Source organism: Onychomys torridus, chromosome 17 (genome assembly GCF_903995425.1).
Source record: "Onychomys torridus chromosome 17, mOncTor1.1, whole genome shotgun sequence".
NCBI classification, from domain to species: Eukaryota; Metazoa; Chordata; class Mammalia; order Rodentia; family Cricetidae; genus Onychomys; species Onychomys torridus.
Genome location: NC_050459.1, coordinates 21,959,727 through 22,031,520, shown reverse-complemented (window position 1 = coordinate 22,031,520; position 71,794 = coordinate 21,959,727). Strand labels below are relative to the sequence as shown.

Genomic DNA, 71,794 nt, shown 5'->3' with positions numbered 1-71,794 from the left:
ATAACACTAGACAAATTGGAAGGATGGAAAGTTCAGGATGTTTTATCTCCTGGAGCCCTGAGCCACATCCCAAGAACTCTTACAGAAACCCAATTTGCATTCTGCAAGGCATCAAGAGCGCTTGTGGCAAATTTAATCAAATGATAATTGGATCTGAAATTAAAATTGTATATAATCCTTAGTCTAGACTTAATATGAATATTTGGAGAAAGTAAATTTAATAGACTAAAGCTAAGATCATATTAGATGACTAAAAGCTCATCAAAGAAAACACATTGAAGGGCTTATTTTCTCACTTTTCTGGATGTTGTGTTTAAGAAGTCTTGAGATTAATTCCAACTCTTTTCTTTTCCTCTACTGTGATATGTGAAGAACAATGATTGTGTGGTTTCTTTAGAGTTTCATCCTATTATTTCATTTTTGTGGAGCTTTAAAACCCTGATATGTAAAAACTGTGCATGCATATGTGTGATATTTAAACATGGTGAGGTACTTTTTTTAACCAGATATACAGTGTGTCTCAACCAGACCATAGTAAGTAGCTGCGATGTTAAATACTGTCAACTTGACAGGTCTAAAACCACCTAGAAAAAAAGCCTCCAGGCACACCCAGGCATAGTCATGATTATGTTCATTGAGATGGGAATGTGTAACCTAAAGGAGGATGGCACTATTCCCTGGGATAGGGCCCTGGGAGATAGAAAAGGGTGTAGCTGCCTGAGCAATAGCACTAAATGGTCTCTGCTTCCTGACTGTGGATGTGAATGGCCAGCTACATCATGATGGTTACATCCTAAACTATGAGCCAAGATAAATCCTCACTTCCTTGGTTGCTTTTTGCAGGGCATAGTGTCACAGCAACACAATGAGCCTAAGACACTAGACTCTTCATCAGTTGGCACATTCACTATAACTCGGTTTGGAGAACATTAGTTGTACTATAATGCATGTTTTGGCACATATCTAGGTACAGAGCTAAAAAGACATCATGTATTAGAGACTAGTATTTACCCAGATTCTTAGATAAACTTGGTGCTTATGCTAAAATACAAAAAGTACCTGGCCACTTTCAGCATCCAAAGATGCTGAGAGGTCTGAAAATAAAGACTCATAAACACTATGAGTTCACTTTAAAGAAAATAATGATTAACTTTGAAAATTCATAAAAATAAATAGCTCACCATATACTTCTGCTTCTGCAAAGGTCCTATGTATAGTGCACACTGTACAGTGCTTCTGCAAAGGTCCTAGGTATAGTGCACACTGTACAGTGCTTCTGCAAAGGTCCTATGTATAGTGAACACTGTACAATGCTTCTGCAAAGGTCCTATGTATAGTGCACACTGTACAGTGCTTCTGCAAATGTCCTATGTGTAGAGTACCAGTTCTGTGCACATAGGGAAAATAGTATATTTCTAATCATTCCTCTCCTTTTAGAATAGGTAAGAGCTGAGAGGTCTAGAGAGGCTGCAAACCTCCTTCCCTGTGTTCTTTCAGGCTCTGGCAACAACCACTCCACTAAGATCCTGCTAGATCTCATTTTTTATACTGTACATGTGAGGGAGATAAAGCCAGCTGGGATTTGAGCATCATTTTGTTACTTAGAACAAACCAAGCCCATAAAAACCTCCATCTTAATGGCAGGAGGCAGTGGTACAAGATGGAGCCAGTTACCTACTCACCCAACCAATGGGTGAGATGGGACCCAGGTGTAGGAGACTCTTGGAGTTTGTACAGGAAGGAAAGACACCTTAGACATGCTGCCACTCAAAATCATAGCTGTTCCTCTCACACATGGCCAGACACAGATGGGCCAGCTCAGGCCCTACTGCAGGAACCAACTACACAAAGCAAGTCCTTTGTTTGCCATCTGCTATGACATTCCAGGCTATCACTGCCTGCAACCATGTCTGGGAGTTCTCAGGCACAGCTATTATAGTCCTCAGTCTGACCACCTGCATCCAAGTCTCTGCTGCTCTGTAGGAACAGCCCCTTAAGTGTTGAGCAGTTGGTCACCTAGGAACCAGTCTGTAAGTGGAGTTTTCTCCAGTCCTGCCTGGCCCACAGTCAGGACAAATCTCCAGTCCTACAGCTGCTCAAACCCAACCAAGTAAACACACAGAGACTTATATTACTTATAAACTGTATGGCCGTGGCAGGCTTCTTGCTAACTATTCTTATATCCTAAATCAACCCATTTCTATTAATCTATAAGTTGCCACATGGCTTGTGGCTTACTGGTATCTTTATATGTTGCATGTCATGGCGGCAGCTGGCCGCATCTCTCTACCCCAGCCTTCCTGTTCCCAGAATTCCCCTCTCTCCTTGTCCCACCTATACTTCCTGCCTGGCTACTGGCCAATCAGTTTTTTATTTATACAGAGCGATATCCACAGCACTAGTCTTTGACTTGTTGCAGGTCAACTTGAACTCTCCTGTAGTCACTCAGCTCCCTCTTTATTCTTATTTCTGTCTCCCTCTGCATCTCAGTGTTTGGGTCTTTGACTAAGACCGCAAACAGCCAAGTCTCATATGAAGTCTTGTCCCTACAAAGTTGAGGACACCTTATTTACAGATACATATTGCTGGCAAAGCATAAATCATGGCATTGGATGCATCATTTGGCAATGACAACAAAGACTGGAGATGTGCCAACATTGTGATACAATATAAATGTGTTGTTGCTGTCCAACTAGCAAACTCCACAGTTACACATGGACACATTTTAGAATACATGGAAGCAGTGCTTTAGTTAGTGGAAGTTGGAACTGTGTGAATGCTCTTAAAAAGAAGTCTGGACAAGTAAGTTACGGTGTTTTTGCTCATTGAAATTTCAAACAATGGAGAAAGTGGTTGTACTGGTTAATGTGGGTGAGTCACATAAATCTGTTTTCAAGGAAACCTACAAGGGCTTTAGATGTAGTTCATTGACAGAGCACTTGCATTGCATTCTCAAGACCATGCATTCCTTCTCAAGCACCTCAGAGGCAAAAGGTATCCCACAAGACACTGTAATAGACCAGAATTTGAAAATATGCAAAACTATGCCAATAGGGGTAAGAGAGTTATACCAAATTGTGAATTAGTGCTTGTAACTGTAATTATCGAAGCACCTCAGAAACAGAGGGAGATGTTGGTGCAACAGTGTATAGATTTATAAATTTTACTACTAACATTTCACTGTTCCAAGAAGTGCTGTTAGCTGTTTGTTGTAAAGTCATATTGAAACCTAGTTTATTATCGTGTGTGTGTGTGTGTGTGTGTGTGTGTGTGTGTGTGTGTGTGTTGGCTGTAGTGGTGATTGGAGTGAAAGTAGCCCCCATAGGCTCACAGGGAGTGGCACTATTTGAAAAGATTAAGACATATGACCTTGTTGGAGTAGGTGTGGCCTTGCTGGAGGAAGTGTGTCACTGGGGTGGGCTTTGAGATTTCAAAATCTCAAGCTAGGCTCAATGTCTCTGCCTTCCTACTGCCTGTGGATCCAGATGTAGAACTCTCAGCACCATCACATGTACTTCTCCAGCACCATGTCTGCCTGGCCATGATGACAATGGACTAAACTTCTGAATTTAAACAAGCTGCAATTAAATGTTTTCCTTTATAGGAGTTGCCATAGTCATTGTGCCTCTTCACAGCAATAGGGCACTAAGAGTATATATACGTGTGTGTGTGTGTGTGTGTGTGTGTGTGTGTCAAATTTAAATTCATGCATACATACATACATATATATATATATGAATTTAAATTGGACTTTATATTGTATAGAGGATAATATGGGAAGAAGCATAAGGAGGATAGGAGAGAAGGAGTTTGAGAAAGATCACTAAGCATGTTCGGAAAAGTCATATGAAAAACAATTTTATTATGTTTGTGTATCTGTATATGTAGATTTAAGTTGAAAATATTACATGAAGGATAATACTCCTCCCAGAAATCATAGATTTCCAATCAAGAAGCCCAGCACCAGGTATAGGAGAACCCCCTCAAGGTCTTGGTCAGTGGATGTTTTAGTTTGCTTTTCTATTGCTGTAATAAAGATCATGACCAAAACCAACTTGAGAAAGAAATATGTGACATGTATTTGACTTATGTGTCACAATCTCAGTGCACCAAGAAGGGCAGGAACCTGGAGGCAGGAGCTGAGCACAGGTTGTGAAGGAACGCTGCTTAATGGCGTGTTCACCTTGGCTTTCTCAGCTTAGCTTCTTATACTACTCAAAACCACCTTCCAGGAATCCCTCTACCCACAGTTGGAATGATGATATCAATCATTACTCAGTGGCACGCCCTACATGCTCTATTTTAAAAGCGGGTGAGCAGCGGCCTTGGCGGGTGGAGCCAAGGGGTTGGGCGGAAAGTCACTCACATCAAGCAGGCTGCACTCATGTGGAAAGTTTTATCAAGGGGGAAGGGAGGAGGGAAGAGAGGAAAAGCAAGCGGGGCCAGAGAAAAGAAGAGAAAGGGAAAGGAAAAGAAAGGAAGAGAGGAGTCTCCGGCTACTTTGTGGAGAGAGAGAGGAAGGGGGAAGGGGAAAGGGGAGGGGTTTTTCTCTTAAAGAGGACTTCACATGAGATGATGTTGTCAGGAAGTTGGGTGGGCCAAGATATTGCCTGCTTATTGAGCAGGTCCCCAAGGAACGGGTCTGAATGTTAACACTATAAGCTTGCCCACAGGCCAGCCTGAAGGAGCCATTTTCTCAGCTGAAATGAAAGAGGTTACTTCCCTTCCCAAATGACTCTAGCTTGGGTCAAGTTGAAAACAAAAACAGAAACTAAGCAGTATGGGGGGGGGGGTCCAGAAACCCCCAAAACATCACAAATGATTGCCGTTGTTCCTGGTTGCCCACCTGAACTTGATGGTAAGACCCTACTGCTGAAGATACCACGTGCTTTGGTCACAGAACATAGAGAAATCAACTTGTTACTGACTTGAAAGGTGTCTCTTGGTTAGCTAGCTATCTTTTATAATATTGGAAGGAGCTAGGCAGACAGACAGAAGGAACAACCGTCTTACCCAGCTATGAATTCTAGGAGTTATAATAATAACTACCATGACAAGATAATGTCCCTGGGTGCAAGAGTGACATGAATCTTATAGAGGGAGCCAAACACTTTCTGATTGGATTTAAAGTCTGTAACACAAAAGGAAGCCCATGTCTGACATAGCAAACATAGACAAGAACATGTGACTGGGGAGCCAGGTTCCCGGAGTGAATCTACTGTTGGGGTCTGAGTTAATGTTATGTGAAAATAGAATGGATTCTGGCATGGGTATGGAAACATCTGATGTTGATATTTCTCAAGAAGGCAATTTGGAATGCTAACAAGTATAAGAAGGAACACAGGAATACCTGCAACTTTCCTCAATTTCGAGAGAACTGTTAGAGTAAGTGACTGGCTCATGGGGGTCTCCTTTTCCTCAGGAGTTGTTGGCCACTGGCCCATGAGGGCGAAGGAAGCAGAAGCAGGGAGCAGAGTTTGGAGGGCTGTGAGTGTGATGGAAAGAACTTCTGGGAGTCAGCTTTGGAGAGACAGCTCATTTTATTGTTCAAGGAATAAGGTATATAAGGATTCTAAGGGTTACAGGCGGGAAGAGCTGATTGGTCATAATACAGCACCTAATTATTATAAGGGCGGGAAGAGCTTGTTGGTCATAGTACAGCACCTAATTACCATGAGGGCAGGAGAAAAGAACAAGCCTTCATCTTGCCCTGAGCTCAGAGAGCTATTGGTACATGGTGGACTGTGACATTCATAGCAGGGTTCTCCAACAGTCTAACACCTCAGATATTTTTCTGAAGACAAATAACATTGCTGTACTTGATACAGCCTTGAACATGCTGCCTGTGAAGCAGGCTTCTCTGCTGAGCTGTAAACTCATAACTGTTAGCAAAGGAGCTACAATAATAAAAATAAGTCTTGTTTTGCAAATTGCTTCACTACCTTGAGTCCCTTGGTTTCCTGCTTGAGACACCTCCCCTGCATTAGCTCTTCCAACATTAACCAAGCAAAGCAACTTGGTCAACCTCTCCCACCTACTATTGTTATTTTTGTTTAATGGACATAGTATCAAGCTACCTTCCAAATACCTATCTCCACATCCATAAGTCCACTCAGCTCTCAGTCCCCATCAGTCAAGTGTCTTTGTGCAGCTGGTGCAGTTGTGACAGAGATTCACAGATCAAAGAGCAAAAAAAATAAGTGTTTGTAGAAGGATCAGTTATAAATAGAGAGTCTCTACCACACCCTCTTTCCCAAAAGAAATAGGGAAATTTTCAAAAGATGCTGCAAAAAGATCAAAACATCATCAGCAACAGAGATCAGTTATTGGTGAAATTATTAAGGCCACTCCATGTAGTTAAAAGGGAGGTTTATTTTGTGGGGTAGCTTACAAATGAAAGGATAGGTTGCAGGGTCTGGAAAAGGTATGGCGCAGTCTGGCGGCGGTGTTCTCTGGAGAACTCTGCTTGGTCTACCTCCAGCGTCCAGGGTCCTGGAACCAAGAGAAGCCTCTCCTCTCGATCCTGGGTCTTCAGCGTCCTCCCTCAGCCCTGCCTTGTAGGTGTGACCATTACCGAAGCCTCAGTGGGTGTTGGAACTTCCAGCCCAAGGCTGGAATGGCTACCCACTACAATCAGTAAAGATGGGGACGAAATGGTATCTTTGGGACATGGCAGGACCACAGAATTCAAGGGTTCATAGAAGCTGTGGTTGCCTACACAAGGTCTGAACAAGATCAAGACAATCAATACTGAAGCATGAGTGGACACAGGGATCCCCACCTTTAGCTGAGGTCCTAAAAACAGTTACTAACTACTGGGAAGGGAAGGTCAGCTTTCTTTAGGGATATGATCCCAAGTAGTTTAGTCTTGCTCCAGAGGATAGCTCTACACCTATATGGGCAATATTAACTGGATTCACTGGGTTATTTAATGGGGGAGGGGTGGCTGAACAATTTTATGTCAACTTGGTACCAGGAGTGAGGTATTGCTGTGACAGACCTGACCATGTTTTTTGGGAGAGGACTGTGAAAGGACTCTGTAACTTTGTGCAAGAAAAGTCATTGAGAGTTCACTGTTTGGTGAGCTCTTCTTTAGGAGCTCGGAAGGTAAGAATGTTGAGGGCAGTGCAGAAGATGAAGGCCCAGCTTGTGAAGTTTCAGATGGAAGTTAAACATTCTATCAGAGACATTTGTTGCTCTGAATTAAGAATCTGTGGTTCTAGTTAGCTGGGGCTGCAGAATCAGATGTGATTAACAAGATATCACAACTACTAAAGTGAAATCTTTGCTTTGCTGGGATGTTCAGTTCTGACTGGCTGGAGATGAGAAATTAGCAGTGATTAAGAAGAGACCAGCATCATTGAGGTGAAATCTTTGGGAAGTATTTCTCCAGAGTCGGCACACAGAAACTGTGTTCCAGAGGTGGTCAAAGTTGTACCTATGTGCTGGAAGCTAAACTTGGTAGTGTAAGAATCACCCAGGTGGTACTGGTTTTGAAGGCATGAAGGGGTCATGGAGAGCAGCTAAGGCAGGGCACTGTGAGAGGCCAGGAGAGGCCATTGATGAAGGTGCAACCTCAGTGACAGTTGAAGGTCCAAGACTGAAGGGGTTGTCTTACAGAGAAGTTGAGGCTTGGCACCATGAAGAGAGCCTATGAGAAGCCATTGGTGAAAGTACAGCCCAGTTGTAGCAGAAGACTCAGTATTTTGGAGGTACCATGGGATGACCACCAAAAACAGTAGCATCAGTGGAGTAGAGCTAACCTGAACCTAGAAGACAAACTGTGTGCCACAGAGGGGAGAGCTGAAGAAGTGACCTAAGCCCCTTGGAGGAACCCAGAAGATCATGAGTGAATCCCAGATGACTGGACATTGAGTTATTTACACTGTTAGAGTTTGGTTTTGCTGTTTTTTTTTTTTTCAGATTATGGTTGTGCTCTGATACTTCCTCTTGAAGAAAGTATTTAACTTAATTTCAATTTGATCCAACAACTGAAAGATTTTTTTTTAACTTTTAAGAGATTTTGGATTTTTAAAGAGATTGTATATTTTAAAGAGACCGAAATTTTAACATGTTTGCATTTGCAAAGACTGTGGAACCTTGAAAGAAATTTATGTTTTTAAATGTGAAATCTTAAAGATGAATGAGAAAGGAAAGGTCATAGCCTAGCAGCTACATGTTTGTCAATTTGTGGGAATAAATTGTGCTGGATAGTTTTATATCAACTTGATACAAGTTTTATATCAACTTGATACAAGTTAAAGTCATCTGAGAGGAGGGAACCTCAATTAAGTAAATAACTACGTAACACTCAGCTATAGAAAAGCCTGTAGCACATTTCTTGATTAGTGATTGATGGGGGAAGGCCCAGCCCATTGTGGACGGGGCCATCCCTGGGCTGGTAGTTCCTGAGTTCTTTAAGAAAGCAGACTGAGCAGGTCATGTTGAACAAGCTAGTAAGCAACACTCCTCCATGGCCTCTGTATCAGCTCCTGGATCCAGGATCCTATCCTGTTTGAGTTCCTGTCCTGACTTTTTTCAGTGATGAACAGCAGTGTGGAAGTGTAAGCCAACTTTATTTTTTGGTCATGGTGTTTCATCCCTAAGACAGGGGGAAAGAGCATGAAGTTGGGAGGGGAGTGCGGTGGTTTGAATAACAGTGGCCCCATAGGCTCATATGTATGAATAGTCAGTGCCCAGTTAGTGGAACTGTTTTGAAAAGGTTAGGAGGTGTGGCCTTGGTGGAGGAAGTGTGTCACTGGGAGTGGACTTTGAGGTTTTGTCTCACTCTCTCTGTCTGCTGCCTGTGGCTCAGGATGCAAAGCTCTCAGGTACTATTCCAGATCTGTGCCTGTCCAATTCCTGCCATGATGACCACAGATTAAACTGTAAGCAGACCCACAATTAAGTGTTTTCATTTATTAGAGTTGCCTTGGGTGGTATCTCTTCACAGCAATAGTAGCTAAGATGAAGGTTGTTGGGGGAGAATCCAGTAGATAGAGGGAGGAGGGGTAAATTTGATCAAATGCATGTATGAAATCATCAAAGAATAAAGAAAAGTATTTTTAAGATTGCAATCAACATTTGTAGTACTAGTCTTTATACTACACCTAATTAAATTTAATTTTAATTATAAGCAGCAGCCACTAGGTGGCAGGAAAAGCCTGGCTTTGAGGCTAAAAAGAGAAATTTTTGTTCCCCAATCATACATGATGCCTCCTTTGAAGTCCCTAATCACACTCCACTTCCTAAGGTACACTGAGTGAGCTACAACACCGTTTTCCTTGTTTGTTCGTGTTTGTGCTCAGGTCTCCAATACTCACGGAAACACTGCTGTCTTCCTCTCCACACACTTATTTTTCCAACAGGAAAACTGACTCTGAGTCACCCGATGCCATTATAATGTGATGTTTCCGAGAACCACTTTTCACAGCACTGAGATGTGGCTCCATGGTAGACCATGCTCACAGTTAGTGTGTGACCCTAGATTTAAGACGCAGCAGTAGCGGGCCGGGCAAGGTAGTGCAGGCCTTTAATCCCAGCACTCAGGAGGCAGAGCCAGGCGGATCTCTGTGAGTTCAAGGCTAAGCTCCAAATCTATACAGAGCAACTCTGTCTCTAAAAACCATTTAAAAAAAAATACCCAGCAGTGGCAATCCCAAATCCAGACTGAGTTCTCACTTAAGGCTTATCTTCCCAGAGGTCAGTGCAGCATGCTTAGTCACCTGTCAGTCTGTAGTGCACAGCAGCTTTCAGTCACTGTAGCTCCTTACACTTCATCCTTGGTGGACACAGCATTCACACTTGCCACCAAGACCTTGCTTCTATCTCCACTTATTTGTTATATAATACTAAGCCATCCAGAGCTGAAAGAGAGATATGTCTAAAATTTATAAGTTAACCAGCATCTCTTCCCCAAGCAGTACCTTTATCAGACAGATTGACGCTCACAGCCTAATGTGGCCAGCAGGGATATTTTGTGGGGATGCAATTACTTGAAAATTTTTTTAATTGCTCAAAATTAAAGATTAGGAGGAATCACATAAAGTCAAAGTTCAGGTTTGTGTGGACAGAGGTGACCCGGCAACACATTTCCTCACAGTTGCAAAGGGCTGTCCAGAATGATCAGCTGCTTGCTATGGAAGGGGTTCTCTCTTCCCCTCCCTCCCCCTCCACAAATGCATGTGCCCCTGCATATGCCAAGCTTCATCCTAGGATAGTCTTAGCCTCTGACAAGAGTCTCTAAGAATCCACAGGGTAACTAAGCTTCTCAGAGCTCTCATCTCACCTAGACCTCAACCTCGGCAGGCAATGACTTCTGCAAAATCCTACTATAGCTCTGGAAGTCACATAGCCACGTTCCTAAGCAGCATCAAGCGTGGGTTTCATCTCGTGTGCAGTGGGCCTTGATTCCTAGTTGATGATGGTTGGTTACTCCCACAACTTTTGGGCCACTACTGCAACAGCGTATCACACCAACAGGTCACCACTGTAGACTGAAAAGTTGTAGCTACATTAGTGCTCACCTTTCTCCTCTGTTAGAATGCAGAGTGTCTTTCGGTACCATGAGCACTTGTCAGTAGAGGTGAAAGCTCTAGTTGGGCACCAGCTCAACTTCTCTATGTTCATGAGTTGTCTTCAGCAATAGTGGCTTACCATCAGTTTGGAGAGAGCAACCAATAGCCTTGTCAATCGCCTGGATGGCTTGGGGGGTTCCATAGGATCCTTTTGGCCAATAATTCCATTCAATATAACCCGTTTCTGGTACTGGAGGTTTCACTTGGCAGAAGGAGCATAAGGTAGCTGGTCTGGTTGGAGCATTGTCTCTCTTATTATTTGATGACTCCAGTTAGATTTCCTTCATTTTTACATATCTTAAGAAGCTTCTACTCTAGTACATTCCCACATGACCCCTCAAATGGCCCTTAGTGTTTGTTGATTCTCCCTAAATTCCCTCCCTTAGCCCTATTCCATCCTCTTCTCCATTTAATCCTCCCATTCTGCTTGTTCTCCTCCCACACACCCGACCTCATCTCTCCATAACTATATTCTATTTCCTGTTCCTAGGGAGATCCTTTCTTTCTAGTCCCTTATTCTATATATAACCTCTGTGGTTATGTGTATTGTAATATGCCTATCTAAGACTTAAAGACTAGCATGTACATATAAGAGAATATATAGCATATTTGTCTTTGCTAGTCTGGGTTATCTTACTCAGGATGATTGTTTCTAAGTCTATATATTTACCTGCAAACTTCATTATCTCATTTTTTTTTTGTTTTGTTTTTTGTTTTTTGAGAAAGGGTTTCTCTGTAGCTTTGTGTCTTTCCTGGAACTCACTTTGTAGACCAGGCTGGCCTCGAACTCACAGAGATTCTCCTGCCTCTGCCTCCCGAGTGCCGGGATTATAGGTGTGCGTGACCACCACCTGGCAATGATCTCATTTTTTAATAGTGTAAAAGTGCCACATTTTCATTATCTATTCATCTCTTTATAGACAGTTAGGCTGTTTTCAATTTCTGGCTATTAGCAATGAGCATGGATTGAGCAAGTGTCTCTGTGGTAAGATGCAGTGCCCTTTGGGTTTATGCCCAAAGGTGAGTATATCTATCTCAAGTTTCCTGAGGAACTACCACACTGATGGTGGTTCCATGGTGGCTGTATAAAGTTTTCACTCCCTCCAGAAATGGATGAGATTTTCTCTTACCTCATATCCTCACCAGCATGAGCTATCATTTGTTTTATTGGTCATGGAAATTCTTACTGGTATAAGATAAAATTCCAAAGTAGTTTTGATTTTTATTTCCCTGATGGTTAAAGATGTTGGACATTTCTTTAAGTGTTTCTCAACCATTTGTGTTTCATCTTCTGAGAATTCTCTGTTTAGTTCTGTACCCCACTTTTTAATTGTGATATTTATTTTCTTGATGTCCAGATCTTTTAGTTCTTCACTTACTTTAGATAGTAGTCCTTTATTGTATGTGTAGTTAGTAAAAAAAATCTTTTCCCATTCTGCAGCCTTCCACTTTGTGCAAATTATGGTATCCTTTTCCATGTGGAAGCCTTTTAGTTTCATGAGGTCCCATTTATTAGTTGTTGATCTTAGTGACTGTGCTATGGGGTTTTCTGTTCAGAAAATCTTTTCTTCTGCTAATGAATTCAAGACTACTGCCCAGTTTTACTCCCATAATATTCAGGGTATCTGGTTTTGTGTTAAAATTTTGATCCATTTGGAATTGAGTTTTGTACAGGATGATAGGTATGGGTCTGCTTGTATTCTTTTACATGCAGCCATCCAGTGTGACCAGCACTGTTTGTTGAAGATGCTGTCTTTTTTTCTGGTGTGTATTTTTGGCTTCTTTGTCAAAAATCAGTTGTCTATAGGTATGTGGACTTATGACTGGGTCTTCAGGTCAATACCATTGATCAACATGTCTGTTTTTATGACCCTGACCCATTTTTTATTTGGGTCATTGGTTGCTTGTTTTTGTTGTTGTTGTTGTTTGTTTGTTTTCTTTTCTTTGTGTTTTTGGAGTTCTTTATATATTCTGAATATTAATCCTCTGTCAAATGTATATCTGGCTAAGATCCTTACCCACTCTGTAGATTTCGTCTTCATTTAATTTATGGTTTCCTTAGCTGTACAGATGCATTTAGTTCTTAACCACAGCAACAAAAAAGTAACCCAAGATACACTGCAGATGCATTTTTAAAGCACAACAAATTCTTCCTAAAACAAAGCAATATTGAGTGTTCCATCTGATAAATTCCCAGTACCTTAGGTACTCTTTGTTCACTGTGATAAAATACCTGCTAAGCACAATGGGGCTGACCTTGTTGGCAGAGTTGTGGGTAAGAGTGGGAGAGTTAGCCCTACCCCCACTTCATCAGCCATGTAGTGTTCACCTCACCCCTCACCACTACCCTCCTCACCCCTCATCACCAGTGGCAGACTGGAGAACTGATCCTGCGCCTTACAAACTGCAGCACTTAGGGAAAGCAGGCCCTGTACCCTACCTAGGCAGCACAGTAGAGCTGACCCTATTGGCTGGGGTGTGAGCTAGCCAGCCCTGAGGGCATGCGAGCAGGAGAACCAACCAGCCCTGCACCTTGTTACTTGCTACATAGTGTGAGCTAGCTGCTGAGGCAGAGCTGGAGAACCCCACCCTGGTGATGAGGGTGAGGGAGAGCTGGTGGGATGACCAACCCAACAACCACCCAGGCACAGAACCAGGGTTATCAGTTGACCCACCCCAACATCCACCCCATCTATGATCTCCTGGAGCATGTGAAGGGGTCAGTCCAGCAGACCCAAAGCTGCAGGATCTCCACAACACAGGGCAACAACAGGATATCCAAGAGGAGTCCCAGTGAGGGCCCAGCATTGATAGTATAGCAGAAACCAGAATCCTCGAACCAGACCAAAGACTCTTTGCAATGAACACTTGCAAGTAGAGATGTATGAACTATCATCAGGAGGTTAGTTCTTACCAGTTCCTCCTCTCAGAGGGCAGATAGAAAATGATGATTGGAGCTTGCAAGATATGCTGATTAGCATTTCCTTGTAACCAGGACCTGACAACATCCTGGTTGCTCCTATCTAATTCTCTGAAAAAAAAAAAAAAAAAAAAGAAAAAGAAAAAATAAAAAATAAATTAAAAGATGTATGGACTAAAAGGATACACTGTGTGACTCACTGTGTCACACTACAGCTCCCATGATGAGATTTTCTTTTCTTTTAATTTTTATTTTTTTTTATTTGTGAGGGGCGAGGAAGGGTTGCAAGGGCAAATGGCAGATATGAAGGGACAGAGAAAGGAATGGGATTGGGATGCATGCTGTGAAATCCACAAAAAAAATCAATTAAACAGTTTTTTTTAAATACCCTGCTAAAAGAAACCCAAGGAAACAAGGATGTCTCTGCAACCTGCTCTGTCTGATTTTTGCAGTTACTCCAGATTATGTCCTGACATCTGAAGATTTGGAGCTAACAAGTCTCCAATGCAGAAGAGCACATTGAGTGCGTGTCTTTCTGGGTCTAATCCCCACTATTCTTAAACACACCATTTTTGTAGCACACAAAACTATGAGAAAATATGCTTTTCCATGAATTTTCTTGATTTGCTTTTAGGCATCTCAAATGACCTGAGGTATTCACTATTAAATTTCCTTTCTCCTATATACCTCATACTAAGTGGAAACTTGCAACCCATTTTAATTTGAGATCCAAATCCTTTGGTTAAATGTCCTACAAGCTCTCTTGATGCCTTGCAGGATGCAAATGGGGTTTGCAAGTGAGTTTTGGGGATGTGGCTATAAGGCTCTGGTAAACAAAACAGCCTGACCTTTCCATCTTTGCAATTTGGCCATTGTTATATAAACATGACTTTAAGCCTCAAGGCCTTGAAATGACCTGATTTAATGTTTAGCTAGAAAGCTACCATAATCCTGCCTTCCAGCTCCCTGGCATTTTTAACGCCTCTTCACACAGAAGATGTAGGCATGGTAGGCTAGCCCACTAAGATCGGGCAGTGTAAACTGGATTAGCATAGTGGATTTCTTCCCCCAGGAAGCCAGATCTTGTATAGTTGTTCAACTTGATTCTCTTTGCTTTTATAGCCTCACGGTCTTAGAATGTACTGTTATCTCCATAACTTGTTCCCAGATAAGAGATCAATCTTAAACACCTACACCATTGCTGGAGAACTAAGTTTCAGAATGATGACCACCAACTTTCAGATGTTTTCTTCTTACTGAACCGACAATCAGGGAGCCTGTATGAGTCTGACCTACATGCTCTGCATATATGTTATGGTTGTGTAGCTTGAGATTCCTATGGTGTCACTACCAGTGGGAACGGGGTAGTAGGCATGTCTCTGTCACGTTGTCAGCTGTCTCTGACACTTTTGCCTGCTTTGGGGACCCTTTTCCTCCTGTTGGGTTGCCTCATCCAGCCTTCATATGAGAGGATGTGCCTAGGTTTACTGTAACTTGATATTCCATGTTTGGTTGATATCCCTGGGAGGCCTGCCCTTTTTGGAAGAGAAAGGAGGAGTGGATCTAGGGGAGAGGGGACATAGGGAGGGGACTTGGTCAGTTTGTAATATATGAGAGAGAAATAAATAATAAATTAAATAAAATAAAAAGATATTCTTTTCATTTGAGTCCTGTTGGGGAGTGGAATTTCTGAGCCCTAATTCTGGATTCTGAAGATGACCTCATTAGTGAGTTAGGGTTTGTAGGATGCATGGAGTCTTTGTGTTCATAGATAAGCACTAGGGGAACCTGCAATGTTAAACACACTGCGTTCCTTGAAGGAAGGAATGTATAACTGTTAGGCACCCAGGAGGCTGGGAGTGGGCTTGTTTACTAGTCTGGTGACTTTTATTCTGTGTGGCCGGAAACTTTTCTAGCACTAGACCCCTAGAACCTTATTGTAAATTTGTTGTTCTCCATCAGTATTTATAACCTATCATTATAGACTTTATTAAGTGTTTCCATGTAGTCACGTATGATCTGTATTTAACTTACTGTGATCCTCAAAGAGATTTATCAATCTTTGTTGCAAACACAGGACTAAGTCAATTGTCATCAGAATAAGTTTTCAACAAATTGTGCTATTAAATAGTACTAAAATAAACGAATCGGGGTCAGACTCCCAAAGTTTGAATCAACACCAGCTACGGAATTGTGATGAGCGGAATTGCTTCCTTGCCTCCCATGGATGGATCATCACTCTGCTGGCCACAGAGGTTGCAGAGACCACCACAGGGTATCACAATTAAATACCTGAGACACCCTGACTATATAAAAAAGCAAATTTATTTAGTTCATGGTAGGAAGAACTCAAAGCTAATACCTAACATTGTCTAAGCTCCGGCAAAGGTGCTAAGAGGCGTAACACATCTGTGCTCATGCATGTGAGTAAGAAATCACATTGTCAGAAGGAAGGCTGGAGAGACTGGGGACCACAGTCCCTTCTGAAGACAGGTCCCCAGTAGCCTCAAGCTCTGCCGTCTATATGTGAGAGAGCAGATTGGCACTATTTGTCTCATCTCACTGCAGTCAAGTACCCACAGGAGCCTCCAGGGCAATGCCAGCCATCCTCCTTCCCTGCCAACCTCCTGCTCTCAGGGTGTGTGTTTGCAGTGTTTTCATCTGCACTTTTTGTACCTGATGGTTTTCTTCAAACAAAAAATATCATTTTTATTTGAGGCAGGGAATGTTGCACTTTAATCGAGTTCTCAGGGTTCTGTCTTCAAAGCTTCCTGTGACTTCTATTTCAGATGGGAAACAACACAATGTGGCTCGCTTTATATAGATTTTGTAAACTTACAGTCCCACTGTGGAGAACTACAGTGTTGTGTACTGAATGATGTTTACTAAGAGTAACTCATTCCTCAGGTCCAAGTACCCTCATCAACCACCTCCTAAGGACATCTAATGCCCCGAAAACCCAGCACCTGTCCTGCACTTGCAGCAGAATGAGCAGCTCCATTGCCAACTGCATGACTGACAAGCTGACTTCCTGCAGAGGAAGTTGTGCCTGAGACAGGAGTGCCAGTCTGGGATGTGACAGGGTGTTTGCTATACCTTGAAGATGGAGGCTGTGGTCAGGGTCTGGAAAGTCCTCACAAGGCCACGTGTTAAAGGCATTAAAGTTTCACAGTGGAAAAACACATGTAACACAGAACAACACAGTGATGGAGACACAGAGGAGCAACAGGGTGAAGACACAGAGAAGACCCAAAGTGAAAAAGACCAGTGTGAATCCAAGTGTATCAATGGCAGCACTGAGTGTGGATGACACAAATAATCCAGCTGAAGGAAGATGTGGAGGAACTAGATTTCAAACCTGAATTCACCTACGTGCTCTCTAGAGGAAACACTCTAGTTACAATGATGCAGATAGGTTTAGTTTAATAAAAAGATTTTTAAATACAAAGTAGCGAAGACTGTTTATAGTAACATTCAAATATAACATTCATTTTAAAATTTTTAAGTAAAAAAAATGGTGGAAGCATTAGTAAACACTTACCAGCTATGAATCAACCCGAGCACCAGGAACATACAGCAGCTATAAACTGTATATATCAAATGCCAGAGCCTCAACACATGAGACACACTGAAAAGTAAACACAGCAAACAGAGCAGAAGCAACAGAAACAGCTGGAGAACCCAATGCTTCACCTTCAGCAACATCTGGTACAACAGGGCAGAAAGGCAGGGATCCCCCAGAACAGCACAATAAATCAGCCAGATTCTGCAGGTGTCCATATGGCATCTTAGGCCTAAGCAGTAGAACACACTTCTTCCAAACGTGGATGGAACACTCTCCAGGTGAGACCATGGTGGAGGCTAGGGAAGAGATGGGATGGATTTGATGGGGTGGACATTGTACAGTCTGTACTCTCTCACCACAATGGAATGAAATTTGAAATGACTGACAGAAGATGGAAAATTCATGAAAATGTGGAAATTAAACACACATTCTTGTACAACTGATGAGGCAAAGAAAAAAATGACAGGGGAAATAAAAATACTTTGTAGGGAAACACAGTCGTGACTTGTGAAGTCTGATGGATGCAGCGAAAGCCGCTCAGAGGGAATGTGCAGCTGTGAGCACACGGACTGGAAACCGGGTCTCAAACTAAGAACTTACTCCTCTACTTCAGAACACAGGAAACCCCAAACGGGCAGAGAAATGAAATGAAACAGGATTACAATAGAGATGGTCACAAAACAGAGTTAAAATCCAAAGGGGACTGTGAAGCCAAAAGCTGGTGTTCTGAAAACATCAAATCCAAACTGACAAACATTTCACTCGGTTGACAAGGAATACAAGGGAAAAGTAAGAAAACAGGGAAAAGAACGAGACGGTCAAACCAGGAACGGAAGAGGACGGGAGTCCGTGCTGCTCTTACAGAAGTGAGAGCATTGGGAAGGGAGGTTTGAACACTGTTTGTTAAAGTTAGAGAAATCAGATGAAGTGAAAATTTCCTAGAAAGATTAACCCCCGCCCCAGGAAGCACAGAGATGGTGTGGTGTGGATTTCATTTAGCTCCAGCTTCTCAGGAGGCTGAGGCAGGGGGATGCTTGAGCCCAAGTGTCTTAAGTCATGCTGAGCAACATGCAAAACCCCATCTTTAGAAGAGAATAAAACAGCGTCCAGGGAGGGAGAGGATGAAGGAAGGTAGCAGAGAGACTGAAATTAAGATTTCTAATACATGAAAGAGCAGCATCAGATAGCTTGGCAATCACTTAAAAATTACGAACCAAATAATTTACAGATGAAAACCCTAAAAAAAAAATTAACAAGTAGAAGTACCAAAGTTTCCTGTTTGTGTTATCGCAGGATCTCAGTATGTAACTCAGTTTTATCCTGAATTTGAGAGTGACCTGCCTGAGTTCCTGGGCACCAGGAGTACTGCCGGGTTAGTTAGGGTTTCTATTGCTGTGACAAAACAGTGACCAAAATGCAACTTAGGAGAAAAGGGTTTATTTCATCTTACAGCTTGTAGTCCATCATCCAGGGAAGTCAGGGCAGAGACCCAAGGCAGGAACTGGAGCAGGGGCAATGAGGGAATGCTGCTTACTGGCTTGCTCATGTTGCCTTTGTATACACCCCAGGACCAGGCACACAGTGGGCTGTGTTCTCCTTACCATATCAATATTAAAAATTAAGAAAATGGTGTAAAATTATTGTCTGTTGTACCCACATTTATTCAGGCATTTTCTCAATTGGAATTCCTCCTTCCACATCACTCTACCTGCTGTCAAGTTGAACACTGCAATAAGGACACACCGCCATGCATGAAGTACTCTGTGAGCATTTCCAAACTACTACCTTCTATGAGAAAATAAGATTTCTCTCTCAAGCCCAGATTTAGAACTAGGCAATGGAAGGGAGAAAGTCAAACAGATGGATAGGCAGGCAGAGAGAGAGAATGCATGTACGTATTTGCACATTTGTACACGTAAAGCCAGAGGACAACCCAATCTCTGGTATCTGTTAGTCTTCAGGTTCCATCTACCTTGTTTTTGAGTGATGTTCTCACTTAGACCTTGTCTATTGGTGAGGCTGGCTGACTCTCTTCACCACTGGTTGTAGCACAGGTTTGCTGTAGATGGTGGATTTCCTGCTTTCCCCTGTCTGGAAATGATTACTCTGCCTTTGCTCATGAAGGACAGTTTTGCTAGGAATAGAACTCTAGGTGGGTGGACTCTCTTTCTGCTTTTGTCTTTCCAAGGCACTGCACCATTTTCTTCCTTCTGTCCCCTACCTACATAGCCATCTGCACCTCATCCCTAGTCCTCTCCAGCTGTCATGGGATGGAGGGGATAGCTTTGGCACTAGGAAGGTACCCATGTTCATCAATGGGCAGAGAAGCCTGGGACAGTGACAGACTCTTGGGAACAAGGCCACATTCTGCACTACTTTGAGATTAAGCCTGATGCAGTTAGAATCCTATGATTAAAATTCTCTTCAGTTGTATACACAGTCTAGTGAGGCCTGAACAATCAAATCCCTTTGCATTATTAGGTTTATCCTCCTCCCCCTCAAAAAACAGAGGACCAGTGAGGCACTTTGACATCTTCCAGAAAGGCAACTTGGGAGAGTTCTGGACTTGAGCTTTGATTTGACTGTGGATGGACAATGGATGTTTTTGTCAAATAGCGTCTTAATTGCTTGTTAAATCTGTTTTTGTCCTAACAAAGCCTCATTTTTTTTCAAGACAGAGTTTCTCTGTGTAGCTTTGTGCCTTTTCTGGAATTCACTTGGTAGGCCAGGCTGGCTTCGAACACCCAGAGATCCACCTCTGTGTGCTCTGCCTCCCGAGTGCTGAGATTAAAGGCATGTGCCACCACCGCCTGGTAGGTGCCAAAGCCTCAATTTTGGTGAATGTTCAGTGGGTGCTTGTCACTTGTCACTACACCAAGAACACTGCACAATTTAGCCCAGTGCTTCCTGGGCTTTTTCATAAGAAACACAGAACCCACACAGCAACTTCATCTCTCTCTCAGTTTTGTTTAGGATACACAAATTTGCAGAGATACATTTGTCCCAGAAATGTCCAAGTCTATAATATCACAAAGCCATGCTGGGAATGAGCCACATGCAAATCTTCCTCCAACTCTCTAGAAAAGGGTTCTCCTCAGATGGACAAAGCTGGCCATGGGCATCAGGAATAGCCACAGAGCTTTAAAAATGCAGTAGCCTGAGTCAGACCCCACATCTGCAGGAGCAGCAAGTCTGAGGACAGGACTCTAAACCCAATCACCACCTTCCTTGGAAGAAACAGAGGAGAAAGGGGTAGAGGCATCTACAAAGTCCTGTAGCTACAGAAGCAGAGATCTGAATTAGGAAGCTGTAAGCCAAGGTACACCTGGGGTCATCAAGAGCTGGAAGAGACTAGGAATATTTCTCCATAGGAGCCTACAGGAGAGCCTAGCTTTGCCAACACCTGCATTTTGTTTGTGCTTTCATCCCCAAAACTGTGAAAGGATGACATTCTGTGGTATTAGCCCCTCCAAGTTGTAGTGATTTATTACAGTGCCCTGGAAGTCAACAGGACTTGTTATTGCCTTCTCATTTCCACTCATAAAGCTGCGGCTCCTGCAGTGGAATACATTTTATTTCACCGAGTTCTGGGTTCTAGGGTAATGGTTACCAGAGCTGAAATTGGTTATGCATCAGGAGATTTACAGTTGGAGAACATTTATTTCTATGTTGAAGACTCCAGATTGCTGTGGATATCGCTCTGTGTAAATAAAGTTCTGATTGGCCAGTGGCCAGGCAGGAAGTATAGGCGGGACAAGAGAGAAGAGAATTCTGGGAAGTAGAAGGTTGGAGAGAGACACTGCCAGCCGCCGCTATGAAAAGCAACATGTAAAGACACTGATAAGCCACAAGCCATGTGGCAAAGTATAGACTAACAGAAATGGGTTAATTTAAGATAGAAAAGGTAGATAACAAGCAGCCTGCCACGGCCATACAGTTTGTAAGCAATATAAGTTTCTGTGTGCTTTCTTGGTTGGGTCTGAGTGACTGTGGGACTGGCGGGTAAGAGAGATTTGTCCTGACTGGGCCAGGCAGGAAAACTCTAAGTACACCAGATAAATTGTTCTATAAAGGGCAAAGTCAAGTGGCTAGAAGAGAGGTCTAGAATTCCCAGAATCATGTCTTTGGAATCATTTTCACTAGTGTATGTCCTTCACTGAATGCTGCTGAGTGGGACCCATGGCATGGCTAACAAACATGCCCGAAGTTGGGTGTGGCTCAGTGGGAGAATGCTCCCTAGGCCTCCATTCCCAGCGGTTCAGCTCACTGCTCTCTCGGAGTTGGGAGTCTTCCTGTCCTCGGACCAGACACACCTAAGTGGGGTTTATTGCCTGGCATTGGGTGCAGGGTCCAGCTTCATTTTCTCATCAGCCCTGACTTCCTCAGCTCTGTGCACAGGAGAGGATCCAAGGGGAAGGAAAATGGAAGTGGTGCTGACCATGACCCAGTTCAGAAAGGACTCTAAAGTACATTCCATTCATAAAGTATTCATGGGTCTAAAAGCCTTTCCAGGAGCTTGAAAGTATTTGTCTAGGTCAGGATGGATCCAGGTTGGAATTCTAGCTCATCCACTTACCAGTTCTGATGGAGTTTGGGGAAGGTTATTTGACTTCCTGGCTTGTCACTGTCCCCACTTCCAAAATACAGTCTTGCCTCAATGTGGCTGGGGCATTAACAGAAGGAATCGAAAGGACTACTCTAATGCCTGGCACAGGGGAGTCCTCAGATGTGCCTAGGATTATTGCCATGTTTACCTTTCTCAGCAACGCAGTTACTATGTTCTATCCCAGTGCTTTTCCTCAGGTTCTCCCTTTGTCTTAAGATTTAGTGGATAAAGGATAGTATGATAGGGACAATTTGAGCTCCTCCTATGATTAGCAATTTAAGGTTTCTTCTATTCCCAAATTAGCATATGCTTGGATACTAGAACTGTGGGTGGTGTTTTTTCCCTCATGTGGTGGAAATGCTGGGCATGGTAGAGGTGAACTACTACTGAGGAACATTGAACACCGGAATTTCTAACAGGGGTAGGAATTTTAAACAGCACATGGGATCGTTACATTATTGATAGAGTTATGCTGTGGTGGATCATAAATAATACATGCATATCAGCCTCTGGTGTACAATTCTTTATAAACAAGTTTTTTTTTCTTATTTTGAGTTTAAAGAGAACTGACAGTTGGCCATAAGTCCGCCGAATGTTCATTCATGCAGTTTAAACCTGTTTAAAATAGAAAAGGAAAAGAAAATAAAACTTCAGCAAAGCACATACCTGATTAATATAACCATGCCAAAATATATCCCTTATTTTTTTTTTTTTTTTTGGAGGAATGATGCAGTGCATTTTGGAAACAGGAAAAAGTCTTAAAACATTTTTTACAACAGAAGTGTCCTGTTACTGATTGTTACTTTCCAACCTAGGATAATCTTCTAATTAAACTTAGCTTTTATGATACAAACAGGAAACTCAAAAAACAATTATTCTCTGAAGCACTTACTTTCCAATTTCCTACCATATTAGTTCTAAGAATGTATGCTATTCTGTACTTTTTTCTCTTTCTTTGTCTCACTTGGAATAGAACCCAGGGTCTCCCACTCACTAGCGTGTACTTTAACTCCGGCTACATCCCCAGCCCTTGTCCTGAATTCTCTAGGTATGCCTGGCTAGCTTCAACTACAAGATACTCCTTCCTCTGCCTCCTGAGTGCTGAGGTTGCAAGTGTGCATCACAATTGCCAGCAAAGAATGTTTTATCTGTTTCTTTTATTTGCTTTTTATTTAGGGAGGCAGGGATCCATTCACACTCATCCAAGACTTGATAGAGTTCATTGTGTAGCTAAGGATGACCTTGAACTTCTGACCCTCCTGCTTCCACCACCAGAGTTCTGGGATTAGAGGTAAGCTCTACCTCTCCCAGGGTAGACAGTGCTGCAGATGATGTTCAGGGCCCGGTGCATGCTGGGCAAGTGCTCTACCAACTCAACAACATCCTTGGCCGTCAGAATACCTTAGTTGTCATAGAAATGATGTAATGAGAGTGAGGATTATGACTACAGAAATGTATGAAACCAGCTGTGGCTACCCTGCTTCCCAGGCTTGGCATTGCCTGCTTCGGTAACTCCCAGGGAATCGGGCACCCGATTCTGCTTTCTTTTCACCTAAGTGTGAAGAAGAGGTTTAATCCTGAACCCAAGTTCTTGGATCCCCACTTGAAAGGTCAGTGACCCAAGGACAAGTGGCTGGAACGAAGAAAAGCGTCTGGTAAGCCTTTAAACCTTTTGAAAGCATTGAGGGGGAGCAGGATGGGGACTGGAGAGACGGCTCAGAGGTTAGAGCACCAGCTGCTCTTCCAGAGGTCCTGAGTTCAAGTCCCAGCAACCACATGGTGGCTCACAACCATCTGTGACGGGGGTCTGGCGCCCTCTTCTGGTGTGCAGATGTACATGTAGACAGAACACTCATATACATAAAATATATGAATAAGTCTTTTAAAAAAGAAGAAGGAACAAGGAAGGTAAGAGGGGAAGGAGGTAAAGAAGGGAAGGGAAGCCTAGTTCATTGTTAGCAAGCCTTTCCTGCCCAGAGCTGCACCACTCTCCTTCTGACTGTGTCGACATCATGGCTGAAGAAGAGCTGATTCCTAGAATGTAACTATGAGGTACTATCCAGCAATAGCAGGGGAAATCTGTAATATCTGTAATTTCTTTTAAGAATTATTTCATTAGTTCTCTCTCTCCCTCCCCCCCCCTGCAGTGTGTGTGTGTGTGTGTGTGTGTGTGTGTGTGTGTGTGTGCACCATGGATGTACAGATAACCACTGAGGCCAGAATAGTGTATCAGATCCTTGGAGTTGGAGCTACCTGCTGACCATGTTGAGCTCTCTGGAAAAGCAGCAGACACGGTTAACTGAGAGCCGTCTATCAAGCTCCTTTGTTTTCTGGATTAAGATGCTACTGATGTTACTGATAAAGATGAGGATGATGCTATAAGACAGAGGCTGTTACCAATAGTTGCAGTCTTGCCTGAGGTTACCGAAGCAATGCTGGGCCGGGCATTGTAGGGAAGCTTCTCCGAGAGGGGTCAACACACAAACCCTTAGGGACTGCTTTTCTGCTGCACAGGCTAGTAGATGTTCTGGGAAATATAACTTAAGGAGCGAAGTTATAATTGAAGGTATTATGACTCAAGTCCCCCTTTTTCTCAGGAATAGATAAATCTGTAGTTAGTTGTCAGGAGAAGGATGTCTTTCCTTGGAGGTCTAGGGGGAGATGGAAGTGAGGAACTCTCCCCAAGGACAAGGGGAAATCACTGAAAGGCCACCGTCACCAGACAAGATACTCAAATGCATCTTTTCACGAGACATAGTCACCCTTAGGTCGCTTCCCTAAGAGTCTCCCACAGCAGCAAAGCTGGGGTACACACACAACTCAGTGCTCAGCCATGTGACCTCCACAATTAAAGCTATCAGCATCAACCAACAGCACACAGAGCCAGGGGTTTTCAGGGATTTCCTCAGTGGCAGGCAGTTTCCAGGTTCTCATCGGCTCCCTGCAGCTTCAGCTAAGATCTGCTGCTTCTTCCTAGTTCTTTTTAGGAAATACTGTGTAACTGAGGACTCGCCTGCCTCAGACTCTGCTGTGCCTGTCCCAGAATGTCATATGTTGAAAGGGTTGGGAAACAATGAGGGAGAGAAGAAGAGATGGGAAGTAGAAAGGGAGGAAGCAAAGGTGTTGCACTGTTCACCAACCTTCTGGCGGTTGCTCCATACCCCCTTTCATGCTGTGGACCCTTCTAAGTCACAAACAGCACTCCAAATAAACTTCATCTGGTTCAACAACATGACTGGGCAAGAGGTGGTCCCTTGAATATAAGCATGAAAAAGTCCTCCAGACATCAGGACAAAATCTAAATCTCTCTTGAATTCATTCTCCGAACGACATTTTTTGTAACCAGGTTACAAACTGTCCTGTATGTTTTGGTTTTTGTTTGTTTACTTGTTTTGTTTTGTTTTGTTTTGACTTCCCCCCCCCCAACATAGTAATTTTATTATTTATTTGGGGATTTTGTACAATAAACCCCGATCACACTTGCTTCAAATCCCTCCCAGGTCCACCTTCCCATCCTTGTGACCACACACACCCCCAAATTAAAAAAAAAAAAGAAAGAATCCAGACAGGAAGCTACTGAAGGAAGCCTTTAAATTGTTTTTAACCTATAGATTGGCCATTTTCCTACGGACTTTGAAGAGCGTCCACTTGTATGTAACTCGAATGTGAATCTCAAGCATTTCCTGACGGTATCAGCATACTTTAAATGTGTTCTTGGATAGAGAGTTATTGTCCTACAAGCATTCTAAATACATCTTTCCTACAAGTTCCAGTTCTTATTTGTAGCGGATGGGGAGAGGGAGCAGAGACCGATGGCAAATGTCACGGAAAACTAGGTAGAGAGATTTGTGGTTGGTTTAATTTGATTGAATCGTGCTTGGGGGGTTGGGGGTTGTTTTTTAAGGTAGGACAAGGTTAAAGTGACATGGGTAATTGGCAGCATGTCCCCAAGCAGGATTTAAGGACCGGAATCCAAATCTAGGTCTGTCTAAATCCAAACTCCACACTCTTTCCCCTGCCTTCTCTTCCCTGCGTCTGCTCTGGCATCTTTGGTAGCTTAGATGGGACACAGTGTCAGAGAATTTGTCTAGGATGCCTGAGGTCCAAGACTTGACCCCTAGTGCTACAAAAAGAAACACACAGAAAAGGGTCCCCTGTCCCCTCTCTGCATCTGTCATGCAGATTTAGCTTGCCTGCTGAAGACAGCAGACACCAGCTGCGGTGCATTCCTAAGGCCCCTCCTCTGCAGCCACCCTGTGCCTGCCAGCTGGGAGCTTCACAGAGGCCCAGAAGCTAGACCTGAAAGCACCGGTCTCTTCAGACTGTGATGTGTGTCCGGTAGAAAATACAAGTATATGGCAGCCACGATGTGCACTTTGACTGAGGGTATTAGATCCATCACAGCAAAGCGTCATCCTGACTGGCTTTGTGTCACCCATCACCGCAGGTTCTCTGGAAACTCTGCCTTCAGGAAAAGACAAAGCCTAGGTGCTAAGGGGCAAACTGAAATAACATGTAAGATCTGAAGGAGCCAGCCTGACGCCCTGCCTATGAGTTCTCCCTCTGTTGCTGGGAGCCGAGCCGGGAGGCTACGAGGACTTAAAGGACCCTGTCAATGTACACACTGCACTGCATTCTCAAGTGGAGTCCTTAACTCTGACTGAGAACTCCTTAAGATAGAACATTTTACTCCCTGGTTCCTCTTTAAGCAATGCTGACATCTAAGCGAAATGGCCAGTTAGTCAGAATCCTATTGGTACCACAGCTTCCAAGAAAAGCAGGGAAATAACAGAACCTAATCAACAAGCCCTCCCCAGGCAGTTAACAAGGAAAATAGCTGCTGGATGGATAGCTGCTGGATGGATAGCTGTTGCCCTCATTCTTTGAAATTTGATCTCTCTCTCTCTCTCTCTCTCTCTCTCTCTCTCTCTCTCTCTCTCTCTCTCTCTCTCTCTCCTGATCTGGAATCAGGACACTCTGAAGAGCAAGGCACTTGGGGAGCTGGCATTAGAAAACTGAAGCAGACACAAATGTGTCCCCTAAACTGTCCCAACGAAGACAGGGATTGGGATTATTTCAGACAGATTCCAGTAAGCCTCAATTAAACAGCAAACTCAATGAATGCTTCGGAGCTGAGTGTGATTTTTTTTCCCTGTAGTGGGAGCCAAGTAAATATGTGCTTAGCCCCCTAAAGCAACGGTTCTCAAGCTATGAGCCATGACCCCTTGGGTCAAACGACCCTTTCACAGGGGTCCCATATCAGATATCCTGCATATCAGCTATTTGCCTTACAATTCATAACAGTACCAACACTACAGTTATGAAGAGGCAACGAAAATAATTTTATGGTTGGGGGTCCCTACAACATGAAGAACTGCACTGTATCAAAGGCTCACCACATTAGGAAGGTTGAGAACCACTGCCCTAAGGAATAGTGAGTGAGGGCAGGTCTCTAAGGGGTCTGTCTGCCTAGCATCTCAACCTGATTCTCTTCATCTTTCTTGCACAGGGATCTAGGGTGACAGGAAAGGGGACAGCCCTTCTGATGCAGCAGGGTTGGCTTTCTTTGCCCTTTACATCTGCTCCAGCCTGGGATGCTGGGAGCAGCTGTGTGCTGGTCCGTGTTTTCATTTTGCAGAAGATCCCTGTGGATCGCCTCGGCTTCTGAGGCTTGAGAGGTCTGATTCTTGAGCATCTGACTACTGTGTTTTCCACTGCCCTCTGTGTAGAAATCGGAATTCAGGTGCTTTTTATCATGCTGATGGGCCAGGACCAGGGATCCCTTCGCTTGGGTTTGTGCCTGTGGTTTTGTGGATTCTTGGCTTCCTTTAAAGGTAAGTTACTTGGGCTTATGTCCTAGAATGTTTTTATTTCCATGCATTCACTCTCCTTTTTCATCTTGTCTAGATCCAAATGATCAGATGACTTTTTTTAGTTAGGTTTAACCTAACAGATGGGATTTGGAGAGTTGAGTGGGAAAACATTGAAATAAGCTGTAAATCATTTTTTCATTTTTCTAACTAAAATGTCTCTTCCCAGTTAGCACACAGAGTCAGTCGCCTGTTTTGGAAGCCATTTATCAATAGGCTCCACTTGTTTATTTGTGGTTATATGTAATATATTTTTCAAAGGGGGACTTATTTGTTAGCTGGCACTTAGTACTCAGCTTGTGATGCTCCCATTGTCGGTAACTGTCCTCATTGGGGAAACCTGTCTCATCGTCTGCGCTAGGAGTGAGCTTGCTCATTTTAAAAGTTGACTCAGACATGGCTGCTGTGCTGAGCAGATCGCATGCCCACCCTACCCCTCACCCGACCCCCATGCTACTAGGTTTCAGGGGGGTTGATAGAGAACTCAGCGAAAGAGTCTCAGAAGAGGGAAGTAGTAATAGTAGCAAGGAAGGTTTCTCACTGGCTTCTGGAAAAAAAACAACACTGTTTTCATTGTGGTGAATTACACTGGCAAGAATGACAGGTGACAGGTAAAAAGTTTCCTTTCCTGCTGCCGTCCCAACCTTCCAAATGGACGCGTGGAGCGGCATTCATTGAGGAACAGGGCAATCATTCTCTGTTTGTTTCACCTGGGCAGGCTTTCAAGTCTACTCTTTTTCTCTCTGCCAAGGTACAAACCTTTCTCTAATTTTTGTGGCGTCGAATATGAATTGGACAAAAGAAACTGTAGGGATGTGTCCCAGCGGGGGTGTTGGGCGAGTGAGTTGTGCGAATTAGTGGCCAGAAACTAATGCATTCTTAAGGAATGAAAGACACAGGGGGCACTACTGTCCGGAGTTTAATAGGTAAAAGGGGCACTGAGAACCAATTTGCATTGCTTTTAAAGGATTGTGAGTTTACTTTGAAAACTTGGCATTCTCACAAATCTAAAAATACATGATTCAGGTATGTATGTATATATATATATATTGGAGCTGAGGATGGAACCCAGGGCCTTGCACTTGCTAGGCAAGTGCTCTACCACTGAGCTAAATCCCCAACCCCAAGGTATATTTTTTTAAGGACACGGCTTTTGAGGACCTAGGCAATGATTAGGTACTGTGTTTGGTAAGGGTGCTAGCCTTGCCAATTATAGACACACAGACTCCAGAATTCCTGCAAAGCTTCTAGTTCGGTGGTCATGCTGTGAGTTGTGTTTAATGACAAAAAGAAAATGCCCCCTCCTCATGACTTTTAGCCCCAGGACGTTTATGGTGCCCATGACTTAACAGGCAGTCTTCTCAGGATCGCTGTGGACATTGTACTGGTTCTGAGGTGATGCCTATGTAGTTGTTTTATCTCTGTGTAGAAACAAAGCAAGCAAGGTTAAAAAGGGGGTGGGGTTGAGCTGCCCTGGTCCAGCTAGGAGAAGACCTCGATGGTACAGTGAGTGATTCAATTCTGACTGAGACCCCTAGGCTTGGACCAGGAGCGGAGCAAGCTCAGACCCTCCCACCGCACTTCCCTAAGGCTTTCCTCCATCTGCCTCACAGGCTGTACAGGCTGCGCGTCTGAAGAACAGCTCTTCCACACACTGTTTGCCCACTACAACCGATTCATCCGGCCGGTGGAAAACGTTTCTGATCCTGTCACAGTGCACTTTGAATTGGCAATCACACAGCTGGCCAATGTGGTGAGTGCCTCAGCTGCCAGGGGTGGTCTCAGAGGGCCGAGTTCCAAGCGTTCTTGTGTGCTTGCGCTTTGTGCACCTGATGGGCACAGAGCTCCATCAGACAACTTAAAAGTGAACGCCAGATTGCATGTGAAGGGTCCCTCAAGGCCCTGCATAATGCTGTCCTTGCTCAGGCTTTGCATGACTAGAAAAGTTCTTTCCGAGTCAGATTATAAGATAAAGACCTGAAGGCAAGTGGAAGGGAGCCTTGGAGTGAGCTGCTTGCCATACTCTGCGACCTTCTGTAAGTTCACTGGGATCGAGTTCAAGGGCAAGCAGAAGTGGAACTCTTTTAATTTCCCTTTTTTTCTCTCTCTTTCTAAATAATCTTTCTCTTGTCCCAAGACAAGAAAGAGTCTGATTCTCAAAGTGCAGCAAGGGTCTTTGCTCCAGGCCTGGACTTCAATCCCAATTGCACTAGTAGGTAGACTAAGAAATTAAGGGAAGCCTAGAGTGTCACCAGAGAGGGTATTAGAGATAGCTATCATACACATAGAGGATGCCTGTCACCTTCCAACCCAGCCCAAGGATAAGGAAGGAGTCCTCCTACCCTACAACATCTGTCCTGTGGGTGCATGGGCATGCCATCTCTAGGTACACTTAGAGAAAGACCTAACTACAATATATAGGCAGACACCACCAGGCTTGTCCAGTCTACACTGTCCAGCAGACTATGTTGATCCAACCTGGTCCTTTACCTCTAGATCGGACATGTACCTATTCTGGTAAATACTGGCTCATGTTTCAAATGCCAGGCGTTTCTTCTTACCTGGTTAGACCCACTGGGCCCATTAAAAACCACTTATTTTGTATCTGTTCTGACCCCTTCTTGGTTTTACACTGGGCAGGATGCATGTGGACTGGGCTACTGGAAGAAGAGAGCTAAACTGGGTGTCACCTGCAGTCTGCAAGGGCCACCCCTCTGTTCAGCTTTACTTCACACCCCTGATGATGCACTCTCGAAAGACAATTTTCTTAGGTTGGAAGGATGGCAGCAGGTGGCCCTGATATGTGGATTTTGACATTGACATGGGACACTAATATAATGAGTGTGTGGCCTGTGGATAGCTTGAACAAAATGAGTTTACTTCTTTGTGTATAACAGAAATATAAAGATTCATAGCCCAGGCGAGTGGCACACGGTATCATCAGGGTGTTAATATGGGACCACAATGTTTAATTTTAAAGTTGTATACTGCTCCACTCCAGGGCACACCATTCACATGAGCCATGATGTGGAACACATAGCCAGATTCGTCAACAGTGGCATAATTCTGTCTATCTCTTTTGCCATCCTGTGCATAGCAGTTGTTTCTTTGTGTGCTCCATGGTCTGAGACAACTGCTCTGTTTCCTCTCTTCGTATTCATATCCTTGGCAGGAAGTGGTAGGAAGAAGCAGAGGAGCAAATGGGGCACACACCAGACACCTGTAGCTTTTCGAGGCTCATCATAGAAGTCACCCTGACTGTGCCAATGTCTGATAGGTTCTCTATTTCTTCAGTTTCTCTAACTGCAAAGGAGATCTGAGGGAATAAAGCTTGTTTGTTTGTTTGTCTGTGTGTTTGGAGATGGAGTCTTGGTATGTAGCCTACACTGACCTTGAGCTCTCATTGACTCCAAGGCTTGATCCACCCAAGTGCTGGGATTCCAGGTGTGTTGTACCACTGTGCTGGTACTTTATAAAGTAACTTTTATTAATTGCAAATTTATTGTTGTAGATTGTTATGTATTCCAACTCAGTCATGAGAAATAATAAAGATCCCATGGATGCTTTCCTAAATTTCTCCCTCATCTTTCCTTCATTTCTAAAATTGGCAGTATTGGCTTCATGTGGAAGCCCATACCTGTAATCCCAGCCATTGGAAGGTAGAGGCAATGGGATTAGGAATTCAGAAATACCTGTGGCTACTTAGAGAGTCTGGAGCTAGCTCAAAATATATGAGAACCTGTCTCAAAATATAAATAAATAAAATATTAATACAAAATCAGTCATAGAATATGTACACTTGCAGAGCTGGCTTTCCGCTTCCGCTCAACATCATTCTTAGGCTTCTCCTCTGTGTGTTGACCACATCAGTACGTGTTCCTTCCTGTTGCTGGCTAATGGTTCACGGTCATTTGTGGTCCACAATTTCCTTAGATGTTGAGGAACATACAGACTGAATCTAGGTTTTGCTCTATAACACTGGTGTGCAGCATTTTGCATAAACATATACTTTCATATCTCTGGGATAAATGTCCAGATTCTCTGGATCATGTTGCAGTTTTGCCAGATGAGCTCTGACATTGGAGTCAATGAGAGCTCAAGACCCGTGTAGGCTACATTCCAAGACTCCATCTCCAAACAAACAGACAAACAAACAAACAAGCTCTATTCCCTCAGATCTCTTTTGCAGTTAGAGAAACTGAAGAGATAGAGAACCTATCAGACATTGGTAAAGTCAGGGTGACTTCTATGATGAGCTTTGAAAAGCTACAGGTATCTGATATGTGCATTGTGCAGTGTGATTGAGAAGCTTCATTACTTTCTAGGAGGGCTTTCAGACTCCTCCTGCTAAGTCTCCAGATGGGTCTTCCACTCAGAGAGCTATGCACAAAAGTATTTGAGGACCTGTGAGACAGCCTTGGCCTGTGAATCTTGGGAATGCATGATCTTTCTGTGTAGAAAAGATGTAGAATCATGCCCCCTTTCCTCGTGTAAGACAAAGGCCCTATGCAACATTGCCAGACCTGGCAGAAATGGCAAACCTAAGCCACTGTAGAATGTAGGTTGCATGGGCTTTCTAAGCCACATCTCCCAGTTTATTGCGGCTTTTGCAGAAACTAGTGCATTTGAAATCATGATTCGAAATGGTACATCTGGGAGTCAAATAATATTTCCCCAGTGAAGAGGTATAAGCTAATGGTTCCAAAAACATGTGTGGTTCTGTCCATCTCTGGCCACCTCCCCTGATAGGGCTCACAGAGCACAGTGTCCACTGCAGTGATCTAGAGTTGCACAGACTCTATGATTTGCTAGAACATGTCCTGATCCATGTTGTTTTCTAACACTTCCAAGGATATGGATACCTCATGGATACACACTGTGTGGATTTTATCCAACCCACGGAATTGTGTCCTGGGGAGCAGGCCTGTTGAGAACGGTATTGCTAATGAGTGTCAACTTCCTAAACACAGTGAAATAGTCCAGAGGTACGTCAGGTTTTGGAGAACGTGTGGGGCGTAGGCCAGTCACCTCTAAGACCTCATGGAACTGAGGCAGCAGAGCTCAACTGGTTTTGACCAACAGCTAGTGCATATACTGGAAAAGCTTCTGCTAGACCTGACAGATTCAAGGTGGCTCAATACTGGAAGGCCCTGATCAAGAAGAGTAACTGTGAAACTGAAGGCTCCATTCTTCTTGTTAACCTTTACAAATCTCAGGGCCTGTGATGGCTCCATATGACCCATTGATGGGGAGAAGCTTGGCATAGTCTCTTTTTGGACCTCTCCAAGGTGGATAGCAGTAACCATGGGATGGAGGAGTGGAGCCCAACCATGGGATGGAGGAGTGGAGCCCAGCAAGCGACTCAGTGGAGTGTGGAGAGCCACAGTCAGAGCCCTGCATAGAAACCTCAACAAAGCTGGATTCCTTAATGCTACAGGGGCCTCAGATATCTTGGGAAGCAAGATATTGAAGTCTCCTGCTGACTGCTAAGAACCGACCATCAGTACCCAAGCTATTGTGCTGTGACCTACATGCCATCTAGGTGTGTCTCTGGTAGCTTTCCTTCTGAGAATCAGTGGCCACTTAAGAACCAACTGTACTGAAGATGGTGACAGGGAATGCCTGCTTATCACCTGCTCTGAATCCCCTTACATCACTTAAGGGGCTGCTTGGATAGTACCTCCTCCGAGAAGCCTTCTTTGACTTATATCAAACAGATGTGTGTGCACACATGAGCCACTCTACCTCTCCTTGATATATCACATGGTATTTTATGTATGCGTGTACATATGTTATTAGTCTTGTGTCTTCTCAACCAACAGCTAAGACCACATGAAGGCAGGAGCCTTGTCCACTCTGTAACTGAGCAGAAAGTGGCCAATCAGTAAGTGTGAGTGTCCTTTGTAGCTGAAGGGCACTTGGGCTGGGAAAGAGACTGCATAGGGAGTGGACAGCCAGTTCCAGCTGGCGAACTTGCTAGTGAGCTGAAGCTCTTGTGTCTGTGTGGATCCCATGACAAATGCACACAGGGAGTTCCAGGCCTCTTTGAGGAAAGGACATGGGGCATGTGTAGGAACAGTGAGCACCTGTCACTACCCACAGTGCTTCCTCCCCCATTGTCCCTAAACCTCTGCCCTTCTCCCTATCTCCTTTCATGCATCCAGGAGGCTTTATGGGCTGAAGTGATGGGAAAACATTCACAATGGAGATGAAATTCAAATGAGCTTCAAGAGACATTGTAAAGCTATACATCATTTCTAAGTCAACAGAGCAGAGACAAGTGTAAAAATACCGTATGTCGGCTGGGTGGTGGCACACACCTGTAATCCCAACACTCGGGAGACAGAGGCAGGTGGATCTCCATGAGTTCAAGGCCAGCCTGGTCTACAGAGCTAGTCCAGGACAGGCTCCAAAGCTACAAAGAAACCCTATCTCAAAAAACCAAAAAAAAAAAAAAAAAAAAAAAAAAAAAAAAAAACCCTATGTCTGTTGGAGTTCAAGTTTAGTTCTCTCAGTCTTCATGCTTGCCTTCATTAGCACAATTAGCTTGGATTGGTCAAATTTTAGCCATAATTCTTGTATTAGCAAGTACATAGAAGGCTGAAAATATTATTTCTCCCCTTCCAGGATGAAGTCAACCAGATCATGGAAACCAATCTGTGGCTGCGTCATGTATGTGTCTTTCATGTGTCTCTCTCCCTTTGAACTGTGGCCACATGTGTCCGCTCATTGATAAACCCACCTGCACTGCCTCTTTCCCTACCAAACCTGTGATAGATATAGAATATCCACCACCTTGCATCTCCTAATCCTTGGGTTCTGCTCTGGTTGCAGCTAGCTTAATGCAGGCAGCGCATGGGCAGAGCGTAATGTCTTTGACATAGCATCCTCTGACCTTTCTACCTTCTGCTCTCAGATCTTCTTATCAGTTACTGGAGTCCCAAGTCCAGTGATTACTTTCCTCTTTGATAACTCCAGGAGGTCAGCGGTTGAGGTCTAGAGAACATATTGCATAATCAATAGCTGGTTTTTACAAGTTATAGTGTCTTTGCTCTTAAAAGTCCAAATAGTTTACACAGTGCAATAGACTCATACTCACACATACAAATTATGTTTTTATCATTAGAAACAAGTTACTACTCCAATTTTGAACCACTGGAGTAGTCCATGAAACATGATATGAAACCTTGATCTTGGCCAGTTAACTTGTTATAGGTATGCCAAAATCTGCCCAGCTATTTATCTTCCTGTGCCCATGGTTATAATTCCCTGCTTTTAGTGGGAATCAATGTATTCTTCAAAATATCTTATTTTTTAATTAACAAAATTATTGAACCAACACAAACATTTGGGAAAAGTTATGATAGCATTTTTAAAGTGTAAGGGGCCTGTAGGAAGGAAGGGGGTAAAAGGGGTTGAGATTGGGGTTCAGAGAGGACAGAGGGTAACAGCAATCAAGACCCCCAATGCACATGTATTAACTTATTAAAGAACAAATTTGACAAAAGTTAGAAACAAAGCAAGACTACTGCCACCACCAGAAATGGATCTTTATTTCTGTTCTTTTAGATATGGAAAGACTACAGATTGCGCTGGGATCCAATGGAATATGATGGCATTGAGACACTCCGTGTTCCAGCAGACAAGATCTGGAAGCCAGACATTGTTCTATATAACAAGTATGTGTGTCTAGACAGGTTCACAGCCAATGTTCAAAACCTTTGGCCCGTGTAACACGCAGTAACACAGACCGTGTTGCTGACAGTGTGTGGTTTTTCTTGCAGTGCTGTTGGTGACTTCCAAGTCGAAGGCAGAACCAAAGCTCTTCTGAAATATGATGGCATGATAACCTGGACCCCACCAGCCATCTTCAAGAGTTCTTGTCCTATGGACATCACCTTCTTCCCTTTCGATCATCAAAACTGTTCTCTGAAATTTGGCTCCTGGACTTACGACAAGGCTGAAATTGACCTTCTGATCATTGGCTCTAAAGTGGACATGAATGATTTTTGGGAAAACAGTGAATGGGAAATTGTTGATGCCTCTGGCTACAAGCATGACATCAAGTACAACTGTTGTGAGGAGATTTACACAGACATCACCTACTCCTTCTATATCAGGAGGCTGCCCATGTTTTACACCATTAACCTCATCATTCCCTGCCTCTTCATCTCCTTCCTCACTGTGTTGGTCTTTTACCTTCCTTCTGACTGTGGCGAGAAGGTAACTCTCTGCATCTCAGTTCTGCTCTCTCTGACCGTCTTTTTGCTGGTGATTACTGAGACTATCCCATCCACATCTCTTGTGATCCCACTGGTGGGTGAGTATCTACTGTTTACCATGATCTTTGTCACCCTGTCCATTGTGGTGACTGTGTTTGTGCTGAACATACACTACCGTACACCAGCAACACATACCATGCCCAAATGGGTGAAGACCATTTTCCTTCAGGTTTTCCCCTCAATTCTGATGATGAGGAGGCCTCTGGACAAGACCAAGGAGGCAGGTGATGTTAAAGATCGCGAAAGCCTTCCCAAGAGACCTACTAAGGTCAAGTTTGCTCATCGAAGAGAGCCCAAACTTCTGAGGGAATGCTGTCACTGTCAAAAATCAAGTGAGATAGCTCCTGGCAAGAGAAGACTGAGTCCGCAGCCTGCACAGTGGGTGACAGAGAATTCAGAGCACTCACCGGATGTGGAAGATGTGATCGATAGTGTTCAGTTCATAGCAGAAAACATGAAGAGCCACAATGAAACAAAGGAGGTAAACATCTACCCCTTTTCTCCAGCCAGCTGGACCCCTAGCAGGCCTCTAGGCACTTTAGAGACTAGTCAGAGCATCAGTGGGAGTCATATTTATGGTACAGTCAGACAGAATCATCCAATCATGCAGCATTGGGGGAACCTGGGTTAGAGTTTAGGTAGCTACAGTGAGATGATAATGTAGCCCTACAACACATCTCCAATCTGCATTTACTTACAACAAAATCCAGCTATGCTACACATGCAGGACAAGCATGATTCATGGAACAAGACCCAACACAGCACACAGTAGCAAAGAGAGGGTGAGGAGGGAGACGCCCCAAGGGGAAGCAGCACTGGCTGTGGTACTGCCTGTAGTCGCAATGATGAAGGATGTGAGCTCCTTAGCATTCAGCAGCTCTGGTTCTGCTTCCTCTACTAGAGGGAGACATGGACACGAATCAAAGGCATCTAGGAGATATGCCCAGCATGCACACATTCTGCTCCGTCTCCCACACTATCATGCCAGTAACTTGGGTCCCCCTTCCCCAAAGCAAGAACTCAAAGATAAGCCAGTTCTCCATGCGACCACTTGACTAGTTTCCAAAGGCTCTTGCCAAGCATCTGGAGTTGTTTTGTACCATAGCTCCTGGCATCTGTAACTCCTAGTGAAAGGATGTCAAGACCCCCAAGACTGCCCTGTTGATGCCCTGGGAGACAATGAGAACACCAGTCATAACACACGTCACAGGTCAGGAATGGCCAATGAGCTCTCCTCCAGGCTGGCATCTTTTCATATGTAGGAGATACAGGTACTGTTGACTTATCATGCCGTGCAGGTCCCCTAACACACAACCCGCAGGGACCATAGCAGAAGGTTGGAGGTTTAGAACTGGAAAGATTCCCAATATGTGAAAGCTCTCCCTGTGAGCATCACTTTGAGGCCTAGAAGCTGCTTATCTCTGTGTAGGGGGTCCTCAGTCACACCCCATATCCTCCAGCCTATCCTTTCATAGCCTCAAACTCAGATGCCCAGCCAGGCTCTCTTTGTGTACAAATGAAAGGAGTGGATTCTCAAACAAATACTTTTAGGAACTATCCCTAGAACCAGGAAAGGACCTTTGTCACAGGAAAGGGATCCTAAAAGTCTTCAGCACCATCCATAGCCAGCTTTATGAGCGACCCATGGTGTATGTATATCTACCATCCTTGGACAATGAGCGCCATATGGGAGACATGAGCAGGCAAACAAAATATCAATAATTGATTTTGAATGTACTGAAGAAAGTTGCTTTGAAGAAAAAAAGAAAACACTATTCATAAGACAGAGCATGTTTTCCTACGGTCTTGATTTTTTTTTAAAGCTAGCCTTGATCTTTTGTTTGTATTTCAGGTAGAAGATGACTGGAAATACATGGCCATGGTGGTGGACAGGGTCTTCCTCTGGGTGTTTATAATCGTCTGTGTGTTTGGAACTGTGGGGCTATTTCTACAGCCACTGCTTGGGAACACCGGAAAGTCTTAATCTGTATTTTCCTTTTGCCTTCTGAATCTTTTAGATGTTGTTTCTGTTATGAACTACTACTTACCACAAGAAAAGGCCAAGTACCCAGTCTCCTAAACCCCGACAAGAAGGGAAAGGGGGACAATATTACTACTTGGGAGCCTGAACATATGTCTTCGTTGTGCTGGGTGTCCATTAAAATGATTTACCACCATGGCGCCCAGAGCTGGCAGTGCTCCTAGGCCAGAAGCACTGACTCAGTTTCTCCATGCTAGGCATTCTTTGTTTCCAGGAACATGAATGGTCCCTCACAGAGCTAGGCCCCACAGCTAGCATCAGTCCACACTGAAAAGGGATTCTCTGGTATCTGAAGCTCCTGTTGGTGGTTGCAATGATATGTAAGACTAGAGAGAAACTCTGCAACACTGCTGACATTTGCAACACCTGACTGCTACTGTACCCTACTTTCTTGTGCATGTCTCTGTGATGGAGCTCACACAATTCTCCGACACGTGCATGGTTAAAGAAGAAACCAGACGGTATCTCTCTTAGCAGACTTTCAATTAGTTGTACTATTGGCTTTCTGTCTGTGTGAAAAATCACCTGAGGTAATCAGTGTGAAAGGAGGAAGTTGATATGAATTCATGGTTTCAGAGGATTTAGTCCATGATCACTAGGCCCCACTGCCTCTGGACCTTTGGGGAGGCAAATCATCATGACTGGCATGTCTAATAAAGGGCAGCTGTCCACTTCATGACAACTACCAAGAAAGCAAAAAGAGAGAAAAAAAAATCCAGGGTGCCAATATTCCCTTCAAAGGCACACCCCAATGACTTAAATTCTTCATGCAGAAACTCATGTCCCAGAAGCTCCACTGCCTCCCAGTAGCACAGAAGACTAAGTCTTTAACACATGTCCTTGGGGGTGATCCAAACCACAGCACTATTGTTCTGGCAGGACATTTGGCTGGTACCCAGTACTGTGCTAGGTGCTACAAGGGTAACATAAGTAGATTCTTTCCCTTGTAAAGTTACAGCCTTTTAGAAAAGTCGTACATGCAAAGATCCACAGGATCGGGTAGTGGAGAACACCGCTAGGGCAACTCAAATGAAACAACCTAACTGGGAAAAAAACCTAAAACCACTATTGTGTTTCAGATAGGCAACTGTCTAGCCTTTTCCTGTGAACTCTGCACGTGCTCACTGCATGGAGACCAAATAAAATCTTTAAGAAATTTTAATCTTTGGCCATTTGGAGTAATTTCCTTTCCGAGTAGGAGAACATTGGGAATTGTTTAGGTTTCTACTCTGGTTACTTGTTTGCATGACTGTTATAACTTGCAGGTGTGTCTTAGACAGCAGCCCACAGAGTCTAGTAAAGAGATGACTCCAGTTCCACCTTTTCTCTCCCAGGAAGTCCTTGTTCGTGTGCATAGGTAATTTCATGATTCAATTTTACCTTCTGATTCTGTTGTCTCGAAACAATATCATCAACCTTTGGCAGGGCCTGGATGATGGACTGTCTGTCATCCTTGAGAGGTGGACACCTGGTCCCCTTTCGGGACGAGGCTGCAGAGGCAGCCATGTCTCTCACTGGACAGAGGCTCCATGATGGGTGATTTGATGTGCTCTGGCTCATATTGGACAATATAAAAAATAAAATTTTTTAAAAAAGGGATCTTTGAGATCCTCAGGGATGCTGAGTAAGCCACAGGCCTTCCCAAAATTCCTCCGCAGGCTGGGGGGTCACCTTGGCCTATGCTATAATAGTGGTCTAGCTACACCAAAGAGATGCCTTGGGTGGTGCCTCCATTCTCCTTCACATCTGGGTGGTCAACCATGTTGCTTGTGGGGTTGTTTTGTTTGTTTGTTGTTGCTATTTTTTAAATTAGAACATTTGTTTTGTTATGCTATAGAAGTTCCTTACATGCTGTGCAAACAAATTCTCCATCCACTGTTAGCATACATATTTTGTGAATTGTTTGTTGTTTTGTTTGTTTGTTTGTTTTTCAGAGCTGAGGACCGAACCCAGGGCCTTGTGCTTTCTAGGCAAGTGCTCTACCACTGAGCTAAATCCCCAGCCTGTGAATTGCATTGTACGAATGACCTCAGACAGGACCCAGAGGAAACCCATCTGAATGTCTTCATGCTTGAGTGTGCCTTAGTGCTTGAGAATATGTCAGGCTTTCTGGCCCAGCTTCTTAGAAATTACCTAGCAATTATCAAAAGATTGTATACTAAACAAACTGACAAACCTTTTAAAAGAAGTATATCATGTTGTTTGTTTGTTTGTTTGTTTTTGGAGGCAAGGGCACAACATTTTTTTTTTTTTTTTTTTGAAGAACAAGAGAAAGCATTAACTAAAAATCTGTAAAGGAGCATGAAATAAATTGTTAAATATATACTTAAGGTTTTTAATTTTTAGACTATTCCTTGATCACTATCCACCTTATTCATTGAGTCAGGACCTCCCAGTCAAATCCAAAGCTCAGTGATATGACTAGTCTATTGCCAGCTGGTTCCAAGGATGGCCCATGTCTGTTTTCTACGACTGAAGATAGAGGCAGGCTGCCATACCCACCTGACATCTACCTGTGTTCCAGGAATCCAAACTCCAGTTCTCCTGTTTATAGAGTAAGCCCTTTAACTGCTGAGTCACCTCCATAGCTCACTGAGTTTTGTTATAGCATCTGAACAAGTTAAGAATCCAGTTATGTTTCCCCAGAGATCATAAACAGGTCATACACACACACACCACCACCACCACCACCACACCACACACACCACCACCACCACCACCACCACCACCACCACCACCACCACCACCACACCACACACACACACACACACACCACCACCACCACCACCACCACCACCACCACCACCACCACACCACACACACATACACACACACACATACCACCACCACCACCACCACCACACCACACCACATCACACACACACACACACACACCACCACCACCACCACCACCACCACCACCACCACCACCACCACACCACACACACACACACACACACACTTTCCACACACTTTCCAGTTGGTATTTAGAAATGTCTAAAGTAAGGGCTGGAGAGAGTTACTGTTCCTCCAGAAGACCAGAGTTCAGTTCCCAGCACTCACACCAGGTAGCTCACATATAGCTACAGCTCCAGAGGATCTGATGTCCTTTTCTGGCCTGCACAGGCATGCACACATATGACATACATTCATACACACACTCTCTCTTGCACATGCACACATATACTTAAATAAAAATAATAAAAGTAAATCTTTATAAATGTCTAAAAGACCATTGTGCCTGTCCCAATGAGTATGGATGTCATAATTATCCCTTGAGAACTGGCGACACTAAGCTCCTGTACTCTGGGAAACAGGTTGGTGCAGGATTTTCCCTGCCAGAACAACCATATGACAGATACCCCTATGAGAAACTAAGACTCTCTTGAGGGTCTTTATTAGGGGCATAGTGTTAGAAGGATGAGCAGACACTCCCTCACATATCACAGCAGGAGCATCTGAACTGTTGGGGTGAAGCAGAGAGATCCTTGCCTAATTCTTTGTGACCCCTGAGGGTTATTTAAAAGCTGAAGAATATTTTCATCCAAAAGTCAGACTGACTATAACCTGTATTGGTTACTTCTTTGACTACTCTGATGGTATATTTGACAAGAATCAACTTCATGAATGAAAGATTTGTTTCCCTTTCTGGTGGTGGCAGTAGTCTTGCTTTGTTTCTAACTTTTGTTAACTTTGTTCTTTGACAAGTTAATACATGTGCAGTGGGGGTCCTGATTACTATTATCCTCTGCCCTCTCTGAACCCCAATCCCAACCCCTTTTACCTTTTACCCCCTTCCTCCCTACAGGCCCCTTTCACTTTAAAAATGGGTAAAAATCCTTTTTGAAAAATGCCTTCATAACAGCTGGTTTAAGGCTCACTGCTCATGCTGCTGGCTAGCCACAAAGCTAGGACCAACAATCTTTGTTCTCTAGTTTTTATTTCACCATATTGACTCATTTCTTTACAAATCCATCTCATATACTGGATCAAACCAGATCCAAGCACACTATTGGCAGCAAGTGTGGGGGAGGTGGGGGAGGGGCAGTGTAGGCTCTGCAACAGGTTCTCAAGAGGCTGAGGCAGACATTCTCCTTCAACTGGCTATGGCTGAGCTCCCTAAGAACTCCAGACCTGGGTTTAAACCATCCCTTCCATACACACACTTGAACAACATCTGAAGAATCTAAGAAAGACAAGCCAGAGAAGTGTGGCCAAGAACTGAATTACCACAAGCAGTGAGGGAGGGGTTGGTGCAGGTGGTGGAGCCAGGGCTAGAAGTCTGATACTGGCAGCCTGAGAGCCTGGACGCCCGCCCCCTGTGCTACTTCTGCTGTGAGATGTGAACAAGAAGCGATGAACAAGGACTTCCACCCGACCTTACTCACACATACCAACACCAACAGCCAGAAAGGGACCAACTGCAGAGATGTCATTGTTGTTTCCAGAGTCCCCAAAGACCACCAAGAGACCAAATCTGATGCAAAAGCAAAGAGTCTTTGTGTTGTTATGAGTTAACTCAGGACTCTCTATTCATCTGATGCAGCAGCAGAGGAGAGACCCCAAGTAGCAAGGGAGCAGGGTATTTATAGGGAGTAAAGCAAGGGGGCTAAGCAACAGGAGTTGGGGTCTTCAGACTACATAGGAGCAGACTCAGGATTGATGTACCTCCCATCCAGAGGTGCTATCCTTGGTGAGTTTGCAGCTGCAAGAAAACTATTATCTCTTTTGGCAGTTGTTGGGGCTAATACATTTTTTCTTTATCGTGACTCCACTTTCCTGTAACGTTTACCCATTTTTTTTCTTGTCTTTTGGAGCTGAAGATCGAACCCAGGACCTTGTGCTTGCTAGGCAAGCAGTCTACCACTGAGCTAAATTCCCAACCCCCCACTTTCCTGTAACTTTTAATTGGCTTATTTTACTGTATGAGGACATCTGTTGGGGTTTTCCTGTAACTAGAGCTAGGTTCAAGGTTGGGGACTCCAGGGCCCATCACGCTGCGCCAAGGGCCTCCATTCTGTTGTATGTTTGCCACAGCCTTTCATAGCTGCAGAATAGTGAAAGTATGGATCCCCTCAAGGGGTCTGGGTTCCTCAGTGACCAATGGCTGGAGCCACACCAGAGTATACAGGCAGCACAAACCAGAATCAGAGGGATATTTAAATAGACAGATAGATAGATAGATAGATAGATAGATAGATAGATAGATAGATGGATAGATAGATTAGGATGTGGAGTTGGAGGATAGAGTTAGGGAGTAGATGGGGAGAAAATGGGGGGTAGGAGTCAGAGGTACGAAGGATGAAAATACGTTGTGTGAAATTTTCAAAGAATTAAGAAAATACTGTATTTTTAAAAAGAATTTAAAAGCATGAGAGAAGAGCCAATCAGTTAATAAACATGGAGAGCAGATCCAGCAATGACAGGATCTCTACCAGAAATGTCAAGAGGGAAAGAGAGAAAATGGAGAAAGACAGTAAAAGAAATTGAAGAAGATCTGCATAGTTTGAAGACTTTAGTCACTGAAGGCAGAGAGGAGGAGATGGGAGGAAAGGGGAAAGGAAGGAGGGGGAAGAGAAGGGCAGAGAGATGGACAGAGATGGATGGACATCACTCTCTGCTTAGACACCATGTGACATATCTAAGCCTAAAGATAAAAAGACAAGCTTAAGAGGATTAGGAAGGAAAAAATACGGACTAATAGGAATAAGAAGACTCAACTCTTACTGTGTTTTGCAATGACAATAACCTAAAAATAAAACCTTATATTGGGGTTTTCAAATATCAGGGACAAACTACTTAGAAGAACCATGTCTAAAATAAAGCAGAGCAGACAGGGTTTCATCATTGTGGAGAACAGACTCCTTTAACAAAACCTGGGAGGGATTCCATAGCAGCAGCAAAGTCAATCTGATAAATGGTCCTCCATCCTAGAGGAGCCATGGGTGGGGTAAGGAAAGAAGGGAGACACAGAGAAAGGAATGTGAAGGCAGAAGACTCAGTGGAAATTCTATCTGTGGTGGTTTGAATAAGAATGGCCCCCATAGGCTCCTATGTGTTAATGCTTAATCATCAGGGAGCGGCACTACTTGAGAGGGATTAGGAGGTGTGGCCTTGTTGAAGTAGGTGTGGCCTTGTTGGAGGAAGTGTGTCACTGGGGGTGGGTTTGGGGGTTTTATAGGCCCAAGTCTCGGTGTCTCTCTCTTCCTGTTGCCTACAGATCCAGATGTACATACAACTCTAGGCTACCTCTCCAACAGCATATCTGCCTGTGTGTCACCATGCTTCCTACTGTAGTGATAATGAACTAAAACTAATGAAACTGTAAGAAATCTCCCAATTAAATGCTGTGATAGGGTTGGGGACTTAGCTCAGTGGTAGAGCGCTTGCCTAGCAAGCACAAGGCCCTAGATTTGATCCTCAGCTCAAAAAAAAAAAAAAATGCTGTGATAATCATGGTGTCTCTTCATGGCAATAGAACACTGGCTAGCACATTATCCAAAACCATGATCCAAGAATATTCAGCACTCTTCATCACCTAAGAGCAGAAAGACATGTATTAATGAATGTAGTTCTAGTAACAGATGACTGGTTTTCTGTTCTAAGCTATTTTGATGAGATCTCACAGCAAGTCACAAATCAACAGAGCACCTATTTGCACCGTTAGAAAAGCATTGCAATGCAATGAACAAAGTTCTAGTAACACCTGTCTTAGAGAGCTGTCATAGTCAATTAAGATCATTTCCAACAAACACCATATTTGTGGGACATTCATCAACAAGTGACATCTTTGACCATTGTACTAACAGTGTCTAGGCCAAAAATTGCACCTATATAAACCCTGAAACTGTTGTCAAAATGTGTTCACCCACACTGGTAGAGAAGTACCACATGGCACCAGTATGCAGCTCAGGCCAACCACCAACAGGCTGGGCAGATACCAGGAGTACCAGGATGGGCAAAATGCAGGCATTTAGGGATGAGCAGATGGAAGAGTCCAGGGGATAAGCAGATGCAGGGGATAGAGATGTGCAGGAGTGTGGGGATGAATAGATGCAGGAATTTGGGAACTTCTGCACAAAAATGTAAGTTGGAGTCCCCCTTGAATTGTCCAAATCCATTTCTAAGGGCAGCAACCCATCACATTACATCAAAGCCACATTTTCTGAGTCCTTCCATCACAGAAAGCTCAGACAACAGAATGAGGGCACTACAGCTAGTGCATGCATCTGCATTCTATGAACATGCAGCAGCTGTTAGTCCTAAGGGGGATTCATCAATCTGAAGAGTCATTCCTAATGGAAACGGTGTAGCCACATCTTCAAGGCTGGAATAAAAATCAGAATGGAGCCCAAAACTGAAACTGTCAGAAAGAGCCACAGGAAGATCCGGTCAAGAACTTGAGCCACAAATTTCCAGTCTTGCACTACCTGCAAAAGAGAAAAAGGCACCTGTCATTCAAGAGGCTGAGCAGCTCTTCCAAACTCATTAAGGGATATAAAAAGAGCAATATTGCATTTATGACACATTTTTAAGCTTTCAACATGTATATGCACATCACTAATGTAATGGACTTAGATTCTAATCAGGTATGTTATTCATCGAACCCCAAGAAAATAACTTGCAAGTTGAATGTTTAGGAGCACTTGTAAACAGTGAAAATGTAAAACAAAAACTATAGAATTACTTATACTTGGAAATATTGCTGATCAAACACATAAAAAAAAACCTGATTTTTATACAGTGCTTCCTGATACGCCTATCAAAAATGGATATCTTTAGAGCATTTTAGGTAAGTATCACAGGATTTCCCTCTGACTGCACATGTGGGCATGGCTCCTGTAGCTCCAGGAGAAAGCACTAAGGAACAGAGGAAATGACAGGTGGGACATTGTAAGAAAGGGGTCTGTGGAGACTTTAGTTAGACTGGGATATTGTGGGAGAATGTGTACCGGACGTGGAGCAGCAGGTCCAAGAAGGAACAAGCCCTAGGCTAGGGAAATCTGCAAGAGAAGCATGGGATCTCACCTTTAAAGGGACAGAGTCGAGTTTCTATACATGGTTACAGGCTTATAGCAGTTCCCCAGGAAGCTTCAGAGTATGATCACAAAAAAAAAAAAAAAGAAAACACACCCAATGGGAACCACTTCAGTTCTTGAAAGAGGAGGAGGAGAAGGAAGTGGAGGGAGGGAAGAAAGGACCTTCTATAGTCTAGGGACACACAGTATCATCTCCCCAGGAATTTTGAAGCAGTACTGAGCCTCAGGATAGATTGCCGGGGGAAACCAGGACACTGTACAGGGAATTGCTAACCAGTTGAGTACGATGATCAACATTTTCAGTTGCAGTACCTGTAGACAAGGATTTGGTAAAGACGGAATAGAGCTGGAGGCCCACCTGCTGGCAGAAGGTGGACAGCAGGCTAGCGGGCTGTCCTGAGCTTTCCAAGTTTAGAAACAAAACTATAGCATAAAACACACAAGCAAGAGTAAAATGCTAAAATGTTAACCTTAGTTAGTGGGATTACTAGTGATTGCAATCCTCTTGCCTGAGTTTTTCAAATGATCTGTGCTGGTCATACTTTTTAAAACCCACGTAAATATTTGTATTAGTATTTACAAGAGATGTAAAGAAGTAAAACAGAAACTTCTTCCCTAGTACCTGAAGCATATCTGTAAGAGCCGATGTTTTTCTTGTCTTTTGTTTTTAAATCAAAATCTTGAATTGTGTGAAAAATATGATAAAGAATTAAGAGAGAAGATAAATCACAATGAACCTAAGAAGACAAGATAAAATATAAAGCATGCTTCTAAAAACACTTTCATAATCCTTTGTGAGTCTTGATCTAATTTTCAAGAATTTTATAGTAAAATGACCCAAACCCTGCCTGTAGATGGCACAGAAATAGTCTACTTTCAGCCTGCATACTGACAGATTTTGTCATTGTTTTTGTTTGTTTGCTTGCTTGTTTTTTCTTTCCTTGTCGTGTTCTTCAAGGTAGGTTCAATAACACATGGAAGTTCTGACAATGTAACACGTCACACAGGAGAGGGGTGGATCTGTGGCCAGGATGGTGGTGCCTCTGAAACCTAGGCATTTCTGTTTCTGAGGCACAATCTCACTATATGAATCACGTTGATCTCAAACTCTGCATCTTCAGCTTCCTGGGTAGCTGGGATCCCAGGATGGAATCACCTGTCCTTGTTTTTCTCTAGTGTCTACACTAAGTAACCAGTTCCCTTTCCCTTGATGAAGCATCTGTTGCAACTGAACTTGTATTACTTTTCAAATTTTGACTCTTTCTAGTCACTAAACACATTTCTAAACACTAGATTTAAAAACATCATAGCATGAAACAGTGAAAATTACCACAGATCAGGGTAATAACCCCTTTAAAGGTGCAACTGAATTCTGTAAAATGCAGTTGAGGATTTAGAGCACTGAATCTGCAGCTGCTTAGTTTTACTCATGACGCTTCCTTCTGTGAAGGAAAAACTTAATGCTAAAGTCCCTATGGTTTGCTTGTTTTATATGCTTTACAGAGGCTAGGTGATAACGCCACTGTGAACAAGGACCACATTCTGTTGCAAGGGACACCAGCAGGGCTTTCTTGCCCACTCCTCAGCGACCACGGCACTGTTATATCACTGCAGACTCACCTGGCTGATGAAATGCTCCTTCTTCACTTGCCTTGAAATGTATCTGATGGACTCAGCGGCCCTTTCCAGGAAAGTGACCAGAACTCTTTCTCCATCACTAACAGCCGTCTGTTTCTTTTTCCCTGAGACTTTGCCCCTCACCGCTGGTTTCCTCTCCTCTCCATCCGGGAAAGAGAAGCGGTCCATGGGGTCCTTCATGCAAAGCCATCTCGGGAGTTTTTGCAGAAACAGCCTCTTCACCCAGGGGGCCATGGGATGGTAGGTTGAAGAAGATCTGTGGTGAACATTAATGACGAAAACTGTGACAATAATGGACAGGGTAACAAAAATCATAATGAAGAGGAGGTACTCGCCGATGAGAGGGATGACTTTTGAAGAAGACGGGATTATTTCTTCAATTACTAAAAGAAACACCGTCAAAGAAACCAAAACCGAGGTTGAGAGTGAAAGCTTTTCCCCTTCATCAGAAGGTAAGTAGAATACCAGGACCGTGAGAAAAGACAGCCCCAGGCAGGGGATTATCAAAAAGAGCGTGTAAAATAACGGCAGGCGTCTCAGAACAAAAGAGTAGGTCACAAACGGGTAGGAATAAAAGCCTTCTCTTCTGTTGCCCTTCATCCCCTTTGCATTTAGTATCTCCCACTCTCCGTTGTCAAAAAAGTCTTTCCGGTCAACATTTTCGTTGATGAGGATGAGGTCGACCATGCTCCCATCGTAAGTCCAGGATCCAAACTTCATTGAGCAGTTCTGCCTGTCGAATGGGAAAAACGTGACGTCCATGGTGCAGGAGCTTTTGTAGCTGGCAGGGGGAGTCCAGCTGACGGTCCCACTGGATTTCACGATGGCCTTGGTCATGAGGGAACCTTCGAAACGTCCGTCAGCACTGCCACGAAAGTAGTTACGCTTTAGTATGTGGCCAAACGCCCGCTGTCTGGAGGGTCTCCCCACCGGTCTACGTGGCATGCCTTTCCCACCATAATGTCAAACAATACAAAGGAATCACTTAGATTCATAAAGTTAATTATTCCACCCACATCAGACTGTTCTGTGTCCTGTGTTCATCTACCCAGTGCAGTACTCTGAGACACTTACTTTTCAAAAAGAACTATGTCAGGAAGCCAGAGAGATTCTGACGGAACCTTTATCGAATTAATTCCACCATAGTCTTCGGGATTCCAGCGTAATTTTTGGTCTGTCCATTCCTGCGTGTAATGAGTATGCAGCAACTTTATTCTAAAGATTCAGTACGTTAGAGCTTGAGCTCTTCAAATTTCTAAAATTTACCAGCCCACCATTTCGTGACAAGAGAGATTTTCACCCAGGTTAGACCTTGGCATCCTGTCTGGGATTTAGTGCGGCTTCCGGATGCAACGTAAGCCAGCCTGGCCTCTGAACCTCCATAAGCCCATGTCTGAACCAGTAAAGAGGCTCACCACCATGGACGGTGATTCACGACTTGTGTTTCTATCCTCTTTTCTCTTAAGAAACAAACAGAAAGGTCACAGCTGTGTGGGAGGGGGCATGCCTCTGGTCCCAGTACTTGGAAAGCCAAGCCAAGAGAACCATGAGCTCAAAGCCAGCCTGATGTATACAGTAAGACCCTTTCTATGAAGTGATGTCTGATCTCAGCCAATTTGTTCCAGGAGGATTTGTCCGATGAGATTTCAGTCCCTTGACAATGGGAACATACGATTTGGGCCTGTTACTGTGAGATGCCCAGCACCTGTGATCATTCCTGATGGTATTGTCACTTTTAAACAGTGAGAATGGATGGAAGACGTCCCTTTTATGGTTTATCTAAAGCGGTTTTGTAAGTTCCTAATTAACATTTTAAATTATGTCCCTAATATCCTGGGCCTCCATATGTTTATTTTTTTTTCTTCAAGCATTAGAAGGGTATACCCAGTGTGAGGCTTCCTGGAGTCCAGTGATGCCATCTATGTCATTAAAAAATCAAGAATTGGCAGATGGGTGACTTAATCAGCTGGCAAAATATTGAAATATAAATGATGCCTAAAAAGTGCAAATCACTTTCTAAATATTTATGTTTGTGCCCATACTCTGTGAGGCTCTCAACCTTGGTCCAAGAAACTTTTGTTTCTAGTAGATAGTGTTCGATGTGGGGACCCATAACTCTTTAGACTGGTAAGAATGGGTGATTGCGAGTGCTCAGTGGAAGACAGGACATCTGTGTCAACCTCCCCAAACCCTGCCACCCCACCGATGGCTCAGGGAGCATCACACAAGAGGGGAGAGAAAAACTGGAAGAGCCAGAGCTCATGGTCAAACAGTATCTTCTGGACAGGACAGGATGCTGCACTCCTGAACTCATGTACCTGTGGCTGCCTACTCAAAGTGCACACAGGATCAAGCCCGTCAACATTCCTGTGCAGATGGGGAAGGGAAACCCAGGCTACCACTCCACCTGAGTAGTTACTGACAGCTGATGGCCGCTAAGGGGGAGAAAGAGAGTCTGTTTTCTTTAGGGGTGTAATTCCTTTGTGCCAGTGGGCTCTAGAAAACAAAAACAAAAACAAAAGGGTTATTTTTTTTAAAAGGACGTAAAACTGAGTGAGGGAGCTCCTGGAAGGGGTAGGGAGAGCAGAGAATGAATATAAATAAAAATACACTGAACACAGTATGAAATTCTCAAAAAATAAACTTAAAGTATATATTTTAATTACTTTTGCTTTAGAGTTATTGTATTAAAAGAGATGAATACTTGATTTGATATTTTAAAAAACTGTTTACTCAAACTGTCTTGTTGTATTATTTCCTGTTCCTTCTGGCAAAGCAGCTTACACGGATTTGTTTGGGGCACAAAGAACACATGTCCAGTTATAGCTGGCATTTTCATCTATGTGTTGCTTAAATAAATACTGATTTGTTATCTCAGAAACACAGTTCTAGAATGGATGGAGGAGAGACTACTGGGGTCTCACTCCTGACTGGGGAGCCATTGGCAGTTGACTTTGGCTGAAGGAAGGAGAAGAACTCTTTGCAGTATGGCTGTGGTACATTGTTTATGCCCCAGTGGATGGTTCATATGGGCAGTGCTAATTGGATTCAACTATATATATTTTTTAAATTAGGATATGAAATTATAAGGGAGGCATGCTAAGGAGGCTGAGCAGAGTTGAACTGGGAAGTGGCGAGTGGATATGATCAAGCCCTAATGCATCTACATGGAGTGTTCAAAGAATAAATCAAAATATTATTTTTTAAAAAAGAAAATAAACTTGAAGCTCCTGATAAATCACAGTAGCTCTTCAAATGTGATTATCTCTCTATTTTAAAAAAGAAGAGTGAGGGGGAGAAGCAGAAGAAGCAGAAAGAGGAGGAGGAGAAGAAGAAAACATGGTTTGAGGGAAGCTAGACTAGAAAATATTTAAAATACTGTGTAACTGGAGGAAAGCATGCCAGAAGACTAGCAACTTAAGAGCCAGGCCAACTAATGCATGTAGAACCCTTTCTCCGCCTTCTTGGGCTTCTCTTTGTTCCCACAACTTGCTCCTTGTACTACGTTGTCTCCTGCTGAGAGACTCTTGGAATCTTGGGTCCAAGTCTGACACACAGTGGCATTTTCTTGTGTGCTTCACTTTACTTACCGCTCAGAAGAGGCTGCTTACAATCAAATCCCATACTGTGCATGGCTCTGTCTGCAGACCTCATACAGTCAATGCAATGCAGCACCAACTGCTAAGACTTCCTTGTCCCTCATGTGCCGCTGCCACTTTTTGGGGGGTGGAGAGGCAGTTATTTAAGGTCCCTCTGTAAGCCAGGCTTCACTGAAAAGCAGGCGTTGTAAGAGTTAACTCTAGAACTAGGGTCGGGATGGGGCGCTCTGTTTTCTGAAAGCCCAGGTTGCTGCTGTGCGATTAAGGCTTGATTATGCTCTTAATGTTTAGCCATGTGGACAGGTGACCTTAATCTGTTACATTTCATCAAAGTATAATTTAGATTTAACTCTTTTGCAAGATATTTGGGACTGCTAGCAAATGTGTTCTTGGAAGTTACTGACGTGAAGGGCAGGACTCAAAGATTGCTTTGTCCGTGGATCTTCATGAGGAGTGGCTTTCTCCACAACTTAAAATTCTGCTTAAGGTGTGCAATCCTATACACAGAAAATGAACTTGGCAGCAAAAGAATTTAAGCTGTGTTTTGACTCATAAAGCTACAAAGTATTTTATCTAAAAATAAAGTGATTTTTGTCTGGCTTTATTATTAAAAAGAATTTGAAAATGTAAATTTATCTAAAAGCTCTTCTGTGCTCAAATTTTAATACACTGACACTATTAGAAACTAGTTCTCCATGCCTGTCTTTGTTAGGGCTTCTATTGCTGTGATGAAACACCATGACCAAAAGGCAAGTTGGTGCCATGACCAAAAGGCAAGCTGGTGAAGAAAGGGTTTACTGGGCTTACACTTCAGTGTTGCTGTTCATCACGGAAGGAAGTCAGGACAGGAACTAAAACAGGGTAGGAACCTACAGGCAGGAGCTGATGCAGGTGCCATGGAGGGGAAGCACTTTACAGGCTTGCTCAGTCCAGTTTCTTATAGAACCCAGGACCAATAAACAGCCCAGGGATGGCACCACCCATCATGGGCTAGGCCCTCCCTCACTGATCATTCAATGAGAAAATGCCCTACAGCTGGATCTCATGTAGGTATTTGCTCAACTGAGGCTCCTTCCTCTAATGTCTCTAGCTGGTGTCAAGTTGACATACACAGCCACCCAGTGCAGTGCCTTCTTTTGTTAAAGATTTATGTACTTACGCGTGTGTGTGTGTGTGTGTGTGTGTGTGTGTGTGTGTGTGTGTGTGTAGTGTAGTGTAGTGTATGCCACACCTATAGAGGTACCCTTGGAGGCTAAAAGAGACCTGTTTGACTAGCTAGCACATTTAATCACTGAGCCATCTATCTCTCCAGCCCAGCAAATGAGGCTTTCTTAAAAATATTGTCTGCTCTCAATAACATTTGCTAAATTTGTATATCTTATGCTGAATTTGTAATGCTTTTGACTACTTTGGAAACTGAAGTCTTTCAAAGCAACAATATTTTAGAGTACTTTATTGAATTAAAATTGAAAAGTAGTGGGTGTGTCTATGATAAAAAAAAAAGAGGTAGTTATGTGTCTGACTGGAGTTGAGGAATAGGAAAGTATATAGTATATGAAAAATTTTAAATAAAACATTATGGAAAAGTCACAGAATTAAAAACATGCAACTTAAACTTGTAATGCATGCAAAGTGGCCAATGAGCTCTCTCTTTTGTATGCCATGGGTTACATGTCAACCTTTAACATATAAACTGGCTGATAAAATTTGATAATTCTATTTCTAACCAACATGATTCAGCTGGAAAACCAGCCATTTCAGAAGTCTATTAATTTAAATGTGATCTACCTCTGTTTGCCCTGACTCAATAAATTTTTTTACCATATATATAATATGTACTTGCACTTTAGAAAAGGGTTCTATTAGCATTTGTCACCTCTCTCTCTCTCTCTCTCTCTCTCTCTCTCTCTCTCTCTCTCTCTCTCTCACACACACACACACACACACACACACACACACACACACACACACACAGTGTCATATCAAACCAGTGCTGACAGATTCTGTCCCGGTGACAGGGAACAGACCAAACCAAACCACAAGATGGGTGGTCCACAATACAATCAGAGAAAGTTGTTTATAGACAAAGAGGAAAAGTTATCAGACTCAAAATGAGGTCAAACTGGGTATGGTGAGTTTGAGGCCGCTGAGCTCCTTTGTCTTAAAGCAATGTCTTGTGGTATTGCTTGTGTAGTGAATGAAGCCGTATATAAACCCTTACCCCGACCTCTTTCAGATCATGAATGCCAATAGAATCTCAGTTTGCTAATGGGGTCTGGGCCAGGTTTCCCTGTCTCTTGAAAGTAAGTGGTTCTCAGCCAGTGTGGGAAGATCCAAGTAGATTCTAGTCACAGCAAAACACGGGCACACAGCCCAGAGCAGCAGAGATAAAGAGCACAGGCAGGCTGTCTGGAGATGCACTATACTCACAGTCCATCCTTAGAAAATCAGTGACCAAGCTCAGTCAATGAGCGCAACCTGTACTCCTCCGCTTGGCACTTAAGTCCTGCTGGAAAGCAAGTCACCGGCTTCTTGGGCTCAGTTTTCTTCCTTCTTAAAGACAGAAGGTCCTTGGTTAAAACCGTTTCTGTCCTGTAAAGGATGAGCAAGTCTAAAGACCCCCACCTTGTTGCGGCCTCTGGAAAACAACTAATTTCACATGGTGAGTGGTGGCATAGCTTCTAAAACTGTGGGTAGTGATCCCATACAGGATCCTGCATCAGTATAGAGGCTTTGAAAAAGTTGGAAACAACTGTTTCTGGATGAATAACAACCAAAATTTTCTTCTAAACTAAACAGGACACGTTTAGTTTAGAGGTGTTTGGGGCAGAGCTCACCCGCGCCGTGCCGTGTGGCCTTGGATCTGAGCCCGATCTGCACGCGTGGCACTTGGTATGGCATTGTACTCCGCAGTGCCAACAAATGCTGCCCAAACGCTTCGCTCAGACTCTCGGCCACCATTTTCTGTTAATTACGGTGTTTAGCTTGCATATACTGTTTGTGCTCTCCAGAAACAATGATTTTGTTGTGAAAAATCAAGACTGGCATTTCCCCGCCGTCTTTTCTCACCATAAAAGTATCAAATCAGTGTATCTTCAGAGTCTAATGCATGAAAGTGTTTGGCTTTTAAAATTGCTGCTTACATGGTTGGCTTGAGTTTCACAAAATTAATTAGATGAATTTTGCCTCAGCATCAGGACAAAATTTCCAGGAATTTCTGAAATGTCCCTGAACTCACGTCTTCCGCTCCGGATGTGGTCACACAAAGCAGCATTCTGACCATGGGAGATGACAAAACCAAGACACCGTGCAGCTCTGAGAAACGCTAAAGATGCTCCACAGCCCACGGTGTTAAATGTTGGCTGGAGGTTTAATTTTCAGTGAAAAATAAGCAATTGCATCCATCTCATAAGCATGCAAACTTCCTTCCATCTGTGAGAAATGATAGAATTACACACCACACACACACACACACACACACACACACACACACACACACACACACACACACCAGGAAACTTTTAAAATCACTTGCTTCCTATTTTAGCATCAGTAAATGTTTATTTTGCATATCTACACACCTATGTGTTGAAGGACCCCACAAAATTTCTTGGACCAAAGAGGGTAAAGAGTGAAATAATTTCAGAAACAGTGTTCTAAGGGGACTGAGGCAAGCCCCCCCCCCCCAGGGAGGGGGGGGGGGGGAGATTTCTAAGCCAGAACAATTGCTCTTGCTTTCTGCCCTCCCGCAGCAAAATGGTTAGCAAGGGGACAGAGATGTCAAAGGAAGCAGCTCAGGGGACTTAACGTTGCTTGAGGAATTCATTGCATCACCCAACAGGCCATATTAACTGGCAATGCACCACACGGTGCTGGTCCCTGACACTACGCACTCCCTGCCTGGGGTACTGTGACAGGATGGTGTAGGCATTCTGAGCTGAGATGGGAAGGGTGAGAAATCAGAGCTGGCTGGTGGGGCAGGTTAGGGAAATGGTGGTGGAACTGTGTGTGGGAAGGTCCTGAGAAGAAATGAAGACTGGATGGATGGATGGCGATGCACTTGGACCTCGGACATGATGGTGTAGAATCCAAGGGGTCATGACATTGTCCTTCCTCATGTGGCTTCAGCAAGCCAGTTAATAAGATATTTATGGTCCCCCAGGGGTGTGATTACTCTGAAAGTTCAAAGGAGAAAGACAAGCGGAGTCTGCAAAATAAAATCAATAGAATAAAAATAGGTCCAGCTGGAGGGATTCCTCTGCCTGCGAGAGCTGTGCTTTGCAAAGGTCATGGTTGAGACCTTTGCTAGAGTGGGAAGGAAAGGAGGGGAGAGGGGAACTGAGGGCTTTCGTCTTCATTTTGATTAAGGTGTGTTGGGATGGTTGGATCAAGTTTCCGTTGGTTTGCTCAGGCGTGAGAGTGTTGTGAAGTCATGGGGGATATTGGGAAGACAGTTTATGTGGTCCACAAAATCCACTCCTTTCTGGTTTTCAGGCCTTCTGTTTGACTTTGACATCTGTGTTAAAGATCTGCTCTGCGTGGGAACATTCTCTGACTGTCCCCCATCTCGATGGCACCATCATGTAATCATGGGGTCTTATACAAACTTATTTATGTTGTGCATCACCTTCTAGTAACTATTCCTTACGTAACTAACTCTCATCCTCTCCTTGAAGACATGGCTGTTCTTCTCTTTCCTCCAGGACCTTGCACAATGTCTGTCACTTAGCAGGACTCTCAATAAATAGTGCTGAATCCCTCAGTCACCACCTGCCCAGGGCCACCGCTGCCACATTCTGCTCCACCCCTGAGGAACACTGCCACGGGAAGACGCATCCCCATATACTAACAGAGCTACTCTCCTGGGTTCACAACTAGCTAAAGAGAAAACAGATCTTTCCCAGGCATCCCTAAATCTCCCCCTGAGGAACCCAGCATGCTTCCTAGAGTGTTTTACAGGTGGCAACATGTCTGAGTAGAAAGCAATGTCAGACCCTGGGCTGGCGGGCAGACACAGCTTTCGTGACCTCACCTGCTTGAGCCACACATTGGTTGTCATCAGCTGATTCTTTTCATCCTAAGAAAGGGACAATTAAAAAGGTTGACCATTAAACAGCGTCTTCTGGACACCGCATGATAGCTGCAAATGTTAACTGAAAACAGTGCATCAGTGTGCATAAAACCTGTGCAAGCCAGATAAACCAAATCCCAGTGATAAACCAGATCCCAGTGTGGAGATGGGCATTGGGCAGGAAAACCCACTCCTGGCTGTGGAGTTATTGGCCATTGTCAGTTTCTGGAGATGGGCAGAAGGTTTTCTCTACGAAGGTAGCTAGCCCTGGTTAAACCAACCATGATGCACATTCAAGAATATTTAGGGGTAGGGGGTTTAGCTCAGTGATAGAGTGCTTGCCTAGCAAGCTCAAGGTCCTGGGTTCGATCCCTAGCTAAAAAAAAAAAAAGAATATTTAGGCAGCATCAACTGGTGTTGAAGGATTTGTATTTAAAGGTGTAGTGTTGGGTGATGAGCAGGGAGGGAGTTAAACATGAGAAGAAACGGGAGCATGATCAAAACAAGTTGTACAAAACTCTCAAAGAACTAATCAAGGTTTTTAACAGTTGGCAGTTAGAAAGGGTGAACCTGCAGGGTTTCAATTTTTTGGCTTTTTCTTTGGGAGAATCCTGAGTCTGGAAGTGTTCAAACCCCAAAAGATCAAAGATTCCAAACTTAAGAGCAAGTCAGTGGTATGTGGCCCTAAGGCATTCTGCGTATTTAGCTCAAATGAAACCACCCATTAGGAAAAGCAGTAATTTATTCTGGAAATACTTTTATCAACTGAACAACTCAGAAGGCCTTGGATGGTGCAAAGAAGGAAATTAGAGCTGGATATAAGAAAAACTGGGGATGATTTTCCAGAAGGAATCCTGAGGTATTGAGTCAGCCCAGAGAGGGAGAAGAAGGCCACAGGCTTGAGCCACACCCGAGAAGTGTTCTAGGGCTTTGGGGACCATCGTAGGATGAGTTCCCTCATTTGGTCAATCTGAACCTACAGCTTGCTCCACAAACATAAACACAGCAGAAGCACAAACCCAAGAGGAAAGTGAGCAGAGATGCCAGGGTGCGGGTGAGTTCAGGAAAAGGAGGTCGCCTGGGGACTGTGACAGGGCACTGCCGTCACCGACTTGTCTTCCTCTAGATGCAGGAGCCCTGACAGCCCAGCTCATCATAGGCAGCAGTGAGCTAAGATCCCATCTGTCACCTGGGTCTTCGTCTTCCCTGTTCCCCAGCTTCCAACCAGGGGCCAGTCTCTTCCAGTTCCCCTCTCCACCTTTTGCCCAAGAGTCCTACAATGCTGTAATGGAATGAGTTCCCATTCCTTCCTCAGGGTGTTTCACTGACTCCCTGGGGAAGATTTCTGCTCACCAGAGCCTATTTGTAAAATGTCAGTGTCAGCAACAAGGACAGATAAATGTCTGGAGCCTCAACACTTAAGAACTGTGTGGTGTTTTGAACTCAGGGCAGAGGATGACTCACCACATCCACAAGCTGAGATATTTTCAATCCAAAATGCACTTTTATGGTGTCACTGGAATTCAACACAGGGCGAACCCATTTCTGATAACCTTGGAACAAATGTCTGAGGAGGGCATCTTCATGTTCGGCTATGGAGCTCAGTCCTTCGGTGGCTGTAAGAGTCACCCGGGAGCCTGAATTAAGGAAGCAGCAGAACAGCTGGTTCAGCATCCTGCACCTGGAGCTTTCATCTCTTTCCCATCAGCTGACTCCACAGAGGCACTGAAGTGAGGTACTGTGGACCCCACTCTCCACCCGCACGCTACTTCCCTGGACCACACCAGAAAAACCAAAGCCTGTGCTTTCCCAGAGACTTTTCATCACTGTGCACACACCTCCACTTTAGGCCTCACCACAAATGCCACCATCTTATAGAAATGTATGTTGCCCACATGCTGGCTCCATCACGGCACCCTGAATTTATTTTTATCTTGTCCATTGGTTGTACATGCATGTAGTCATTGTGTATGTTGGATATATATGCTATCCTTGTATGTATATTGTATATCCAGGTTGTCCTTGTATATATGTTGTATAAATATATGTATGTATGTACAATCATACTATGTGTGCATTATTGTATACATATATGTGTGCCACTTTGTATGTGTGTAGTATGTATACTTTTATTATGTGTGTGTCACCTTTGTATATGTGTAGTATATGTAGTTTTATTATGTGTTGCCTTTGTGTGTGTGTTGCATATATACAGTTTTATAATATATTGTTGTGTGCATGGTTACATATAAAGCAATGCACTCCCTAATTACTGTTTCCAGCCTCTCTGTGAATGTTCAATATCCTGTTGATAGCCTAGAAGAACTAAATCTGTAGAATTTTCTACAAGAAGACCTATGATCCCACAGAGACATACACAATGACCAACAATCACAAACAAAACACTCCCTCCCAGTTTACTAAGCCAAAATGCAGAGATTATCAGTTAGATGAAAGGAGAGAAGATAACATCCCTTTGTGTATATGAGGTCTCTACAGGCAGTTCCCTAAATGAGGAGCAATTCCAGGTGAACACATACTGTTCACAGGGTGGCCAAGTCTGGGATAAGATGGGCTGACTATGGACATCAGTATAGAAGTCTCTCAAAAGACTAAAATTAGAACTACTATATGCATCAACTCCAGGACTTCTGGGCATATACCCAAAGACCTCTACATACTACTAGAGAGATATCATGTTCATTGCTGTTTTATTCACAATGGCAAGGAAATACAATCTGCCTGGATATCCATCAGCTAATGAATGGGTAATGAAAATGTGGTACACAATGGGATGTTTCTCAATGTAAAATATGAAATTCAAAGGAAAATGGGTAGAACTAGCAAGATATATTGAGGCACACAAGGCCCAGAAAGACAAATACAACATGTTTTTCACATTCATATATGGAGTCTAGCTTCAAATTTTCAGATTTGGATATTGACTTTGGACTTTCTACAGAAGTCAGGAAACTAAGAAGGACCAATGCGACAGAGGAGAAGTGATCTCAAGGCAGAGGGAGTGAAAAGGTTTAAGCAGGGATGGAGGCAAGAGATGGGAAAGAGAAAGGGCATAAGGAGACGATTAACCAAGACTAAGACTATATGAAAAGCCTTATGGCTTTGTAAACTAGTTAAAAAATACAACTCTTTGTAAAATGAGTTTGAACAAAGATTCCTTGTGTGGATAAATAATGCTGCTCCCAAAAGCCGTGGTTTATTAAATTAAAATTCTAGTATCAGGCATGTAATACCTATTAGTTGGTCAAGCAGGCTCCAGAAAACCCCTATGTGGTTAGGGTTTTGTCAACTTGACATAAACAAATGTCATCTGAGAAGAGGAAACCTCAATTGAGACAATGCCTCCATCCAAATGGCCTGTAGACAATTTTGTGAGAGCATTTTTTTTTAGATTAATGATTGATATAGGAGACCCCAGCCCACTGTGAGTGATACCACCTCTGGGTAGACAGTCCTGGATTGAGCAGGATGGGCAAGCCATAGAGGAAAAAAGCCAGTTAACAGCATTTTCCCCTGTGGTCTGTGTTTCAGAGCTGTCTTAGGATTTCAATTGCTGTGAAGAGACACCATGACCACGGCAACTCTTATAGAGGGAAACATTTAATTAAGTTGTTTATAGTTTCAGAAGTTTAGTCCCATTATCATCATGCAGGAAATGGTGACATACAGGCAGACATGGTGCTGGAGAAGGAGCTGAGAGTGGAGGAGCTACATCTTTAGCAATAGGAAGTAATCTGAAACACTGGGTGTGGCCTGAGCATCTATGAGACCTCAGAGCCCACCAACACAGTGACACAAACTTCCTCAAACAAGGCCATACCTGCTCCAACAAAGCCACACCTCCTAATAGTGTCACTACCTATAAGCTTACAGGGACATTCAAACTACTACAAGTGCCTACCTCCAGGTTCCTGCCTTCCTTTAGTGTTGGATTGTGGCCTTGTAAGAGGAAATCAGTCTTTTCCTCCTAAGTTCCTTTCTGTCAGAGTATAGTAAACAAACTTGGACAGCCCCAAAACAGCAGAGGCTACTGTCATCGGAATGCGTTGCCTACAACAATTACATTGTTATGGTGGTTTGAATGAGATATTCCCTATAGATTCCCTATAGATATTCCATTAGTGTTTGAATGCATGGATCCCAGTTGGAGGCATTATTGGGGAAGATTAGATGTGGTCTAGGGAGAAAGTATGTCACTGGCAGCAGGCTTTGAGAGTTCCAAGACTTCTGCCATTCCCTGTTTGCTCGGTGTCCTCATTGAAGTCTAAGATGTAAGCTCTAGGCTGCTGCTCAGTCACCATGCCTGTTGCCATGCTTCCCTGCTCTGATGATGGTGGACTCTAACCCTCTGAACCTGTGAGCCCAGACAAACCCTTCCTTCAATAGGTTGCCTTGGCCATGCTGTTTTATCACAGTAATAAGAAAGTAACTAATAGAGAAGCTGGTACCAGGGAGCAGGCTCTTTTGCTGTGACAGACTTGACCATGTTTTGGTTGTTATTTGGTTGGTTGATATTTTTGTTTGGTTTTGAGGAAGGGGGAAGACTTTGGGACTTTGAACTAGAAAAGCAGTTACATAATGTGAGCAGAGTTTGAGAAACCACCCCATCCATAGCTCTTAGGACAAAACCTACTACTGTTACTACTGTGTTTTGCTAAGTAGGCCTGTTGGCAAACTGCCCTCTAAGTTATTATGTTCAAACACATGTTTCACTGCCACTCTTTTCCTCAATCAGAGACATTTCTTCACGCGGTGGACAGACATCAACTCATCAGAGAATCGTAACTGGTCAACAGTGCAGAGAATAATTGACGGAAATGGGACATCTATAGAATGCCTCATCAAGCTTCCAGTGACATCATGGAAGACCAGACAGAAATAATGGAGGAGCTGAAAGATGAGGAGAAGTGCCATGAAAGTCTGTTTTCTGAACATGACATAAAGCCTTTGTACTCATGAACTCAAAGCAGCTGTGGTTATCCACACGAAATCCAGCACATCAACCTTCCAGTGTGTGTGTGTGTGTGTGTGTGTGTGTGTGTGTGTGTGTGTGAGAGAGAGAGAGAGAGAGAGAGAGAAAGAACAATAGTCAAAGAATAAAAAGCCATGAATTTGCCAGGCGGTGGTGGTGCACGCCTGTAATCCCAGCACTCGGGAGGCAGAGGCAGGTGGATCTCTGTGAGTTCGAGGCCAGCCTGGTCTACAAAGCGAGTTCCAGGACAGCCTCCAAAAGCTACAGTGAAACCCTGTCTCAAAAAAAAAAAAAAAGCCATGAACTTGAATGGTTGTTGAGGGAGGCACCTGACAACAGTAGCAGGAAGAAAAAGGAAGATTGGTGACATGCTTTAAATAAATTTTAAATTTTTAAACAAAAAGGCTGAAGAAAAACGGGATACATCACACTTTTCCCTCAGGAAAAGATTTCCAGTTTCAAACCCTTAAAGTGTTCTTAGATGTCTTTTTAATTAATAATTTATAAGCATTAATGGATAACAATACAAGGATTATGTTTCTGTCACTACATACATGTTTGAAAACCAGTGAGAGGGCTATTTGGTGAGAATTTGACTTTTTTTTTTTTTTCAAAAATCTATAAGGAGAAAGAGAAAAGATGTGATATTAAATTTTATTTGTCTAAAAAAACCTGCATTCCAACAACCCTGGGGAAGGGCCTCGTGAGGCCCCGTCCCTAGCTGAGTTGATGACAGCTGGGGAAGGGGGAGCCTGTTTTTCTTCAAGGATGCAGCCACTGATAAGTTGTCCATGATCTAGCAACAGCCCAACATCCATGCCATGCAAGAGACCCTAATTCAACTCAGAATGTTTTAAGGGGAAAAAAGCATGGAAGCAGGCAGAGGTCATGTTGACAAGAACAGCTACAGAGTTGCAGAAAGAGTGGAAGGAAAACAAGATAGCATCATGTGTGGGAGTGCGTGACTGAAAGACACTGAACTTGTCAACAATGCACAAAAATTACTTTTAAAACATAACGAAAAAGTATGGGCTGTAGCTGAAGTTGTACCGTGCCCTTTCTCTTCCACTCAAGAAGGCATACGTATGAGTACAAAACGCATTAAAGTAATCAATAGGGAGGGCTGTGGCCTTACATTTGGGCTTATTCATGTAAAAATTTACCCTTCTGGAACTTGGGTGCTTCAGCTGTTATTAATAAACAGAGAAGCATCTAAGAGCGGGGTAACAGGGCATCGATGAGTCAAAGGACCTAAAAGCTTCCTGGAAATGGGAGAGGAGGGCATGGAGATTTCCTGGAGCCGCCTGATGGAATTGGTACATAGTCACTGTGGAGAAAAATGACTGCTGAGTGGCCGGCCCTTGAGTAAACAAGACAGCCAGCATCTTGACTCCTGTTTTCATTGAGGGGTGTGGAGCAGTTTAGGCCAGAGTGCTGTGGGGTGTCTTGCTGTATGCTGTGAATATGTATTGCTCTGATTGGTCGATAAATAAAGCTATTGCCCTATGGCAGGACAGTTTAGAGGCAGGCAGGAAATCCAAGCAGACATACACAGAGAAGAAAGGAGAGGCGAGAGGGCCCCCAGACGCTGCCCAAGGAGAAGCAAGATGCCAGCAGATTGGTAATGCCACAGCCATGTGGCAAAACCTAGATTAATAGACATGGGCTCATTTAAGATGATAGAGCTAGCTAGCAAGAAACTTAAGCCACTGGCCATACAGTTTGTAATTAATATAAGCCTCTGAGTGATTATTTTATAAGCTGCTTCAGGACTGCCAGGCCAGGCAAGACCAGAGAAAACCTTATGGCTACATCAGAGCTGAATCACTCTAGAGAAAAATGGGAAGATGCAACTGTTCCCTTCTCTGTCCTTCACCTGTGGCAGGCAGTGCCCCTTCTTGACGACAGCAACATTGTTGAACAACCCTTGACTTAGTCCATAGAACTCTTGTGTAGGCCTAGGAAGTCGGAGAGTCTCCGTTTCCATGTGCCTGGTATTCCACAGCCATGACAACATCCACTGTTGGAGCTTTTAAGTAGGCCTAGGAAGTTGGGATTCCTCAGCCCTAAACACAAGCCTGTCTGACACCCAACACGCCCTACAAATTTAACAGCTCTCTGGAACTCTTCTGGTATCAAAGACCTGAAGCATCTCCCCTCTGCCTTTCAAGTTTCTTTGGTCCCAGCCAACGGCCTTCTCTTGCCTTCTCTCTCTCTGCCCTCTCTTGCCATGTCTCTACTCTGCTCCCTCATTGTTGAACTAAGCTCTTGAACTGTTGGTGGTAGCTCTCTCAGCAGCTGACTGCCTTGCTGCTTGATCTTCTGACTGCCAAGCTGCCATTGCCCCTGCCAACTCCATTGCCTCTGCCATGGCTCTGCTGTCTGCTGATTTTCTTCTTCTTCTTCTTCATCTTACCAGTTCAGCCCACACTACTAAAAATGGGCAGGAAAAAAACAAAACAAGAACAACTTGGGAGAGACCTCTAATTGGGCCTAATGTTTTGACACCAGAGGGGGTGCCTCAGGAGACTGTCTCACAGCTGGCTCCCCAAAGAACAAATCAACAGACTTATTCAGCCTGAGAGTGGTATTTGTACCAATCCCCCCCCCCCCCCCAAAAAAAAAAAAACTTGTCTCTTTAACATCAGTTACAATAGCCCTTCTGCTAGGCCACTAGGGGAAGTGATCCTCTTCTGGCCTAAATAGAAATAGGTTGGGATCTACAGTTCCTCCAAGGTTTGTCATGGTGAGAATCTTGATACAAGGTGCTTCAAACAGCACTGGCTGAGGCTGTGGCTTCAGGAGGCAGGCCAATCAGGTACAATCCTTGTGTAGTTTTTTTCAAAGTATCAGTTCAAGATGCCATAGTTTAGTCTGGCTAGTTTTTTGATTGATAGCACTTTTGTTCAAGATATCCAGGGCAGTAAGGGAAACTCCCGCAGCTACCAGTTAAAGAGACAAATTGCCCCATCCATCCCTCAGCATCTTTTATTTTTAACATTTTTAGATTTATGATTCATCTTCTCGTGTGTGTGTGTGTGTGTGTGTGTGTGTGTGTGTGTGTGTGTGTGTGTGTTGGCTGTACATGCATATGTGCACTATATGCATGCCTGATACCCACAGAGGTCAGAAGAGGGTTGCAGAGGCCCTGGAACTGGAGTTACAGAAGGTTGGGAGCCACCATGTGGGTGCTGGAAACCCAACCAGAGTCCTCTGCAAGAGCAGTAAGTACTCTTAGCTGCTGAGCCATCTCTTTAGCCCAATTCTTCAGCATTTTTGTTTATTTACAAAAATGTCATCAGAAGCAATGCTTACTGTAAGAAGCTGAAGAACATGTAATCAATACCATTAGTGATTTAAACAGTCCTTTAACTACAAATAACACCTGCCCAGTGCTCCAAGGAGAGGCAGAGAGGCTGGACTCCCTCATCTGTCTCACTGGCATCACTGACTAAGCTGCTGGGCCACAGGCTGGACTTCTGGGAATTCCTTCTATTCTAGCTTAGCCCAATGAGCACAAATTATTTACAATGTTGCCTCTAATGGTAGATTGAGGCACTCCAGGAATGCCAAAAACTACAGAATAGTGTCTTGTATGTGTCTGTGCATATGCATGTATACACAGAGGGATACCACACACACACACACACACACACACACACACCACCGGTTTCTCAGATCACACAGCCCTGTACTCTAAGAATTTTTATGTGAACAAGGTCTTCCTGAGGACAAACCAGACCCTTACCTTTAATTTTCAGCTCCATCCAGAAAACTATATAAGCAATTGTACAGTTCTTTTGAAGGGATATAAGGCTACATGTTGTGCCATAAAATCTAAAATAGTGACATCTGGATCGTGCTTTTCACCTGGTTCCAAGGGAAATGCATGACTCTGCTCTCCCAAGGAGGGGAACACGTTTCACATTGTGATACCAATCTTAAAAGATAGAGCTCCCATAGCATATAGACTTGTACTGGTTGGTAAAATGGACTAAATATTTGTGCCACTAAAATATCATGCATGGAAGGTCCAATCCCAAGGTGAGTATGTTTGAAGATACAGCTTCTAAAGAGGAGGAACAGAGGAAGAGGCTATGTAGGAAGCCAGAAGAAATGATCTGCCATCCAAGAAAGGAGTTCTCACCAGGAACTCTTAATCCTGTTGAGCATGTACTTCAGCCTCAAGACTGGGAGAAATGAATGCCTGCTGCTTAAATCACCAACTTGTAGTATGTGTTGTATTATGACAGCTGCAGCTGACTGGGGCAAGTCTGTTTTGACCAAAGCAAAATTCACTGAATGAAAAAATAAAACACATATGCCTCAGTCACTATAGCAGGAGCAGCAGAGGAGCCCAGAGAGGTTAATGATTTGTCCTTTTAACATAAAATATTAATGACGATGGGCATGTTTGATTCTTTGAAACTGTAGCCTTGTTAAATATTTGATGATGTGTGATGAATGAACAGATGAATGAATTAGCAAACGGTCACATTCTATGGCAGACAAAGCAGTGGCCCTCGCCCACTGCTCCAGGACACACAAAATTACATGTAATCAAGATTTCAGGGAGTGACATAATTAGTAAGCTGAAAGTGAATAGCAGCTTGTGATCTTCAGACTGACAAGCCAGATGATCCCGCCTAGCTGTGATTTGATTATCTGAGGGTTGCATGGGTTGAGGTATAACTTATCTCCACCAAGATCCCCTTGTCTCAACAGCTTGCTTCTAGGAGCATGTGTTCATTAATATCGCTGTTTCTGATGCTGTCTAGTGACACCTTGCAGTGCCCTATGTGCTTTACTGTTTCCTGTGGTCTAGATGTTCAGGGGCCCCAAGGCCCATGTGTTGGATAGTGGCTATTGAGATGTACCGGAACCTTTAAGAAGTAGAACGTGGGGGAGATCTTTATGGTATCAAAGGGTACATTTGAGGGGATTATGGGATTATGGAATCCTCTTCCTTTTTGCACTCTGGCTCATGATGTAAGAAGTTTTTCCCCCAACTCTACCCTCCTGCTACAATCTGCTGCCTCACCATAATCCCTAAAGAAGATCAGACTAGAAAATCTAACTACAAGATTAAAAAAAAAATCTATTTATCCTAAGTTGCCTACTTCATGTATTTTTCTACAGGTACAGAAAGCTAAACATCACCCTGTTTTCTGATGAAGCCTAGCACTTGGAAGAGTGTGAGATTCTAAAACCAAGGCGCAAATAACGTTTGCTTGATCCCAGGAGGGGCACTCCATTGTGGCGTCTCATAAACGACTCAAAAGTCCCCTTCTGTAGCTGATGCCTGCCTTTGGGCCTCATCACTTTGGCCAAGGCTTCTTCAGTGGGGGTATCTCCTTGGTCATTCGCCTTGGAGGTAGACATAGAAGATTTTATAGGAAAGGAGTGTCCCTGCTTCAAATGAAACCTGTATCTACTTGCTTTGAAACCATCCCATGACATACTGAGTGCCGTGCAACAGGTGTAAATATCTGCCCCCTAATGGGCTTTCTCAATCCCTAGTCTCCCACATCTTTTCCCGTTCCCCATCTCTCTGCTTAAACTCTCTGGTTTTTCTTGGCCAAATATTTTCTTTGCAACCAGACACTTGAATTCTCAGGCAGAAGAGGAAGGAAGGAATGAATGGGGCCAGAGAACACATGTCGAGAGGCAGAGATGTGGGATTCTATGCCTGCTGCTGCTTGTTTCTGCACAGGGAACTTGGAGCTGGAAATGCATTCCAAGAGTGATGCTCCTTTTGGCGCAGAATGCCAAGACCCTTGCCAGGTTCCCCCCATCATTAAAATAAGAATCCAGCAGACCTATACTGAACATCGGTGGGTACCAGACCCAGAGTTAGAGGCTTGCTATCTGGTCCTGATTCAATCTTCATCTTAGGCAAAGCGTATGAAGGATAAGCATGGGATGGGTGACTATTATGACTCCTCCTGTGCCTACAGATCTTGGCATCCATGCAGCAGCCCCAAAGAAGTGTGACCCACTATTGAGGCCTTTTTGGTTTTGTTTAGGAAATATAAAAGCAAAACCTTAGTGTGCCATTCTTTGGGCACAACCCCCAACAGATACCCAATGCCAGCTTCAGAGTAAGACTTTATCTTCTGGGCTCTTTCTTCCTGACCAATTTTCCTGGCCTCAGACTTCCAGGGCCCCTGTTCTCTTCCCATCCCCATATTAAATTTTCTTTTTAGAAGGCTTTGACAAACTCACTCATTCCAAGGAATAAATAACTGGCAAGAAAACACATGAAACTTCCCTTGGTTCTTTATGATTTTGCTAAAGGTGACATCATTGTTGATCTTCAACTCTGAGAGCAAAGAAATTATTGAAAATGTTTAAGTAATTGAATAATTTTAACAATTATGACTGAGATATGTAATGTTTTTTACACCTTTTGCTGTGTTTTGGTTTGGTTTTTCTTCCCATTATTATGCCACAGGATTGGTAGCTGCTCCTGCTAACATGTGGATCTGGTACTCAGGATGAAACCAAACAGTAAATATTTAATGGATTCTTCCAAGCATGAGAGCTTATTAGAATGACTTTGCTCTATTCTCTCATATATCCCCACATCCTGGAAGTATTCCCAGGGTACAGTAGATGCTTAATAAATATTCATTGAATGAGTAAACAGACATTATCCTGTAGGAAAAGTGCTGGGAAGGCAAATAAGCCAGAGTTCCTTCTCTTTGGGAACATGCACAGCACTCAAATGTGAAATATCAACGTGAGAGATGTCACACAGTAATATGCAACTGTTACTATTTACCAAATTCAGAAACATAAAAAAATGAAAGGGTCATATGAAAAGTAAATTTGTGTAATTAAATATTTTTACAATGAGTAGTAAGGTTAAAGAACTGAAGGATGGGGGGTTGGGAGCTCTGTCCAAAAATCTAAGTAGATCCCACTGGCTCCTGAGATGTCAGAGTGAGATTGATGGCAGGTCATGATTGATTATTATTTTGATCTACAAGAAACATAGACTCATGGAATACACGCCCACACTCTTGAAGCCTCCACAGTGGAGAAAAAGCATCAGGTTCTCTTCCAATTCCAGTTATCTAATACAACATTTACTGTACACAGAGGATGAAGCAGAGTTTAGCCTAGAGAGTTTGTGCTAATCATCCTTGCTAACCACTGAGGTGGTGCTCTTGGAATGTGCATTGTAAGGACCAATTTGTTCATAGTAAAAGGAATATCCTAATAAATGAAGGCCAAAAAAGTCAGATGTATGAACATTAACTGTATGATAAATAGCCAAAAGCTGATTATCATTTTTATTATTGGAAGGCTATGCTTTTAAGACTTTTCAGAGGAACAGATCTGGTGCTATTCGGAAGTCGGCTTGGTATTTCTCTGCACTTAGAAGTTACCCTGCTTGCTTTTGGATGCAGGCATGGTGGAAGGCGACTTCTGAAAGTGTATATATGATAGTGTTCATGTGGACCTCTCAGCCTCTGTCTTTGAAGTCTAGGATTTAGTTCTAGACGTTCAGTTCTCAATCTGAAAGTTGTAATAATCCGATGTGGCAAAAATACTACTGAGAAAGAAAGACAAATGACTAATGGAACTCCACTGCTCAAAATCTTGCCCTTCGCTTCACAATGAAACTTTTCCATTTTGTCTGGGTTTTGTAACAATTCAATGATTCCAAATCCCAGAAAACTGGTGTGTAGATGACCATTATCCCCTAAACTTTGAGGATTGCCTTCCTCACTGCCTGCCCCCCCTTCTGCTTTCATTCTCACCTCCTATTAATTCTCTTTCTTTATCAACAATCCCTCTTTCCATCACATCATACAGCACACAGATAGTCACAGGCATTTTTTTATTATAGTACTGAAACATATGAAACCTCCTAGTTTACAAAACTTTGTTAAACAAGTCTATGGGATATGTTATACAAAATTAAATATCTACACAGAGACCCGGCAATTGTTAATAGACATGATAGAAAAAAATGTCCACCTAGCAAATTACCACGGAGCATTTTAACAGTCCTGGGAACAACAAACAATGTACTCAGTAACATTTCCCTCTTCTATGTCTATCGGGTTTGTAAACACAACGATTCGAAAGAGCAACATGCAATAAAGGAGTAAGCCTTAAACCGTACTTGAAGCTCTGACTTCTTAGCAATCTGTTTATAGAGATCTCGTGGAGTTATCCATCTGAGCCACGTTTTAAAGGTTATCCTGAAGGGATCGGCGTCTGCTTTTCCAGGAATAACGTGACCCACACTGATGTTTGCCCTCCTTTGAACAATCTGACACCTGCAGTTTGCACTTAGTTTAAGGTGCTCTTACCTGAGAGAGTGACACTGAGAACCAGGAGGACCAGGGAAAAGCCTGGCATGATGTCTGCTTTAGAGAGGTGGTTTCTTCCTTTCAACCACACAGCATTGCCCCTGGAAAGGAGCAGGTTTGGAAAACAAAATACAAGTGGGTTCAAAGTCTAGATGGAACCCAAGGGGATCATGACCAGCTGCCTGAGATGAAAATAGTCACAGGTCATCTCCCTTCTGTGTGAGTTTCTTAAAGTGCACTTCACTGATGCCCAGTGAGCTGTCAGGTCTTGTGAGGCTAAAACATCTCTGGGTCCTAACTCCTGACTTATTATTTCACTCTCTTACAGAAAGAGATGGGATGAGAGAGAAGGATGAGGCTAGAGAGATCTAAAATATTCCTGTGGTGTTTTCTTGTGATTATAAACCTGGGTAATGAGGATACCTGCATTTCATGCTCTCCGTCATGGAGGTTAGTGAAACTCTGCCCACTAGTAGCTTTTCAGTTTGGACCAGGAGCTCCCAAGTGATGATGATGTCCATCCATCTTCCACGTCTAGTGAGACTTTGTGCATTCTGGTGTTAGACCATCTCTTTGTTCCCTTGAGCCTTCTGGTCCCCCTCCTCCGGGCTGCAGGAGACGGGCTGGTGAGCATGTCATCTCTCTGCTTCCCTCAGGAATCTGTAACATTGCTCTTCCTGTTCCACCTTCCTCATGGTTGATCAAGCAGCTTACTTTTCCTCTGTACTCATGCACATACAGAAGCAGGGGTTGGGGGGGGGGGGGTGGGGGGGGTTGTAGCAGGTGCACATTTAATCAATGAGCAAATGTAAAGTTGGAGCCACATAGATAAGGTGGCTATAAAGAGAGACAAGCTACCTAAATGGGACAGATTATGGGGCAGCATTGAGGCATCAAATAAATTGGACTTTACAGAAGTGGATTTTGTGCAGTTTTGGAATTCCATAAAGATTGCATTAATCTTCTACTGGTGTGTGTTAGCTAGCTTCTGGTCACTATGACACACACCTGACATCAATAATTAATGACAAAAGATTGATTGGGGCTCACACAGATTCAGTCCTGTGATCAATGGGCCCATCACTTCAGACTTGTGTCCAGGCCATGCACAGGCAGGATCCAGGATCGTGCAGGAAAGGGTGTCCTGTTACCAGTTTTCAGATGGCAGCCCAGATGGTGCTCTGGGGTGAAATGTCACAAGATGAAAGGAGCCCTGCCATAGGAGCCAGGAGCCCCAAACTTGGTCTCCTATCTATCCTCCTAGGGCTCCCTTTTGGTATTCTGGCCCCACATCCCTGTTCCACTCTGCCTGTCTGTGATGTGCACCCCAAGCTCCTGGGGGAAGCCTGAGATATTTCTTCCTGGGTCTCTATGGCCTGTCACACATTAATATTTAAGAGTAGTCCTTGAGGGAAGACAGGAAGGAAAGAAGCTATGCTGTCTCAGGAATAATTTCGCCATCACTCACCCTGATGTACAGCAAGGATTCTTTTTCTTCCTGGGAAATCATATATACGTATATTTGTCATTGCATTATGGGGCAGGAAATTCTCAGCATTAAAAGATTCCCATCTTTTAATCCAAGACAGCCAAAGAGTCTGGCAGCACACCCCTCCACGCAGGCATGCTAGAAGTGGTCCGGCTTGCTAGAAGGAATAGCCAGCCTCTGCTCTTAAGTCTTAGGAAGCCCGCTTCTCCTTTCTGTGTTGAGGGGGAGGAGTTTCTACTCCATCTACTGTAACACCTCAACAATCTTTCCAGAGAGTATACACGGGCTTTAGCGAGAAGAAGGCATCCAACGCTGGAAGATAAGGTGTCTGTAAATAGCATCTGCCTTGGGGTCTCTGCAAACACAAATGCCGGCCTCCCTTCCTAAATAAATAAACCACCGACTTTGAACAAAGCACAGCTTATCTCTCAAAAGGCGTATTCTGAGCCAGGGATGCACGTTCTTCTCGCTGCTCTGCCGCAGCAATGCACATCAGCCTGGGAAGTGCTCCGTGCGCCCAACCAAGCAGAAATAACCAGGAGTCCTCCATCGTCACTGGAGAGTAAGCTTCAATCGAGGGGCAGGGCTCTGTGGATCAATACTGATCCAATGTTGTCTGACGGTAGAGGAGGCTCTTGTCACGCTCCTAGGGCTCTGGGGACTCTCCCGGACTGCCTCCATAAAAGACATACTCACAGCGGTGATGAAAGGAAAGTGAAGTGATAAAAACAGGCACAGTTTCCACGAGAAAAGTGGGTCCTGCTGAGGAGGTTTTAC

At 43.6% G+C, this 71,794-nt stretch overlaps 2 protein-coding genes and 1 non-coding gene across 3 annotated transcripts; 2 read left to right on the top strand and 1 right to left on the bottom strand.

Moving 5' to 3' along the window:
- Positions 1-13,469: 13,469 nt before the first annotated feature.
- On the top strand, positions 13,470-13,605 carry LOC118569252. The gene has a single exon (XR_004943041.1). It is a non-coding gene; the product is annotated as a U8 small nucleolar RNA (small nucleolar RNA).
- A 13,700-nt stretch (positions 13,606-27,305) lies between these two features.
- Chrna6 (cholinergic receptor nicotinic alpha 6 subunit) lies at positions 27,306-39,276 on the top strand. Its single transcript, XM_036166524.1, has 6 exons — positions 27,306-27,502; positions 29,152-29,291; positions 34,166-34,210; positions 35,108-35,217; positions 35,323-36,301; positions 37,673-39,276. Exons 1-6 carry the CDS (start codon positions 27,424-27,426, stop codon positions 37,802-37,804), a joined length of 1,485 nt encoding a protein of 494 aa, XP_036022417.1. The 5' UTR covers positions 27,306-27,423; the 3' UTR covers positions 37,805-39,276.
- Positions 39,277-44,947: 5,671 nt separating this feature from the next.
- On the bottom strand, positions 44,948-57,811 carry Chrnb3 (cholinergic receptor nicotinic beta 3 subunit). The gene is made up of 5 exons (XM_036166745.1): positions 57,673-57,811; positions 56,170-56,214; positions 48,613-48,722; positions 47,521-48,403; positions 44,948-45,291 (listed from the first exon to the last, which is right to left on the bottom strand). Exons 2-5 carry the CDS (start codon positions 56,194-56,196, stop codon positions 45,157-45,159), a joined length of 1,155 nt encoding a protein of 384 aa, XP_036022638.1. The 5' UTR covers positions 56,197-56,214; positions 57,673-57,811; the 3' UTR covers positions 44,948-45,156.
- Positions 57,812-71,794: the final 13,983 nt, after the last annotated feature.

Bases quoted from the DNA above. Each gene is read 5' to 3' on its own strand.
- Chrnb3 (XM_036166745.1), bottom strand. From the start codon at position 56,196: ATGACAACCAATGTGTGGCTCAAGCAG. The intron at 48,404-48,612 runs GTAAGTGTCTCA...CTTTCGTGGCAG, and splicing joins GACATAGTTCTTTTTGAAAA to TGCTGACGGACGTTTCGAAG. The intron at 45,292-47,520 runs GTGAGTCTGCAG...TCTCTTTTGCAG, and splicing joins AGGAGCATTTCATCAGCCAG to GTAGTGCAAGACTGGAAATT.
- Chrna6 (XM_036166524.1), top strand. From the start codon at position 27,424: ATGCTGATGGGCCAGGACCAGGGATCCCTTCGCTTGGGTTTGTGCCTG. The intron at 27,503-29,151 runs GTAAGTTACTTG...TCTGCCTCACAG, and splicing joins ATTCTTGGCTTCCTTTAAAG to GCTGTACAGGCTGCGCGTCT. The intron at 29,292-34,165 runs GTGAGTGCCTCA...CTCCCCTTCCAG, and splicing joins TCACACAGCTGGCCAATGTG to GATGAAGTCAACCAGATCAT.